Source organism: Tachypleus tridentatus, chromosome 7 (genome assembly GCF_004210375.1).
Source record: "Tachypleus tridentatus isolate NWPU-2018 chromosome 7, ASM421037v1, whole genome shotgun sequence".
Lineage (NCBI taxonomy): Eukaryota > Metazoa > Arthropoda > Merostomata > Xiphosura > Limulidae > Tachypleus > Tachypleus tridentatus.
In genome coordinates this window covers 80407191-80479279 of record NC_134831.1, presented here as the reverse complement: position 1 = coordinate 80479279, position 72089 = coordinate 80407191, and the positions used below count along the sequence as shown (strand labels likewise).

Sequence of the window (72089 nt, the reverse complement as noted above, 5' to 3'; positions counted from 1 at the left end):
GCAGGGGTTCAATTACGTGACCCCCGTCACTTATGATAAGTACAACATTGTTGCCATTTAAACGCTGATACCTACTGGTCTTACAAGAAAGACGAACATGTTTCAAGAAGCGTCGTTTATCCAACTGTATCTGCCTGTCTGCTCATCAGATACGGTGCTAATATGTTTCAGGTGATGGGGTTGAGGTGGTCCGAGCCAAAAAGTTGAAGAGGCGGAACTCTACGCCTTGTGAGTATATTGCAGTACTTAGAAAGTGAACCAACTTTTAACTTCAACCATTGTTCGTTGGGTGCGGAGGTTACACATAAAGCTAAAGTACATTTTGAGGCGGTTTCAGCCCATGCACGTCCTCCACCCTTACCGCCACTTCTGCTGACCTTCTGCTTGCCTGTTTGTTTGTTCTGTTCGCTCGTTTGCCTATCTTTAGCTCCAGCAACATTGAAGAAGAATATGACATACTTTCTCAACTAACTTCACTATTCTAGACGTCCATACATGTAAGATTATGATATTACATACAAAATCGTTATTTTATTTTGTTTTTCTGTTAAGAACACCTGTATCGTTAAAACTTTGAGCTCGATTCGAATGGTGGGCGCAGAGCAGATAGCCCATTGTGAAGCTACCCGTTCAAAACCACAAGCGAAATTTCATTCAGCTCTTGGGCACGACATGGCCAAGTGGTTAAGGCACTCGACTCGTAATCCGAGGGTCGCGAGTTCGAATCCCCGACACACCAAACATGCCAGCCCCTTCAGCCTTGGGGGCGTTATAAGTGACGGTCAATCCCAATATTTGTTGGTAAATGAGTAGCCCAAGAGTTGGCGGTCGGTGGTGATGACTGGCTGCCTTCGAATTTCACTCGTGAAGATTAAGACGTCATGTATTACTTGAAGGGGAACAACATTTGAATATTGATACTTCATAGCACAAAAGTTACTTAACGTCATAATAAGGAGAACAATAGATTATTTAAAATAAAAATAAAAACTTATTCTGTCGCCCTTGTTTGCAAATTATAGAGCTTAAATTGAATGGATTTGGGGATGGCAACCCATTACCCCGAAATCTCACATCAAATCCCATTGTTTGACCTGACAATGTAACTCAAGAGTTGACAGTAATACTATAATCTATCAGTTCAACATTACGGACGTTTGTAGCATTTGTTTAGCTTTGCACGATCTAATAAATATTTCACTTAAAACCTAGAAAGCTCACATGAAGAATAATGTAAGTACTGACATGACCTGAAAAACTTGGCGCTAGTTGTTGTTTCTATCGTTATTCGTTAGACGATTTCTGCAAGTTAATAAATTTCTCAACAAATTAGGGTTAGCTCATTGACTAATCATTACAGACCGAAGATTGGGTTTTGTGAAAGGTATTCCCAATTTATTGCATTTATACACAGTTAGTATTAACCGTGGTGGCGCCGCGGTTTTCTTATTTTGTCTCAGTTGACTTATGAACTTTGAACTTCACTCGTGAAGATTACGACGTCATGTATTACTTGAAGAGGAACAGCATTTGAATATTAATACTTTTCAACACAAAAAGTTACTTAACGCCATAATGAAAAGAACAACAATAGATTATTTAAAATAAAAATTAAAAACTTATTCTGTCGCCCTTGTTAGCGAATGATGGAGCTTAAATTGAAGTTTGCCTTGACTTAGAGTGGCAGTCAGCTTTATTAAGATGAAAGAGATACCAGAAGCCTTTATATTTTATATAATAACTTGTATAGAAACCTGTTGTCCTTTTCATAAAAACCAAAATAGAAATTCGAAGTCGACTTGTGTAGCCTTCAAGACTCGTACGTCTGTGCTGCGTTGCATGTCTTTTACTAGTATGTTTAATTTGAAACGCTTTGGCTAATAAGTGTTGTTTGTAACTTAAATATTACAAATCACTTTGTATTTCAATAACTTTTTTTGTTACAAATTGCTTTCAAGGGCAACAGGCAAGCACAACCGAAGGACGAACATGACACTATTTTACATGTTTTAAGGTAAATATTAAACATTTAGTAATTACTTAAGTGGTGTATTAGATCTTACATAATCTTAAGACTTTAATAAGCTCACTTGTTTCTACTGGTAAGTTCGACTGTTGTTTAGATATCGTCTCAGACAATTACTCAACATCTTGTTGTTGTTTGACAAACTACCCTTTTGCTACCAGAACACAATATATGATGCTTGTTGAGGGTAGTGGTCTGAAACTCCTAAAAGATACGATATATTCTTATTTTCGTCAAATAAATACCAACTTTTTCAGGTAAATCACTTAAATTACTTTTGTAAACTAAAGGAGGAAAGGCCTACCGTTCTCTCCCCACACCAGTATACAACCCCGTACTATCTCAGCACATGAACAACGGGTACAATTAGTAATAAATATAAGTATTTTTAATTTGATGCTAATTTTGAGTAAATTATCAGAGTGTTAGGTTTACATTTCAACTTTTAACGACATCAAGTGTGTGTTTCAATATATGAAAGCCACATCAGGATATCTTCTGTGTCCCCCGAGGGGGAATCTATCTACTGCTTTTAGAGTTGTAAATCCGAAGACTTACCGCTATCCAGCGGAGGGCATTAAAACTGAAAATACGGCGACTTGTAAACGTTAAGACGCAAAATCGTTTCCCCTTGTAAAGTAGCAAACCTTTTATAAATACATGATTAAGCTTGCATGTCATTCGTCGTCACAGTCATAATTACTAAGACACTGAGGTTAATTGACACATCTAGCCAGTTAATGAAGATGTACGTGTTCCCATTGGTTCATCCGAAGTGATTAGAATTTTTTAGCAAAGTGGCGAATTAACAAAAATATATACTTTTATCTATTAAAACGATAACCCCAGATAATGCGGGCAGTCCAGATATTCTGAGAAGCTAATAATAAATTGGAAAAACAAACCAATAAACAACACATAATAAGAGCTGGAACATCTGCCTAATTGATATATAATGATATTTTCCATGCAAGGTCACAACAATCAGCTCATGAAGCACTGTGGTGAATGTCTCCCCACCGTTAGATAATAGCAAATTTAAAAGAAAAAGCGACACCAGTTTAACAAAGCTATATATTACGACAAAGTTACTAAGGAAAGAAAAAGCAAACAATCTTAAGGCGCTACTTTATCAAAGCTGCATGTTGAGATAAATTTGCTAATAGAAGAAAAAGTGAACTATCTTAAAACACTAGTTTAACAAAGCTACATATTTGATCAAGTACAACATATGTGTTTTAGTCAGAAAAGATAAGACACTGAAGAGAACAAACACAACTATTAAGTTAAAATAATTCACAAAATATTGTGTTCTTTCCTACGTCTATGTTTTAGTCAGAGCAGATAAGACACTGAAGAGAGCAAACACGACTATTAAGCTAAAATAATTCACAAAATAATGTGTTCTTTCCTATGTTTATGTTTTAGTCAGAAACAATAAGACATCAAAAAGAACAGATAGAATTTCTAATCTAAAATATTTGATCAGATATTGTGTTGTCTCTCAGTGGAACAGCAGTATGTCTGCAGACTCACGCTGCTAGAAACCAGGTTTTGATACCAATGGTGGGCAGAGCACAGAAGCTCCATTGTGCGGTTTTGTGCTTAATTCCAAAAACAAATTCTGTGTTTCACCAGTGTATATGTTTTGATAACACACTATTAGACCCCGTTCTTGCCAATATGCATTTTTCACTTAGACAAAGTAAGAAACTGAAAAGAATAAAAGAGCTACTAAGCTACAATAATTAAGACTGAATCCCTCAGACAACCCTAGCTCATAAACTATCAAAAACAACAATAGTAGCTTCGATTCAAATATCAACAGAACAATTCAATTGTATTTGTCCTTTCTTCCTTTTGTTTGAACAAACCAGATTTATTTATTATTTTTTAACTAAAACCTTGTCAATACGTTTTGCTATCAACAAGTAAACCAGGTTCCCCTGTATTGTTGCTGATAAACTAGAGATTTGTGCAAGCTTGCATTCACATCCAAATCTCATAAATTATTCATCATATTTCGTGTCCTCAAGTTAATAATTTCAATTTTCATTCTCGACAGCTTTTGCTAAAACTGAAGAGCATGACCCAGAACTATTGGAAACCAAACGAATCTCGTTTCACTTCTTTAGTCTTTTGACTTTTAAAGTCTTTTGTGATGCTAATGAAGCAAATAGACGTCAATTAATTTTTGTAACCGGTTCGTCAACTAACGCGATAAGAATAATAACTAACTATATTGCTAATATCTTTGTGTTATCAGATAAAGAGTTATCACATGCAGGGGCGTAGATTTTTTACACCCGATGGGGGGGATGATTTTTGTAACCACTTATGTGGACTGTTCAATTTGCAAATTGGTAATCTCTGATTACGTGAACCTGAAAGCTGTAAACATGCAGTCACAGAGTAATCTTGTTGCCACGATACTTCAAGGTTTCCATACAGGTTTGTATAAGTGAGGTGTTGTGAACAGTTTTCAAAATATTAATAGAATAAAGACAAATGTGTCATAAATTAACTACCACATGAATTTATTCCTGCACACTGCACAGTATAAAAGATGACCATTATACTTGACAAGGTTACTAATAACTTTCATTGCATGAATTACGTTTTCAAATATTAATAAAATTAGTAATTACCCTTGATAAGTTTATATCTACTGAAAAACTGTTCATGTTGTTTGATAAAAATAATTGAAATGTCTTTGCAAACTCTTGAAAATTACACATCAATACAATGTAGCACATAATTATTCATACTTTTCATTGCAGTAAGATTCATTTAGTCCTCTAGTCTACATGTTCCCAAACGTAGACCTCTTTTGTGATGATCTGTTTATGAATTCTTTCATAAGCTCTTCTATATTTATCTTGTCGACCTCATCTTTGTGAGTGTGACAAACTGCCACATGGTTGAGGCGGCACTGAGACATAGTTGACCTTAACCACGTCTTCAACCGTCTTAATGCAGAAAAGCTGCGTTCACATTCGCAGCTGGGTGCTGGACATACAAGCAAAATTTTCGTGAGAAGAAACACTTCACTAAACATCTGCTGGCTTGTTTCATGCATTTTACAGTAAGCATTCTTCGCACCTTTGAGAAATACTGCTTTTGTTGTTCTTTTGAACATGAGCAACTGAAACTTGAGCTGTTGTGCAGAGATTTCTGGATAGAAGTTTATAACCGAGTTGTCAATCTTGCCAGATCTGATCATGTTCTCAAGTGCCAGATATTGCCTCAAGTTATTGTTGTGTGCATTGAAGCTAGTGGTCAAATGTTCTATGACTGTGTCCACAAATTCAAAATATTGGCTTCCGTAGTAATCTCTAGCTGTTGCAGAATGGTGTGCTGAGCCATCACCTGTGATCCTTCTGGGGGGGGTCTGAGAATGCGTGGTAGTTCAATAGGCACCAGATCTAGGGAAGTTACCTTTTTCTCAGCTTCATCAAATATCTTGTTGTAATTTTCCTCTGTTCGAAATACCCACAATTGCTCAACTGTCATTGCAGATGCTTCATTCATGCCAGATACTGTCGCTGATTTTACTTGGAATGCACAGTTTAGTTCCTCCAATGCAGCTAATGGATGCTGAGCCATCAACAATCTTAAAACTGTCTTTCCTTTGTAAAATCTGTCCAGCAGACTTCGTGCTTTCACTGCTACATCTGATTTTTCATTTGCTAATTCAGACAAAGAATCAACAATGTCACTGTAGTGATCATCAGCACATGTAATTGCAGATAGGCGGCACAACCAGCGTGTTGGACATAATGGGTGGATGTATTTAACTGGACCATTGTGGCTGTCTAACGATACAATATTTTCCAAGATTGTCTTGTATTTGCCTGACCTCTGAAGTAAGACACCAAGTTCATGTACCCACTGGATAGAGATCTCGAACACATTCACAAGCTTCAACTGCATGTTGCATTATTAAATTAGCCTTGTGTGCTCCGCAGTGAAAAACAAAGCTGACGGTTGCTTCTCTTTTATTTTTGCCTGGCATCCACTGTACGCACTACTCATGTTAGCGGCTTTATCATAAGTTTGTGCTCTTAATCCTAACAGTGGTAAATTGAGTCTAGTCATTACATCAAGTATAGTCGAGGATTTTGTTTCACCAGTTGTATTGGAAACACTGTACAAACCAAGAAATGTCTCATGGACGTCAAGATTCTCATCTACGTATTGTACACATATTGCTTCCTGTTCGGCACCTATAACATCTTGAGTGCCATCAACCATTAATGCAAAGATTTTACTTTGCTGCACTTCGTGTGCTATGTTCCTCAGTATTTGATGGCTGAACATCTCCATTATTTCATTCTGAGCCAGGGGTGATGTGAATGTGGTTTTTTTTGACAAGTAGGCCGTCAACTCAGAATCTTCCTCTTCCAGGAGCTTCATTAACTGCAGGAAGTTCCCTTCCATATCAGTATGTTCACATAATGCTAAATCTTGACACAGTAAAAACGTAAACTTCTGAATATTTTGTCTAGACTTCTTTTGTATTCTTCCTGCTGCTTCTTTTTTTCATCATGTAGCTGGACAGTCACTGGAGTTACATCAAGTGAACCTTCTGGAGATATAGCGAATCTGTGCTGAGAGGAGGATTAGTGTTCGTTGAATTTTTGTTTTGCCTTTTTTCCAGTTGTAAAAACCGGTGGATATGAAGGTATACTCCAATGGTCTCTCCAATTTCCCTGTAAAAAGGCGTCTATTTTCCGCCTACGCACAATGAAAGCATATGACTTTTTGAGTCTTATTGTCGAAGTGCAGCCATGAGAACTCATCCAACCACTTGCCCTGGAAATTGATATTTTGAGATTTTGCTTTCTATTGTGGTATTAGTTGTGCGTTTGAATGATATGGCTTTCCACACTGTATCTGTGGAGTGTCAGATTTTTCATCACTGCACAAACTTGTTTCACAGTTATCTGGTGGTTCATGATGTGCAATAGTTGCACAAGCATTTTCAGACTCGTCCTCTGATGAACATGGTATTTCCTCTGTATGGCAAGTTTCTATTCCTTTGCTTGAGGTTGTTGGATTATCTGCATCTACATTGTCACTTGTAGTACTAGTAACTGGCTTGCACAACTGTCTAATATCGGAAAGTTATGACGCTTGCTTGTCATAATTGGAATCTGTTTCCCAGATGACTCAACAGGCTAAAATACAGTCTTTATTGAAAAAAAACTCCAACGTACAACGAATGAAGATGGAACAGAATGGAAGTATGACTGAACTGCACAATGTATTTAAGTCGAACGCGCGAACCTCACAGTGACTACCGAGCCGACTGACCGCCTGGGCATCGCTGGGAAATAATGTGTGCTAGTTACAACACAAGTAATTGCAAGTTTCTCGAAAAATAGTTAAGCAATCACAAATATATTATATTCCTGTTAAAGCTCATCAAAAGGTAAACACGTTGTGATATAATGTCTATAAGCACGTCTGTTAAATAAAAACACCTAAACAAAAACTAGCAATACAATTTGAGTAGAGGCTTTAGGTCGAGTAGAGGCTTTAGGCCGTTGAAATCGCTCCTTTTGTGTTATAATTATACAAGAAAATACAATATTTTTACTACCTATGATAAGAGAATATATTGTTCTTTTACCATAAAGCGCCAGCACTTTATTAGAGGGCGGTGATAATCTGAAATTTCATGGATTAATGAGGGCCACAAACACAGGTCTAATGAGCCCTGTTGTAAAATCGAGACTCAGACTAAAGTGAGCGGAGGGGGGTAATGTAGGGCGTGTCTGGATCCGAGCGGCCCGAACCTCTCGTTAACTGTACACTAAACGTACACTATGGTCAGCATCTTCGGCAGCTAAGGAGAGTAAGGCGTTTGACAATAAAACCAGCTAGACATGCATAAGAACAAATGGCGTAGGAAAACCGCACAATATACACATAAGATTGATGCAGCTACAAGTTACAAATGGCCTGCCAGATCTAGATCACAGGAGTTTACGCTTGGGAGTAATATTTTCGAATTTCATGCTCTGTTCAATCTGTTGTGATGAAAATTTTACTTAATCTTACACTGGTACAAGACGTAGGTAGATTCTGTGATAGTGCTTGCAAGCCTTGCATGTATACTTAGGCCTACTGACTGATAATTACGAACTATCGCTTAGATCGAAAAGCTTAAAAGCACGCCTATATTAAAGATGTACATTTCTGCTACTGAAAAAGCCTACATCTAGGCCTAATTATGTAATTCGATTGGTAAGAACACGAGAATCACAAAAACAAACACACAATTTGTTGGCCTGTGATGCAATAAAACAATTCAACTGACCAAACTGTAAGGGGGGATGATTGTATGCACCATACCCCCCCCCACCTAATATGAAGGGGGGTTGTATTCCCTCATTCTCCAGGATCTAAGCCCCTGATCACATGAAATATCCTTCACAACTGAACTTCACAGAAACCCACCTACGAATTGTTTGCAAAGAGTTTTAGTCGCCTTCGTCATCAAGATCAAAGATAAATGCTAAACTCAAAATGGAAGTGCAGGTTTGGAAACACAAAAGACCTGACATTTATTAACGCAACTAAACTCTTGTTAACTTAATTTTTCAGGAAATGTATTTTAAATGAATAAATAGATTCATTATAATATACTATACTAATTGTATATAATGATGTAGAAAACACTGTTGTTTGATTAAATGGTATTCTGTGTTATCTAATGCAACATTTCTTAACTTTTTTTCTATATCAGATTTGTTTGTTTTGAATTTTCGCGCAAAGCTACGCAGGGGATATCTACTATAGCCATTCAAAACTTTACAGTGTAAGACTAGAGAGAAAGCACCTAGTCATCACCACCTACAGCTAACTCTTGAGCTAGTCTTTTACCAACGAATAGTGGGATTTATCGTAACATAATAACGCTCCCATGGCTGAAAGGGCGAGCATGTTTATTGTGACGGGGATTTGAACTGGCTATCCTCAAATTACGAGTCGAGCGCCTTAACCACCTGGCCAAGTCTGGCCGTGAATTCAGAATAACAAATATCTTTATTTCTTGCTTTTCAAGCTCATGTGTTATGATGTGTTGTAGCCTACAGAGTCCATAATTATTCTTATGATTCATGCCATGCACACAATTTACTGACGTTACGACAGTACAAATTGCAATGTTAGGGTTCCTTATGTGACGTCATTTTAATGTCTTCTGACTGACTGTTAGGCAATACACTACTGTATAGTGGTGAGAGTGGTTAAAACAGATGCCCCTTCCAGGCTGTTTTCGGCATTCTTTAGAGGAAATAAATAGCAAATACTTACACAGTTATTTATTTAAAATTGTTTGTTTTCATAAGCTCAAAATTATACAATAGAATATCTACATTACGTCTACTTTAGGTATTAAACCCCCAATTTTTAGAGTTATAAACTCTCATATTTGTCGTTGAGATATCGCGTATGTTTGTGTTTTACATCTGATGTTCAAGACAATTTATCAATTGCTAATAATTTTAGGTTTGTTTGTTGAAAAAACTAATTATTGCGAATTTGATTTTTTTTTACGTTTTATCTGTTTGTAAGACTTGACTGTAAATCCAAGAGTTCGCATCCCGTTACTCGAAAAACATGCTTCAAACTTTGGAACAGTAGATGTTCTATAAAAGTGTCACTCAGGAGATAACGGTGCGCACCCTTGACTGGCTACATTCTTTCTAATTTGTCATTCAAAATTGGGGGCATCTATATGTAAGTAGCCTTTTGTGTGGCTTTGTGCGAATACTCGAAAACAAACAAATTATCACAAATACAGCGTACAATTTTTTAAAATCATTATCTATGTGAAACACATAAACTTATAGTTGGTTGCTACTGTTTTTTATATGTTCGAAGTCAGAGCGCTATAAATATTTCGATAACAGAATATTATTTAGTACGTAAGAAATCGTTTGTTTGTTTGTTTGTTTGTTTTGAATTTCGCGCAATGCTACACTAGGGATATCTGCACTTACCGTCCGTAATTTAGTAGTAAGACTAGAGAGAAGGTAGCTAGTCATCACCACCCACCGTTAACTCTTGGGCTACTCTTTTACCAACAAATAGTGGGATTGACCGAAGCATTATAACGCCCCCACGGCTGAAAGGGCGAGCATATTTGGTGCAACCCTCAGATTACGAATCGAACACCTTAACCCACCTGGCCATTCCGGGCCCGTACGAAACGGGCATGTAGATTAATGATTCAATAGAATTCCTTACATATAAATGTATTACCTGAGTAGTGTCACCTTAGGCCTACATAAGGAGGTAGTTAAAATTATTTAGTTAAAGACATATGTATTAACAATTTGAAATTTATGTTTTAAATTGTATTTTCTACTCGTTATGGCCATTATAGCCACACAAAAAGTTAAAGGTTGTTCCAGAGAAATTAACTCTATGGTTGAAATTACATAATGCGCCACAACGCACAAATCATTGTATTACAATTAACTAAAGTCCATAAAAAAACCTGAATTTTATAATGGAATAAGTGGAATTATTATATAATCTCTAAGCAACACTGAAAAACGGATCCGGCATATTGACAGGTTTACACGAATCATCTGGAAAAGAAATAATATTCATAGCTGAGTACAAGAGCAATAGTTTACATGTATATTGATAAAATCAAATGATCCAAATTTACATTTTTAACATGTATTTGCCACAGTGTGCTGGAGAAAAACACGAGACTGTTTAGGTTATAATGAGTTCAGGGAGCTATAGATTAATAATTTGGTGAATTTTTGTTCAGTTGATGTTCTTCCATATCTTCATCTAAATAAAAAGGTTTATGGTTGGACTGGCAAAAGTTGATGTATTACGTTTAGGGCCCAATTGGTTACGTTATTTGTTAATTTTATTATATGGACAAGAAGTTGTGGGTTTCTTCATGTAAACAAGTTCTGATTATGTAACTGTACTAGTTGTGCGTTATACAGGTGTCTTGAACCAAATTGAGAACAATTACATATACTGGTGTTTTAAAAACAAATTATTAGAAAATACCACTTGTGTGAGTGAAACTGATGAAATAACAACAATCAAGAGAAAAAAAATGGTAGGGTTATTTGAAATGAGTAATTAAGACACATACTTAATCATTTCAAAAGAAAAATTGAACCAGGACATGAAGTGGATACTTAAGAAATAAAATTATATCAGTTATCTATTACTAGTGACACTTATTACATCTTTGAGAAAGCGCCGAAAGAATCGAGTTAAACACAGTGAAATCAATGAATAAATTAAAAAAGAGAGAGACAAATCGACACTCAACATCTTACCCAATTTTAAAACGTCTTATTAACAGCTTCGAACGATAGAAATTGTAGAACAACTCAGAATACAAGTGAGATGATTCTATAATTTTTGTAAAAGATATTACTTGGAAAGAACGGCAAACGGTCGTTTCTTTGAAGGTTTAGCGAATTTACTAAAAAGTGTCTGTGCGCTTTTATTATAGTAAAGCCACATGGGACTATCTGCTGCGTTCATCGCGGGGGGTCGAACCCCTAATTCTGGCAGTGTAAATCTGAAGACTTACCATTGTCCCAGATGGGGGAATTGCCAAAAAAAGTGCAAGTGTATCTAACTACTTTATTAATAGTTACAGAAACAGTTGCTTGTTAATCATTAGCAGGAGATGAACTCCCTGGAATTCATGAGCTAATCAGTGACAGGTTAGCAAAATTTTGGCCTAAAGTTATTAGTTCTCTGTTCGAAGTGTTTTATGAACCTCTGGAAACGGGTGTATGTAGAAGTGTGCAAAAAGTAGCAACAACGTTAATACCCAGAAAGGGATATTTGACGAAGTTAAAAATACATATATCGGTCGGTGTCGTCTTTATGATGATTATAAAACATTTTCTAAGCCTTAACAAACAGAATGAAATTTTGTACGAGATAATTGATTCAAACCTACTCTATTTCAGATTTGTACATCTTATATGTGACGTAACAAATCTAACAAATGTTTAGTTATAATAAACTTGTATCTTTAAAAACAAAGCATTTATTTCATAAAACATAACTATTTGAGAAAGGTACTATAAACATTTGGTTTTGAAAGGAATGATTGTTTTGTTTTGTTTTTTGAATTTCCCACAAAGCTACTCGAGGGCTATCTGCGCTAACCATCCCTAATTTAGCAGTGTAAGACTAGAGGGCAGGCAGCTAGTCATCTCCACCCACTGCTAACTCTTGGGCTACTCTTTTACAAACGAATAGTGGGATTGACTGTCACATTATAACGTCCCATGGCTGAAAGGGCAAGCATGTTTGGTATGACGGTGATTCGAGCCCGTGACCCTCGGATTACGAGTCGAGTACCTTAACCACCAAGCCATGCCGGGCCTTTAGAATAAATATCAGAGTGTAGTAATCACAAATTATTCTTTCTATCTTTTTAAAGTGATGATACAACTATTTATATTATACAGAAAACATAATCTAAAGTTATCAAAATTGCAACAACGAAATTTGAGATACACTGCTGGCAAAAATCTTAAGGCCAATGAACATAGAGTAAAAATATGCATTTTGCGTTGTTAGATTCAACCGCTTATTTGAGTAAAGCTTCGAAAGATGAAAATAAAAAAGGGAAAATAAAAATAAAAAACTTTTTCGCATTTAATAGAGAAAATGTGAACACTATGAAATTAGACTAAATACTAGCTGGTCAAAAGTTTAAGACCAGACCAAAAAGAAGTCTTAAACAGAATAAAAAATGCCCAACAAGAGGTTTCAGTAGTGAGCTGCACGGCCGATATTGCGAATAACTTCACATATTTACTTTGGCATGGTCGACACAAGCATTTGTAGAAGAATGACTGGAATGTTATTCCAAGTGGTGGAGATGGCTTTACGAAGATCATGCGCTGTTTGGAACTGACATCCATTTCTACAGACTTCTCTTGCTATCTACTCCCAAACATTTTTAATGGAGCTCAGTTCGGGCGAACACGCTGGATAGTCCAAAAGAATTACGTTATTCACCATGAAAAAGTCCTTTGTCCTGCGGGCATTGTGGATTGCAGCGTTGTCCTGCTGAAAAATCCAGTCATTTCCACACAAGCGAGGGCCTCAGTCAATAAGGATGCTCTCTTCAACATGCCAATGTAGCCAGCTGCTGCTTGACGCCCCTGTATAACCTGAAGCTCCATTGTTCCATGGAAGGAGAAAGCACCCCAGATCATGATGGAACCTCCTCCACTGTGTCGTGTAGAAAATGTCTCCGATGGGATATCCTTATCGCGCCAGTAACGTTGAAAGCCTTCTGGTCCATCCAGGTTAATTTTTTTTCTCTACAGAGAACAAAACCTTATTTCACTTTTCTACGTTCCATGTTTTGTGCTTCTCAGTAAAGTTTAACCGAGCTGTTTCGTGGTGTAGAAGGAGGTGTGGCCTTTGAAGATGTTTACGGTTTTTAAAGCTTTACTCTCGTAGATGCCGTCTTATTGTTCTTGAGCTGCATTCTGCGTCAATGAGGGCCTTAATCTGGTTCGACGATCTTCTGGAGTCTTGCCGGACAACCCATCGAATCCTCCTGCTCAACGCTGGCAAAATTTTCTTGGGCCGACCACTTAAAATTCTCGTTCCGTATCCCTCAGGGTCTTTAAAGACATTTGCAACAGCAGTTTTACTTCACCCAATCTTACCAGCGATGGCAAGTTGAGAGAGACCTTGCTTTGGCAGCTCGACATTTCTGCCACGTTCAAACTCTGTCAACTTTTTATCCTTTGTCATGTTTTTACCCAGTGTAACACAGGAGATGTCAGTGGGAGATGTTGACAACGCTAAAGTGTGAACACAAATAACTAAATTTCGTTACGTGTTTACCGGTTAACGCTTCGTTTCAGTATGGTCTTAAACTTTTGACCAGCTAGTATTTAGGCTAATTTCATAGTGTTCACATTTTCCCTATTAAATGCTGAAAAAGTTTTTTTATTTTTATTTTCCCTTTTCTTATTTTCATCTTTCGAAGCTCTACTCAAATAAGTGGTTGAGTCTAACAACGCAAAATGCATATTTTTTCTTCATGTTTATTGGTCTTAAGATTTTGGCCAGCAGTGTATATCGTAGATCAAAGAGAAATCTTCTGGTTTACGGTCAAGTTTTTGGAAAATGCTCAAATAAAATAAATTACGTCATACATAATCGAATCACAGAATAAAAGTATTTAGAGAGTATTTAGGTAATTTTATAATATGGATTGAAAGATAGTGGAATGAGCTGAAAGAGAAATATAAGTTGATTACAGTCTGGAAACATTTTCAACATATTTATTTTATCGTTAAAAGGTTAAGTATTAACTTTTAATAAAATTATCAGTAGTAGTATGTGGCTTAGATTTTAGGTATTAGAACCTTCTAATACCTTAGTTATCAGTTTGATAACTAATTTTCAAAATGCGTTAATACAGCTTATTTAGGGGGAAATTTATGTGTCAAAAGAAACACCTTATGTTTACCTTTCGAAGCAGATTAATTGAATATTGTTTCTATGAATGATAAACTGACCATTTCCAGAACTCGTTAACTTCTCATATGTATTACGTAGGTCAACTAATTCTCCCTTTCGATTTAGAACTGAAATTATTTTTAAACAATGCTATCAGCGCTTTGGTTTTCATGCAGTTATTTTAATGGATCATAAGTAACCACGATAAATATGAGAAATGTATCTCAAGACACCTGGTATGGGTACTAAAATTTTATTAATATAAAGTAGAGAAAACGTTTCGATCCTCTTAGGTCATCTTCAGGCTAACAAAAAGAATTTACAACCAGGTACAAAAACTACACTAACAAACACAACACCAACATTATTTACAAAATACAATGCAACAACTGTCATGACTTTTATATTGGAGAAACAAGCAGAGAAATTTAAAGGTTAAAAAAAACACCTCCACACCTTTTTGAACACTGGAACTCAAATAAGCAGAACATAACCATAGAAAACACCCAGATACTAAATTGTAAAACAAACATAAACAAACGCAAAATCAAAGCCTTACGTATACAACAACTAAAACCAAAAGTAAACGAATACAGAGGAACACTTTCACATCTATACTAATTAATAAATTAACATATATTGCAACGTCCCCTACAATCCCTTACCCTTTAACACTCTCGTCCCTAAGACATGTGCCCAGCAACGGTCAGCTGCAAACTTTCTTTGTTAACCTGAAGACGGCATAAAAAAGTCGAAACGTTGTTCTCTACTTTATTTTGATGAAAGTTTTAATACCCATACCAGCTGTTTTGAGATACAGTTTTGCTTCAAATGGGTTTCTCTTCATGCCGAAATGTTGGGAATATTTTAATTGTTTTGTGAAAGTCGTGTTCTTTTTGTGAGGAGAGTACATTTATTTAGAATTGTGTTTTTGGGATAAAGAACTGGTTGTTGCACATATCATACTTACTTTTATAATTGTATAAATCTTGAAAATCCAAGATGTTAAAACTTTTAATACATTTTTGTTTGTGGTGTCACTCGATAGATGACGTCACATTTCATAAGCCTCAATCATCACTCCTGGCAATGGGCTCAACAGATGGCACTACTATAATGTTTATTTCGGTCACATAGCTATTGCTCCATTATAGTTCGATTATATATATATATATGAGTGTAACGAATGTGCATAATTGTGTCTTTTGTCTTTTCAAACAAATGTTTGCTTGATGCCAATCTTGTAAAAATACTGATCTGGTTATTTCAATAAAAAGTACAAAAAAATTTCGAATATATTTCTAACACAGACTGTTTATGCAAAATAAACTTAAACTCTCACCACTTTGTTACGTACTAATTAACACCAATTCGTACACTTCCATTAAAATATTGTTTGTCTCTTTCTTTTCAACTGAAACGGTTTGTTTAAGTATGTCCAACAATTCTAAAGACAATTGTATTTACGTTTTCTTAAAATCTTTGCTCTGATACATAGTTTTACTTTTTAAAGTTCTCAATAGACAATACTTGTTTTCGTTATTGTTCAAAATAGTACAATTACCATTACCACTATATAGATATGGTAATTTTATTATTATGATTGTTAGACCATAAGCTGAACCTTATTGTTTTAAATATCTGTATTTTGTCGTGCAAAGTCACGTAGAAGGTTCTACTTGTGGTCGCGGGACCAAATATGGTCATTATATTCCGCTAAAATAAGCTCAGAAGTGAAGTACTTACATTAATAAAAATATCAATAAAATAAAAACAACATTATTAAACGACAGGAAGTTACCTTTGCTGTGATCAATGAATCTAAGTTAGTGCCGGTTACACTTGAACTCTTATCTGCTTTATAGAAAAGCTACTTTGAGCTATCTGCTGTCTCCACCGCAAGGAATCGAACCCTAGATATTAGTTTTGTAGCTCCGTAGAATTACTGCTCTGCCAGGGGGGGGGGTCCTGGTTCCTTAAGAGTATCTAATTTGACCGTTTTAGCCGATCAGTTGTATAATATGCCGTTCAAGATTTTTAAGAAGTGGTGGAGCAGTCTAAGTGAAACAATCCATAAAACCTAAAACACGTAATCTATAATCTTATGCTCATCTTTTACAAGACTGGTTTAGTTTGGTTTGAATTTTGCGCAAAGCTACACGAGGGCTATTTGCACTAGCCGTTCCTAATTTAGCAGCGTAGGACTAGAGGGAAGACAGCTAGTCATCACCACCCACCGCCAACTCTTGGGCTACTCTTTTACCAACGAATAGTGGGATTCACCGTCACATTATAACGTCCCCACGGTTGAAATGGCGAAAATGATTGGTGCGACAGTGATTCAAACCCGCAACCCTCGGATTACGAGTCGAGTGCCTTTCTTTTACAAGATACAACAGGTGTAAGGTGCTACCAGTTTACTATCCTTTAATAAAGTATTAGACTGATAATGGTAATGAATCCGAGGATTGATGGCTCATGATCTGTTTGCTCAAGAACGCTATTGAACATTTGGGACCGTGGATATGCCATTAAAGTGTGGACTAATCAGGTAAGAATAGCCTAAATGTTGGTAGTGGGTGGTGCTGATTAATTGCTTTCTCTCTAGTCTATCATAAGAGTTGGTACTGTGCTGATTATGTGTCTTCCCTCTGTTATCTCATAGGAGTTGGTACTGTGCTAATTAAGTGCCTTCCCTCTGTTATCTCATAAGAGTTGGTACTGTGCTGATTAACTGCCTTCCCTCTATTATCTCATAAGAGTTGGTACTGTGCTGATTAACTGCCTTTCCTCTGTTATTTCATAAGAGTTGGTACTGGGGGACTGCTAGCTAACCTTCCCTTTAGTCTAACATAATAATGGGTAGTGGACGGTGCTGATTAACTGCCTTCCCTCTAATCTATCATTTCACTATTAGGAATGACTATGCTTATAGAGATTTGTATAGCTTTATGCAAAATTGAAATTTATCGAAAAACAAGGTTCTATGATACGTATTTTTGCAAAATGAAAGTGGGCAAAGCACTTTTTGCGGGAGCGGAAGTACACCAGTTTGTTACTAGCAATATATTAAATGTAATTGATTCAAGCTGATGTACGAAATTTCATGTAAGTTATCCTTTCTTTTTTTTTTTTTACTTTCGTGTGTTTAAATATGTCATTAATATCGGTATGTCAGTGCTAAAGGTACAAACCATCGACTAATTGATCCAAATTGAACTCCTGTGACAACTGATTTATATCGAATAAAAAACGTTACAGAAATTTCAGTTTTGTAATTGTGAGGTAGCATACAAAATATTCAACATATAATTATTATAGTTACGGTGATCCAATGCTTATTCGGTTGTCGTTGTTGTTTCTTTCTTTGTTTTTTTGCCTGATGTAACAAAATAAATATAAAATTGAGGGAAGAATAAGGAATACACTGTTCCTATTTTAAAATTTTTTATGGCATTGAAAAATCAACAGCGTTATACACGTAGCCTCCTGAAATAATATATCCGTTATTTCTTGACTGGAAAGAACATTATGTTTTTCAAAAGCTTTTGGGGTGCAAGGTATTGTAGTGGAGTCGGCATGGTTAGGTGGTTAAGGGTGCTCGACTCTTAACCTGAGGTGCACGAGTTCAAATCTCCGTTACACTAAAACATAGTCGTCCTTTTAGCCTTTGAGGCGTTATAATGTGACGGTCAATCCTTTTTTTCTTGGATAAAAAAGTCGACGGTGGGGTGGTGCCTTTCCTCTAGTCTTACGCTACTAAATTAGAGACGTCTAGCGCAGATAGCTTGCATATATCTTTGGGCGAAATTCTAAAACAAACAAATCAATATATTATAATGTTTTATAAGAAAAATTTCAACTTTGAATTAAATCAAATATTATTGTAATTAGTGATAAAAATAGATTTGTCTTCCTGTTAACATGTGACAACAACAAAGTTTCCGCAAGATATGTGGTAGTAAAATTATATATATTTATCAAATATTACACACCTCTTTTCAAGTGTTCTTCTACAACCTTTATATTACACCAATTATTCACTTTATCGTAGTTATGTCTGTATATCCTCATTAAGTAAATCACGAAGAATTAAAGGTAATAATAAATATGTTTAAAACAGAGATATACACTCAGTTTGATGTATATCTATACAGATAATATATATAACTAGTTCTATTACTACCATCTTAATTGTCAATAGGCGATTACGTCGGCACTATAAAACATTAATGAACTTAAACCTGAACTGACTTTCCATAGCTGTTAACTGGTTGACATAAGCGTCTGGATTTTGTCTGACAGGTAGAATATCCCCAAAGTGTTTTGGCGTTATGACCACAAACATTATCCGTTATGGCTTGATACTAACAACTAGGGCTGGCAATGGAAAATAGTTGTTTAATTTTAGTTCTATTGTAATGTTTGTTTTATATATATACACCTATGCATGCAGTTTAGTTGTTTAGGATTTATTATGAATATTTTTTGTAACAGAATGAGGGATTATTGATGCAAAGAATTCATTATTAAAAAGTGGTTAGGGAGTCAATTAAGCTGCAAACTTACCTTAACAACATTAATTTTTCTTTCTATTTTACCTGCAATGTTCCTGTTTCTTTGATAGACGGAGAACAGTTACACAAAGAGAAAAAAAAAGAAGGATACTTACTACACTTTAGAAAATTTAATTTCGCAGAAATAAGTGTGTTTTGTTTTTCCCCAGAACCACGCACTAATGCATTTCGGCAAGTTTATCTAAGAATGTTTTTTAAGAAAGAAATCGATTGATTTAAACAACTTGAAAATTCTCGCCTCTAGAGGGCGTTTTGTGTGTGTATGAGTTTTATTACGGCAAAGCCACAGCTAGCTATCTGCTCTGTCCACCGACAGGAATCGAATCGCTAATTTTACTGTCGTAAATTCAGAGACGTACCTCTGTCCCACCGGGAAGAGAGAGGACGTTTTATATATTTCATTTAAAATATAGTTTGACTAGCTTTCCTTCCTCACTTTTTGACTGTAGTTCATTAAAAACTGAAGTAATAAGTAATTTTTGTGTTGGAAATATGTTTTCTAATGGTAGAATTCGAGGTTTTCACTGCAACCATAGGACATGTTTGATAAAATTATCAACTACATTTGTCACGGACAAATGTATTATTATTACAACTTCAACAATTAGTCTAGGTTGATTTGTAACACTTTAAAGTTACATAAAATATTCTTTCGTTGATACGTTTATGACTGTTATGCTGTTGGCAAACTATTATCGAATTTAAATAGAAGTTGCTTAAATTATTAAAATTAAGTGTCAGATTAAGATTATTTTAGGTCGATTAATTATTATTTCTTAAGCATATATCTTACATTAGTTACAATAGATGGCGACAGCGTACAAGGTTCATCTATACATGTACCACTTGCAATAATGTCAGATAGGAGGACTTCCTGAATTATAGAACAACTTCTGACCAAGTTTGTATGCAATGAAACCTCGTAGTTTCTATCGATTTCATGTCTCTTTGTAGCTAACTAGTGTGTTTTCCACATAGGCTGACAAAAACGAATATAACATCGTATGAAAAACGCCTGCATGTAACTTTTAACGAAATCCCTTTACGGTTTGCAGTAAAATTTATTTCGTCATGTTTGAAAACTTTTTTTTTTACCTCATGGATTTTAAGGAAAATATATATTTCCACTATTACACAAGTTGGATTTAGATTTACTTGAAAACTAAAAACAAGATAGAATGTATACAAGTGTTATATTTTCCAAAAGTATATATTATTAGTTTCTTCTGAAACCCTTGGCGTCAAAGGGTTTGTTGTGGCTTGTTTTGTTGGTTTTTTTCGTCTTAAGACTAGGGTCGTTAAATAGAGTTTGCTTCTTGTAGAATTAAAAAATATTTTATAATTTCAGTACTGATGAGCAACAGTGAAGTAATGTCTTTAAAAGCAGTGCTCTTGGTGCTGTCAGTTTACAACATTTTAGAATATGTTAAACTTCATATGAGTTTATCAGTAATGACGTTCAAACAGAAGTTACTTATTTGTATCAAACATAAAAAAATCCACCATATAACAAGCATAGCAAATTAACTAAGCTGCTCTTAGTTATAAAGATTAGAATGCTTTATTACATCTGCTAGGTACTCTCGTTGTTGAAAATATTATCGGCTATAAGCCTAACAATGTCTGTTAGGCCAGGCCAGGTAAGAATTAGATAAACTCTGCTGTCACACGTCTCTAAACATATAACGTTAACTGAAAGATATCCCTTTCAGAGAAAACGATAAAATATATAGAATAACATTGTAAGCACATCTTTTAACAATAAGCTTTATAGTATTTTTTAACTTTAAACCTCATTTATCGCTGGACCCTACTCTTAAAACGAAAAAAAAAACACAACAGACCCTTTGACGTCAAGGTTTTCAGAAGAAAATAATAATATATACGTTACAAGAAGTTGGATGAATTAAAGCATATGTTTAATTAAAAAACTGTATTTCGAAAATTTGTAAAAGTAGCCATACGTGTATGATTGCACACACATACAAATCGTGTTCTCGCTATATCATTTTATATTTCATTGTTTGCTTTAATTGGCTGGAAAAATTTGTGTACTAATTGGACACGTATCAACTATTCGAAAAATATAAAGTCCTTTTAATGTATAAACTAAGTAAAACATTGCGAATGAAAGGATGGTCGAGATTTAAGCTACTCCACCTATTCCCTAAAAATAAAATAAAACTGAATAATAACGTGACAAATTCGCAAAGTTGCAAACTGAATTGTGAAACATAACGAAATCATGTACTACAAGTCGATGAATTCCCTACCTGCGATCAAATTTGGGTTAGTACATCATTTAAGTGGATGAGAAGGTACGACAACACGTATTGTTTGTTTGTTTTTTAATTTCGCGCAAAGCTGCACGAGGGTTATCTGCGCTAGCCGTCTCTAATTTTGCAGTGTAAGACCAGAGGGAAGGCAGCTAGTCATCACCACTCACCGCCAACTCTCGGGCTACTCTTTTACCAACGAATAGTAGGATTGACAGCAACATTATAACACCCCCACGGCTGAAAGGGCGAGCATGTTTGATGCGACGGGGATTCGAACCCGCGACCCTCGGATTACGAGTCGAACGCCTTAACCCACCTGGGAGAACATATAGTATAACTATTTTGTGATTTGCTGCTAAAGAAATGTAACTAAAATTATAGTTTCGATACCAGTGACGGGCAAAGCACAGGTAACCCATTGTGTATCTATGTGCCTAATTGTAAACAATTACGATTACAAATTGCTAAAATTATAATGCTAGTGACCTCCTCGCTTTTGATTTTTCATTATTTTCATTCTAAATTGATTTTCTCTTAATAATAAACAAATCACGAGAAAGTTGTTTATTTTTATACCATTCCGTTCTCAAATTATTTGTCATGAAAACGACCAAACCTAAATGTGCTGCCCTGATAGAAGTTTAACATGGGAACCTGGTAACAAAAAAAAAATGTTTGTTTATTTCTTGCGAAACTCAAAGAAACACAATAGACTATTTGTGTTATGTCCATCGAGATTCTATAAATCCAATTTTTAATTTTAAAAGCCCACAGTCTTACTGCTGAGCCACAGAGGAGTAATTATAAAGGTAGATAGAACCGGAATCAACTATAAACCTGGAAATATATTTATAATTTGTTTCCCTAATGACAGAGCTCTGGAAACGAAGTTACTTTTTTTAAAACCTCTTCTGATATAATGTCCTACTGAGGACTGGAACCATCTCACATTAATGGAAATAGCTCAATCAAATCGATAGATTTGAAAAACAATACGCATTAAAAAAGTGATTACAAATAGTGTTTAATTCATTTGTTTGTTTGTAATTAAGCACAAAACTACGCAATGAGCTATCTATCTGTTCTCTCCTGACGACGGGAACCGAAACCCGGTTACTAGCGTTGTAAGTCGACAGACATACCTCTCTCTCGCTGGAGGAAGGAAGCAACAGTGGGTTTGACCATAATATTATAACAGCCCCCATAGCTGAAAGGGCGAGCATGTTTCGAACCCGCGACTCTCAAATCGCAAGTTACGCGCACCTAACCACCTGGCCATGACGGGTCTCTTTTTTTTCTTTTTTTTACTTCAAAATACTTGCTTTAAATGAAAACTTAATTAGGCCTTTCTTCTCGGGTGAGAAACAGCATTCGGTGATGTTTCTTTTTGACAAACTCTTCTGTCACCTTCCTTCCCAAGATTCCAAAGTTCACTCAAACCTCCATTCACATTCCTAATAATGAACGAAAAGTTTGTGTACATACTTTATATTATTAAAAACTGAGACATCTCTCTGCGTTCATTTTCCAGTTTTAATATTTTAGCACACTTAAACCACATTTATTTGTTGTCTGTGGCATTCGGTGTTTAATTAACACTTTATAGTGACAGTTTTTCTTCCAAGAAATGTCAGTATGTATTTGTTCATAAGCATTTTTTACACATGCATAATTACCAATTATTTTCTTTATGCAAATATCGAGGTTTTAGCATGGTTATGACCTTTTTGGCTTTATATCCAACAAACAGGGATAAACATTCCTAGTTTGCTAGACATTTCTTTCTACTAAAAATACCTCCATGTATTGTTACTATTTAAGGTACAAAAACTGGCAATCGCACATATACAAAAAGCTTTTAAGGTGTTTTCCCAAATAGTTCCAGCACAAACAAGCTGGTAACTGTTATTTTCAAATTATATCCGGCGAGGTTTAGGTAATGATTAAGTTATAGCTTATACGTGTTTAAAAACTAATCAAAGCGTTCATGAACTTCAACAAAATTACATATTTTTTTCACGACAGTTACTGCTTGGGATAACGCGGCGTTCACCAAGTTTATCAAGATGGTGGATAAAACAGTGAATTCCTTTGTGTAGCGACAAGGACCTATTCACAGGCTTCAGAAGTCATGTATCAGAAGCCTGCCCTCTGTTGGTTATTACAGACAATAGTCTCGTTAAGAACTGGCGTGCGGTAGCTTTAGAAGGTTATAAAACAACGGTCGCCACGATCAATGCGTCTCACTAGTGTGATCATTCAGGAATTGATCAAACCACTGGGGAAAATGGTCCAGGTTACCATGGAAACAAGCAATCCCATCATCCCGAAGCTGTGCTAGTCATGCATTAACTTAATTGCTGGCTTGTTTGGAGCAGTGAATCAAGTTCTTGTGCAATGAAAGTTTATGATAGATAGAGAAGCAGGTTATTTAACAAGCTGCCTTCCCTGACGTCGAGTCGCCTTCGGGAAATGTGACATTTCCCTGTATTTCAGTCTTCATGAGTCGAGTCGACAGTCTGCGTGATTCTATTGGAACGTATCATTTGAGAAAAATGAGGCGAGAAAGTTTATAGCCATGCGATCTGTCCATTTCAGTATAAAAACACAATGAAACAATAAACAAGCAAACAAACTTGACGGTTTTTATTCTCCCAAAATTACTACAACGTTTACAAAACAAAACAAGTTAAAGATTGTCTCAACAAGCATTCTATAATCTATAGGAAGAGAACATATACAAGTTGGTAGAGAAAAGTAATTCAGCCGTTGGGAGAAAGCGTTGCTGGGTTGTAACATAAAGAAACGAAGAATTACTGGAAGTAGCTTGACGTTGCTTTTCATATTAGTATAGAAAACGAAACACTGAAAATCTACATTGAAATATTATATAAATCGACCCTGTTTAACACAATATAATGCTACTTATGTATGTGCGTTTAATAACTTCAATATTTCTTTTAATTGTTTCTTTGATTAATAGAATAACTCCCTACCTTGCCTTTTCAATTGCTACTATTATCAGCTCCTGTAAATAAGCTAAATAAAGATCTTCAAAATTGTAACCTAGGATTATTGTTCCAGAGTTTGATTCTCCATGGGGAGGGGCACATCAGATAATCCAATGTGGCTTTACCCTAAAATAAACGTGTGTTCTATAAAATCAACTCAGGCAACGCCTCTATATATGAACAAAAATTATCCTGAAATTCAATTTTATTTTCAGAATACTTAAGCCTAACAGTCTTAAGATTTATTTCTTCTTTAACCAGTCATTAAGTCCAACAAATTTGAAATTGTGTTGTTTCAATTGCTCTCCAAAGTCAATGACTTTGAAATATTTACCATAATCTGCTAAATCTATAGTTTTCAAGTTTTCATTTTACTAATTACCTTCTAAATCTAATTTCCTGAAATGTTACTTGAACTCATTATTCTCCAGTAACTGGAGAACCTGGAAATATTGTTCTAGTTCTTCACCAAATACAGTGTTATTGAAATTTACCATGCTTCACTTCTGCCACGTCCAATAGATCTTAAATGTTTAATTTTCTCATTACTTGCTAAATGCCCTTATCTTCGTAACTCTCTCAACTCAACAATCATTTCGCGTTCTCATTATTAGCTAAATTCAGCAATCTTGGAATGTTGCTAGTTTTCATTACTCAGTAAGTAAAACATTTGTGAAATATCACCCATTACTCACTACGTGCAACGCTCTGAAATGTTATTGTCATTTCCAGTGGGAGTACAAATATGTATGTTTTCTCTTCATTTTTCCCCAGTTTTAATGTTACTTTGATGTCTATGTCTTCGCTGTTCGGTAGGTTTCTTTCATCCTCATTACTCGCTAAATCCAATAACGTTGGAATGTTAATTATTACTGAAGTTATTTGCTAAAGATAGCAGCTTTTTTTTTATTACTTGCCATGTCCGACGATTCTGAAACCTTTCCTGTCTTATTGATGGAAAATTCTATAGTGATTAGTATCTTTAAGATTAGTTCTCAATGATTTAAATTACAACTCTGTCTTAAGGTCGTAATTACGTTAATGTTTTGTGTTTTCGGCCAATGGTTGTTTGTTTGCTTTATTGCAAACCCGTTCAAATAGCTACCTACGTTTTGTTAAGCATGGGTAACAGAACCCTGAGTCCTAACATTGCAGGTCTTCTGAGTCAGTAACGGACCTTCCAATAATTCTATTTAAATTCACCATATTTTCTGTCTAGTTTATTTTGAATTCAGAGTAGCTTAAGAGTTGACAGTGCTACTGTTAAATATCTTATTTCTTTCTAATCTGTTATTTCAAAATTAACGCAGATACTCTGCATTGCTTTAAGCGAAATCAAACAAACAAAGAAATAAAAAATTTCAATTACTTGTGGTTTGAGTGCATCTTTTTTATGGAATTAAAGTAATGGTTTGTATAACTGATATCTTTCGTTGTAATTAAAAATTATGATATTACAATATATATTGTTTTCAACATTCCTTGTTCTCATCGGCTTGAACTTGACCTAATGATTAATGTAACTGACTCTGGATCCAAAGACTCCTATTAAACGCTGTGCTTCCAAACACGTTTTGCACTTTCAGAAGTGGATGCGTTATAAGAACGTCAGTTAATTTCACCATTTGATTAAGGGTAATGTGCTGTCAACTGATTTCCTTTCTCCCAGTCCTTAATTTAATATTAAGAACAGCTAAGCTTGAACCTTATTCTCTGACTTGATCTCACCCTTTAGTCCATGGTGTCCACATAGTGCCCTTTAAGTTAATGTGTAATATTATTATTATGAAATCTACTTTTCTACAGCTTTATTTCTAAAATATCAGAATTCACGCAATGTTTAGATTGTATCATCCACTTTTGACTGTTTCAAACCAAAGTTTCTCTGCTTGGTCAAGAAACCCAAAAACATTATGTACATACGCACTGGACATCTACCTCCAAATTCGGCCGTTATTTGATCAAGAGTCCCAGGGAGATCAGGCTCACACTGGATCTCTACCTCCCAATTTGGCTCTTATTTTATCAAGAGTCCCAGGGAGATCAGGTTCACACTGGATCTCTACCTCCCAATTTGGCTCTTGTTTGAGCAAGAGACCCAGGGAGATCAGGTTCACACTGGATCTCTACCTCCCAATTTGGCTCTTGTTTGATCAAGATTCCCAGAGAGATCAGGTTCACACTGGATCTCTACCTCCCAATTTGGCTCTTGTTTGATCAAGAGTCCCAGGGAGATCAAGTTCACACTGAATCTCTACCTCCCAATTTGGCTCTTGTTTGATCAAGAGACCCAGCAAGATAAGGCGCACATTGGACCTCTACCTTCCAGCTTGGTTGTTGTTTGATCAAAAGACCCAGGAAGATCAGGTGCACACTGGATTTCTAACATTCTCTCTGGCTGTTGTTTGGTTTCTTAATTCTGTTCTATGAAGCCTGCACATTTCGTCACTCTATCCTGTAGCTAGGAAAATCTATTTTAACATCATGCATCCACAATGTGTGTGTGCTTTACGATTATCTACAGGTTGTTGCAGACGTGAATGGCATTTCTCGGGCCATAGGGATAGATGTAAAACATATATTTTTTATACATAAAACAAATGTTCAAACCATAAATTTAAGGAGATCATATGCTTCAAATTGTCACCAATGTTCACATTCTTTGTGTTATCACAGACCACCTAGCCCATAACGATAAAAACATTTACCACTTTTGAGGTTATTGGTCCAACATTTACATGGAAGTACAAAATGATTATCATACAATGACTGATCTGGTTAGTAAGATGACACTTTCTATTTTACGTGTTCATTTAGTTTTTTGTCTGAAGCTTAGTTCTGCTTAGTCTCTGTCGGGATTTCATAAAACATTTACACACCTTTGTAGTGGTAGTTGACCTTTCTAGACGAAAAGGAAAGAAAACTTAAAATGGTCAGTATAAATGGTCAGTAAAATGGCTTTAAATAATTAGAAAATTCTTGCTCCTCAAAGACCCCCTAGTGGCGCACTGGTATGTCTACGGACTCACACCACTCTTTACATCTGTTCTTACACTCTCTCTTATCTATTTCGCGAGAGTAGCATTTATAACAACCACTCTTTCTTGTAATTTACGTTTCTTATTTGTAGTCTATATGTGATTCTGTTACGTTTGACTACCATCTCCTTTACTGTGTTGAACTGGTTTTATTTTAACATTTGCTTGTCTGTTTTCTTTGTTTATTCCAATTTGGTCAGTATGACCCACCCAACCACACGAAGGAAACAAAAATGGCTACATATATCTTTACGATTTTAATCATTCTTTGATTTACAAACAACAGCTAGTCCCATCTCACCGAAGAAAATTGAAGGTAGTTAGAACGTGTGTGTTTTGCTTATAGCAGAGCCACATCGGGCTATCTGCTGTGTCCGCCGAGAGGAAGGGAACCCCTGATTTCAGTATTGTAAATCCGTAGACTTATCTCTGTTATACAGTGGCCAAGGGACGCAAAAATGTAAATGAGAGGTGAAATTTGATGTTCCCCATGAAAGCGCAAAACCTCACTATTTAGGGCAGTAACATATTCTTGTAACTTCATCCTAAACCAATCTAGTGTATCTTTTACATCCGTGTACAACAGTTTCACTGGTGTTTTCACGATTTATTATATTAGCATTTAAAACCACATGTACAGTGTTATATAAACTGTATTGATCAAATAAAAAGTTTCAATAAATTTCACGTTACGTAATGCGACTCAAGATGAGAATTTATCTCTCGGACACTCCCAAAACAGTGTACTTCTTTTAAATATCATATAATAAGCAATTTGTATTTGTTGTTATTTTAGCTGTAACATGTCTGTAATATGTTTAAATTTAAATCCCTCTTCACTTGTTTGATTGCAGCTTGTTTACAGCAAAACTACATGGGCTCTCTGCTGTGTCTACAGGAAAGAAATGAACCCCTGATTTTAGCGTTGTAAGTCTGTACCAGTGGGGGACTGTTTCCTTACTATTGCTTAAACATACAGTTGTCATGGTTTTTGAAATTAAACCTCTAAAGTTGTATGACGCATTCGAATGATAGCTTTAGCGCAAAATTATTACGCAACAAGCTATCTACACTATGACCCTTTCTCAGGATTTAAACCCTGAATTTTAGCATTATAACCTTGAAGAACCATGGAAGGGAAAATTAATAAAAATAAGACGAAAACATGTTAACACAGTTTTTGTTAAAGGGAGACCATGTGTGATCTGATACCTAGCTTGTTCGGACTATAAAACCAAAACCGAGGGTTCGTGATTCTCGGAAAATCACAGTTGCGGTTGTGTATAAAAGTTGCAGTGAAAGCACACTATTAACCAAACTGTCCAAGAACTGGTGTAGTTGTTTTTTTTGCAACATTGAACTTAGTGTCTGAGTTGTAAATTAGGGGCGGCGACGACATTTTTTTACAATTTGCACGAAAATTCTGAACGAAGGAAAAACAAGCTATTAAATGGATGAAGTAAAACATGTCGCATATTTCTTAGTTAAAGTAGCAGCATGTCTGGCCCCTATATGCGATCGATTTTCAATGTTGTACTTTGTGCGATATCACTACACCTTTCAAAATAATATCATTGAATCGTCGTCCAGCTTTACAATATACTAAACGCGTCTTGTCGATACACTAATTCTGAATGGTAAAAACTGGTTTACATTTAAATCAAATTCACGAAAATAATTGAAGAGATAACGTTTTGTTTAATGAACTAAAAATTCATGAGAATATTCATCTTTTTACAGGAATGAAGACCCAAGCCGTTCAAGAAATCTCCTTAACTTAGAATACAAATAAACATATATGTAGCTGTTGTTGTTTGAATTAAGCACACAGCTACACAATGGGCTATCTGTGCTTTGCCCACCACGGGTATCAAAACCCGGTTTTAGCGTTGTACGTCCGCAAACATACCGCTGATCTACTGGGGGGGAGCATATATGTAGCAATCTCCAATAATAATAATAAAATAGAATTTCTTGCACAGGTACACGAGGGCTATCTGCGCTAGCCGTCCCTAATTTAACAGTGTAAGACTAGAATGAAGGCAGCTAGTCATCTCCAACCACCGCTAACTCTTGGACTACTCTTTCACCAACGAATAGTGGGATTGACCGTCACATTATAACGCCCCCACGGCTGATCTCCAATAATATCAAATACTTCAGCATCGACTATTAACTAGCGGATTCAGTTGGTAAGAGCAAATTAATAATTAAGAGAGTATAAAATATATGTATAAAAGACGTGTCTCTGATGGTTACTTCTAAAACCTAAATAAGCTGCAATACTAAGTTCACGTTCAACAATGTTATATAACAAGTAAAAGTACCCGTCCCAATGACAGGGAAGTTTAAGTTAATCTATTAATTCAGATTACTTCATAGACTTTAAAAAGAGTAATTAGGTTGAATTCCTGGTTTCACTTAGAGCCAAAACTCTGAGTTACTTTTACTACCCATCGCGAAAAGTAATTGTTGATGATTTCAGTCATGCTAGGAATCACTCAACAATAACACATTGTAAATATACATGTTATTGTTTAAATTATGTCACATTTTTGTGTATCTCAGGACGGCTGGTGTGAGTATTAACACTTTCATTAATAAAGCAGAGAAGAATGTTTCGACCCTCTTAGGGCGTCTTCAGGTTAACAAAGACAGAACGTTGCCACACACGTGTCTTAGAGACGAGAGTATAAACGGGTACGGGACTGAAGGGAACTTTTCAGTTAGATGTTAGGTTATTAATTAGTATAGGTATAAAGGTGTTCCTTTATATTGGTTTTAATTTTTGTTTGAGTTGTTGAATAAGTAGAACTTCTTTGATTTTGTGTTTGTTTATATTTGTTTCCCTGTTCTCCGGTCAATTCAAAAATGAATGTTGAGTTTTGTCTGCGTGCACAGCTTTTCAAACGATCGGACAGACGTCACGGTTCACAATATACACAAGAAAGATACTGCATTTAATGTAATTAAATCAGTAGTATGACCAAGTTCACCAGCTAATCATCCCTCTCGTAGTTTTAACTCTTTTCAAAAAATATATTTAACAGCCCATCCTCAATAGAACATTAATAGCCTGCAACAATAGACACACTCAGGCGACAAGAAGGTTCAGCAACTTGTATGTAGCCATTATTTGAATAATAATAATCATTAATTATATCTTGGAGTAACATTGGTTAAATTATCTAGTTCCAATTCATTAAATTAACCATAATATTTTTAATAAAATATTTGATATTTTCTAACACGTCTTTATGATAATCTTTTTTTTTCTTAAATGTTTCCTAACCATTGTATCATTAAGTATATTGGATATTGAAATTATGACATTCCTTTTGTCAACTTTTTTATAAATAATATCTTAAGACCACAGAAAATTGTTCTTTATATTATTCCAATGTTTATATTGTGTTGAAATCGAAAATAAATGTTCGTATAATTCCATAATGCTTTCAGTTCAACGATGATACTTACCTCGGTTTACTTAACATTTTGTAATCTTGGTTATTAGTTTGATTCTGTCGTGAATAAAGCACAATGTCCCACTCACTGTTCGTTTGTGGAACGTTTGTCTGAATGTTTGTAGCTAATCACAAGATAACACTAAAGGGCTATCTGTGCTCTATCCATCGCGGGTATCGAAACCCGGTTTCTAGTGTTATAATTATCAGGCATACCACTGTGCTACTGGGGGAGGAATACACTTTTGTGAATGAATTGCTAAAATCTTTTAATGCAAAAAATTACACTTTACGAAAGGGATTATTTAGCCTTTATATCAAAATTGCCTTCTGAACTTGGTCATAGTACCAGTTTCATTACACTAGCTATAGTGTTTTATATACTAACTAGCCGCGTCCCTCAAAACATTTGTAATAGTCTTAATTCCCTTACCTTGGGCCCGGCATAGCCAAGTGGTTAAGGAACTCGACTCGTAATCTGAGAATCGTGGGTTCAAGCCCCCATCACACCAAACATACTCCTAGTGGGAGCGTTATAATGTAACGGGCAATCCCACTATTCGTTGGTGAAAGAGTAGCCCAAGAGTTGGTAGTGGGTAGTGATGCCACCTCCATTCCTTCTGGTCTTACATTGCTAAATAAGGGACGGCTAGCGCAGATAACCCTCGAGTAGTTTTGTGTGAACTTCAAACTATTCTCTTAATTTTGTTTATTATTCTATTATTTTCACACACACACAACATTTAAGCTACGCTTTCTTGTTTTAGATCGATAAATCGTGGTCTGTTGGGAAACATTTTACGCGGTCAGCCAAACAAACCCGCTTAGGCGTAACTTGATTTGATAAAACTAAACGTACATAACTGTATTTAATAAAACTACACGTAAAGTAAACAATAAAGTAAAGTAAGAAAGTAAAATAATAGTGTAATAGTACTGATAATAGTGTACAGAGTACAAAACAGTTGTAAACATTCAGTATGTGACACAGTTGAAACAAAAAAAGTAGCTAATAGGTACTTATAGCAATCTATTGCAAAGTAAAGTAAATATAAAGTTGTAATTTAGGCAAACTGAGCTGATACTGCAGAAACGTCTGAATGCGTGTTCAAAACGTTCATGCGTATTTTAGACTCCAAAAAGTCAAGAAAGCTCAAAGAAATTGTATTTGCTGTAATGTTTATTTGTTTTTAAGTAATTAAACACGCGGATTAAGTGTTGTTTATGTGTAATTCTTTGCAAATAAAATAAGTTCAAATCGAAGCCAACTGAAGCCACTCGTTAGGTAATGATAATAACATAGTGCCATCATGTAGTATATTCATTGCATTAGAAACCTTAATTGAACAAAAGAAAAACAGATATTCTAAATGGATAAAAAAAATATGCAATTTGAACTTCTCATACATAGGACTTTCTAACGATATAAAATGTGTAGCGTTTGATCTAGAAATTTTCGAGAAAACGTCCAGGCAGACAAACACACTATTATTTGCATTTATATTGAACGAAAACTTAGTAATATAGCTGTAAATTATCTATGTGAACGTTATCCAGGACTTTCATATTCCAGAATTACTAAAGAATTTTTCATTAAGGCTATAAAATTAGTTCTCTTTCACAATTAGTTTATCTACAATAATGATTTCTATCATTAAATATCAGTGCTGTTTTAGCTATAGGTTGCTTAGAAGAGATGTATACCATTGTAACTCAAAGAAAAAAAGTCAGGTATTAGCTCTTATGTGATGTTGCATTGGCTTATCAGATGTTTTTATGATTGTTTTATTATCTGGAAAGAAAATTTAAAACTGGTTTAATATTAGTTAAATTTTAATTGATCTATGTTAAATTCACTGTTAAAAATCTTTCAAATTTATACGTTTCTTGAATATATTAATTGAAATATCTGACAGTGGGCCTTTATAAACAGATAGTATTTATAAACTGACCAGTTCCTACGCCTATTTGGACTTTAGAAGTAACTAGCTTAGACATGTCAAAAGCAATGTCTTACATGAGTTTGCAAAGGGAAATTGCACAAGCTGTTAGTTCTAAAGAAATATTATATTAAATTAATCAAAAAATGCTTTCATTAAATAACAATTGTCCAGTGATCCTAATTGATAGCTGCATGTTTCGCCCCAAGTAATACAGACCTTAAGCTAATTATCAACCAAAAACGTTATCAGTCGTCACTACGTTTACCCTAGCGTTAATAGTTAAAATTAAACAGTGCAAGATTTTGATTGGCTCTTTTAACATTAGCACTATAATAAAACTATTGTAGCTTATAGGTAACGTAAAAATTTTGAACGTTTACCTTGTTACAAATACTGAAAACATACGAAAAGTTATGGCTCAGTGTAAGATCTTAAGACATAAACTCTGTAATACAGGTTATATGACCAATTCTAATGTCTTTAAAAACACAGATGTTTAGAATAACAAGATATTTCTCTTATAGTTATAGAAACTGTATTTATACGTATCAATATAGAAAAGATGTGGTGAAACTTACGTTGGTCAAACTGATAATTTAAAATTTAGAATGAATCGACATAAATTTCATATTAGAAACCATTAATATGTTCAGAGTCCATTAGTGTGTTCGAAACAGATTTACATATAATCAGTGATGTCGAGAAACCCACTTGTTGAGAAATTTATATGCAAAAACGGCTCGTTTGGGTTGAGAAAATATTTTACATAGAAGAGCGAACAACGTTTCGACCTTCTTCGGTCATCGTCGGTCAAAGAAAGAGGTAACTGACCGGAAGCTGACCACATGTTTGAAAGGGGTTGTGTAACTGAGTGTCGGAATGTAGAAGGCGGTATTAGATGTTTGAATATATAATTTTATTTATTTTATTATATTAATATAGGTATAAAGGCGTTCCTTTATATTGGTTTATTTTGGGTTTAAGTTGTTGTATAAGTAAGGCTTCTTTAATTTTGCGTTTGTTTATGTTTGTTTCTTTATTTAGTATTTGAGTGTTTTCTATGGTTATGTTGTGTTTATTTTACTTGCAGTGTTCGAAAACGTGTAAAGGTGACTTTTTATGTTCTTTGAATCTGGTTTCCATTTTTCCACTTGTTTCTCCAATATAGAAGTCGTGGCAGTTATCACATTGTATTTTATAAATAATGTTGGTGTGGTGTTTGTCAGTGTAGTTTTTACATAGTATAGACCTCAGTTTTGTGCCTGGTTTTTGAATAAATTTGGTATTAACTGGAATGTCATATTTTTTTACTAATTTTTGACAAATGTTGGTTATTTGTTTGCTGATGTCAGGAATATATGGTATACAGCAGTATATGGTTTCGTGATTTTTTGATTCGTGAGATATATTTACTTTAATTGGTTGATTTTGCTTTCTGTCTAGGTGTGTGCGTATCATGTTTTCTACGGTTTGTGGAGGAAACTTATTGATGTTGATGAAGTATTGTTTTATTTTGTCTAATTCATCGTTAATTTTATCTGGTGAGCATAGTTTTATGGCTGTGTTTATTTGGTTTCTTAGTATGATGAATTTTTGTTTTGTTTCATGTGCTGAGTCCCAAGGAATGTATAGTCCAGTATGGGTGATTTTTCGGTGGATTTCTATTTTGAATTGTGTGTCGGTTCTTGTAATTTTGAGGTTCAGAAATGATATTTGATTGCTTTCTCCCTGTTCACATGTAAAGTTAATGTTGGGATGTATAGAGTTAATGTGATTGAAAAAATTAAGTATGTGTTCTGTAGATTTGAATCCCGCAACCGTGTCATCTACATATCTGTACCAGTATAGTGGTGGATGTAATGCTGTGTTAATTGCTTGTGTTTCAACTTGTGTCATAAAAATATTGGCTAGAACTGGGGATACTGGGTTGCCCATGCTTAGGCCATTTGTTTGTATATAGTTTTGGTTGTTGAACATGAAGTTTGTCTTTGTCGCGGTGAATTCTATGAGGGTTGCTAACTGGTTACTGGGAATTTCTATAGTTGGGTTAGGGTCTCGGATATAGAGTTCTAAGGCTATCTTGCAGGCTTCAGTGGTTGGAACTTCTGTAAAGAGGGATATAACATCAAAACTGGCTATTAAGGCTTTATGATTAAGTTGATTAAGATTAGACTTGAAATTAAAAGAGTCTTTGATGAATGAGCTGGCTGATGTTACATATTTGGAGAATGCCCATGCTATGTATTTACCAAGATTGTAATTAAACGATTCATATGTGGACATTATTGGTCGTAATGGACAATTTGGTTTATGAGGTTTGGGGATGCCGTATATTTGCGGTGTGCGTGAGTCGGTTTTACGTAGATAGGAATAAAGTGTTTATGAAATTGTGTTGGCTTTTTTCATTTGTAGTGGTAATTTGTTCAGTTGCGTCTCGTGTGTCTTTGTTGGATTTGTGTGTATTGGTTTAAATTTGTTCGTGTCTGATAGGATGTTATTCATTTTTTTGGATGTATTCATTCGTGTTCATTATGACTATAGCGTTACCTTTATCTGCTTTTAGAATTTTTATGTTTTTGTCTTGTTTTAGGTTTTTAATGGAATTAATGTCTCTTTTTGTAAGGTTGTTTTTTAGTTTTCTGTTTTGTGAAATTATGTTGATGGTTTTGTGAGAAAATTCTTTGAAAAAATCGTTTAAGATGTTGTTTTTAGGTGTTTCTGGAAAATATAAATTTGTAATTTTACCTGGGAAGTTTGGCTGTTGGATGTCAATAAAATTATCTAAGTTCTCTTCTTTCTGTTGGTTGTTTTTGGTTGTTTCCTTGTTTTTCTTCTCTGTAGAAAGTATCACAAGTCTCCTGGCTAGGTCATCTAAACATGTTTTGATTTCTATGGTTGGAATGTACCTAGGTGCTATTGCGAAGTTGAGTCCTTTGTTAAGTAGATGTATCTCGTCTGTGTTTAATTGACGGTCGGATCTGTTAATTATGAGGTTTGTCAACGGTTTGTCGTTTAGGTGTCTTTTCTGTTGTTTGCATCTTAGTTTTTTTAGTTTTTTGTTGTGGCAGATCTTTTTTGTCTCTGTCGTTCTTAGTATTGATTTGGTTTATGTTTCGTTGTATAAGTCCGTGAATCTCTGGTTCAATGCAGCATGCCAGTTGATGGTCTAGGTTCATTTTTTGTTTTTGTAAGTCATGTAGTTCTTGGTATTTTGTGTTCAACATGGCTTTAAGTAGTTTTTCTGTAAATTTTGGATAATGTTTGTGTATGTATTAAAATTTTTTGAAAGTTTTACCTTTACAAAATTAGGGGTTAGTTGTTCTTTTCTACATTGTTGAATAAAATAAATGTCATTTCATCTATTAATAATTCGTTGGTTTAAATTTCTTAGTTTCTTAACGATCGTGTGAGCGTGTACTGTTAATAGTGGTGTACGGTATGCTAGTTCAGACATAATGGTAACAGGTAAGTACAAATACACTGAGAAAAACGCAAAAACTTACACTTCTCGTACAATCGCCGTGATGAAATAATAATCAGTGATGTCGAGAAACCCACTTGTTGAGAAATTTATATGCAAAAACGGCTCATTTGGGTTAAAAAAATATCACCCTTTTAGTTGTGGTGGCGTTATAATGTAACAGTCAATCCCATCATTTGTTAGTAAAAGAGTTGGCGGTGGGTGGTGATGATTAGCTGCCTTCCCTTTAGTTTTACACTCCTAAATTAGGAACAGCTACCACAGATATCCCTCGTGTAACTTAGCGCGAAATTCAAAACAAGCAAATATCCAAATTTATCAATTATGTTATATATTTAATTAGGGTTAACTGAAGAGCAATACTGCAGGAGCGAAGGTGCTAACAACCTACCGAAAACAACAATATAAATCAGCAGAAACAATATTTTCGAATCTGGAGGCGTTTTGAATGTCTTTATGTGTTTATTACACTCGAGAAGATTAAACTCATATATAAAATAACGTTTCAGAACAACATCAAACCTATTGATCCGTCTCGAATGTTTCACACTCTACCCTAAATTAACTTTCAAAACATTAAAGCCAGCCCTTATCATTCATGAATGTATCAATATTCATAGTTTGGATATATATATATATATATACATCAAAGCATTAAAGCCAGCCCTACGTGATATATATATATATATATACATATCTACGTGTGTTTGTTTTTGTGATAATACACTAAATATGTAGTAAACATATTAACATTCATCATATAGTTCAATGTCTGTGTATGGTATCTTTAGGATTTTAAATACGTTAAAACTAGGGGTGCGTATATGATCACAATAGTAAATAGGATACCCATTTATATGCAAAAGTTTTACCAACAGTTTGTTACTAAATTTCAAAGTATTGTTTGTAATGTATTATCTATATTACTTCTCACTTTATAATGTTTTGTTTTTTTTTCAAATTATCAGGTTTAATCAACTAAATGTTAGCTATTAAAATAATAAAAGTTAATAACTGTCTATCTATAATGTTAGTGTTAATTTGTTATGTTACTTTACATGTAATGTTTTTAATACAAGAAATGAAGACAGCATCTCATTACTCATCTTTATTTATGAAATCATTAATATTTAGAGAAAAAAAAACTTTATTAGAAATGTTGTTTTCTGTACAAAAGACTTTTACTGAAAGCTTGCCAAATTTTGTGAAGATACTATACAGATTGTATTGTTTGTTTTTGAATTTCGCGCAAAGCTACTCGAGGGCTATCTGCGCTAGCCGTCCCTAAGTTAGCAATGTAAGACTAGAGTGAAGGCAGCAAGTCATTACCACCCCCTGCCAACTCTTGGGCTACTATTTTATCAAAGAATAGTGGGATTGAACGGAATTGTATAGCAACCCTTACGGCTGAAAGGGCGAGCATATTTTGAGGACGGGGATTCGAACATGCGACCCTCAGATTGCGAGTGAAGCACCCTAACCAACAGATTTTGAAGAAAAGGCTATTCTAACAAAACAGTCTTAATGTTGATATCCACAATGAACTCCTTTCGATTTTTCTACTCCAATTCCTCATTTCTTTGAACCTTCTTAAATTCCTTTTTTTTTTAAATGTTGTTTATAGGGTCGCAAGGCTTACTTTGTTTTTCCCAGTAGTATCTGTTTGTTGGTTTTGAATTTCGCTCAATGCTACTCGAGGGCTATCTGTGCTAGCCGTTCATCATTCAGCAGTGTAAGACTAGAGGGAAGGCAGCTAGTCATCACCATCCACCGCCAACTCTTCGGCTACTCTTTTACCAACGAATAGTGGAATTGATTATAACGCCCCCACAGCTGAAAGGGCGATCATGTTTGGTGCGATAGGGAGTCGAACGCCTTAACCCACCTGGTCATACCGGGGCCTCCAGTGGTATTTACGTTGGAGTTATACACAATAAACTGATAATTAGTAGCATCTCATTATCAATATTCGATCCTAAAAAATATCGAATATAAATCAGAAGTAGTCTGTATTACTTAACTCGCCCTAAACTTTAACAGTTAGTGCAATAAAAATACTCTGTTATTATTAGGTTTATTCAGATTTCATTGAAAATTGTAATGCTTAACAAACAAGAAAAACTTGGAGAAATTAATTCTAAAAATTTTCTGAAAAAAAAATTGAATAGCACTGTACTTTCTGTTAGAAAAGTTCAGAGAACAACGAATCTTTATTTCAAACCATTTCCGTTAGAAAAGTCCATAGAACAAAGTATTGTTATCAGAAATGCTCCTGTTAAAAATAGTTTAGACAATAAAATATTTTTATTTCAAACCCCAGAACCTAACCTTAAATACTTATTTCAGTTATATTTGTTTGAAATTAGGTACAAAGCAGCACAAATAGCTTCATGTGATCTGCCCATCACGGTTATCGAAAGGCGAATTCTAGCGATGTTAGTTCCCAGATATACCGCTGTGTCACCGAGGAGCTTCCAGTTACGTTTTAAACAAACTGTATAAACAGAGTGACACTTTCGATTTAAAGAACAGTTACGATGAATGAAAGGCTTGTGCTAGTTTCACTATTAGAATCAGTACATTTTTATCTTCTCTTGATGCATGGAACTTCATATCACAGTAGGTTAATGCGCATTTTATGAATTAAAAATTTACCCTCATTCCTTAGAAAGTATCTTATTTTTTCTTTTAAAACTTTATGAGTAAGGAAAATTAGGTATTCGATTTGATTCAAAACATATGAAAATAATTCTATCACATCTTTTAAAACAAGTAGTATCCTGTCTACTCTTTCACCGCTTTAACGCGTGATGGTTTGGAAACATTTGTATTAAGCAATGGTTCTAAATGTATAGTCCAAAATGATTAACTGTTTTGATGTTCGTTTGATGTAAAGGAGAGAAAATACTAAACCTTTCGTCACAGGCCTAAAATTCGCAAGACTGGAGTTAGCTTTGCTATCCTCCAAATCTCCTAATCACGTCTCTGAGTCAATGCTGGTAACGAAGTGATGAGGATTTCTGTTACTCATCGTCAAATGATTTCATTCGTCCACAGAGACAAGGAGAACATTCAGTGACACGTGTTACAACTTGATGAAACCTCTGGGAAGAAACCTCTGGGAAGAAACTGGTAATATTTTATAACTCATTATAATATCATCTAAAACATTTGTTACTTGTGAGAAATACATTATTCGATGCACAGTTCGAATTGCAATGACAAAGAGCAGTACTTCCTAGGTTGGTAGTTAAGTTTGTTTGTTTTTATACACTGAGAATCAAACTTGTAATGAATGTGCAACGAAAATTTATTAAGTAAACTTAAAACTTGAATTGTTACGAAAGTCTGAAATCGCTAGTAACTTTACATTTCCAATTACACTAAGATTTATTAATACTCATTTAAATAGGAGATACGCTACGTAATTCATATTCTCGTATGAAAGATACTATATTGAAACAGTTTTGTGTACATTATATATGCTTAAATTTATTATTTCATTGACTTTATACCTATTTTGGCTTCTAAGACGATGTGTGACTTTAGGTCACCACACCAAAAGGTTCTCTGTAAGTTCGTTTTGTTTTGTTTTTTTAATTTCATGCAAAGCTACACGAGGACTAACTGCACTAGCCGTCCCTAATTTTTGCAGTGTAAGACTAGAGGGAAAGCAGCTAGTCATCACCAACCACTGCCAACTTTTGGGCTACTCTTTTGCCAACGAAGAGTGGAATTGACCGTCACATTATAATGCCCCCACGACTGTAAGGACGATCATCTTTGTTGCAACGGGGATTCGAACCCGCGACCATTGGATTACGAGTTGAACGCTTTAACCCACCTGGCCATGCCGGGCTGTTCTCGGTAAGTAAATAGTAATATATGTCTCAGTTAAGGTATTTGAATTCCACTGTAAAATCTCTTGGAAAAACAAAATATTTAAATTCACTAACAAAAAAAAAAACAGAAAAGATGGAATTTACCGCGAATGTGTTAAAAACAATATATGAATAATTTTGATGCATTAAATTTCAGCTATAATGTTGATCAGAAATGTTCTTCCTTATTATTGACGTATGCAGTTAAATCCAAACTAAATACTTGAAACAATTTGTTTGTTTTGAATTTCGCGCAAAGCTACACGAGAGCTATCTGCGCTAGCTGTCCTTAATTTAGCAGTGTAAGACTAGAAAGAAGGTAGCTATTCACCACCACCCACTGCCAACTCTTGGGAAACTTTTACCAACGAATAGTGGGACTAACTGTCACATTATAACGCTCTCACCGGTGAAAGGGCTAGCATGTTTGGTGGGACGGGAATTTGAATCCACAACCCTCAGACTACGAGTCGAACGCCCAAATCACCTGTCTAGACCGGGCCAATGATTTGTGTTAACGTTAGTTTGTCACAGAGACTAACAGGACTTAAATAAAGGCTCCTCACTCTTTAAGGTAAAACATAGCTCTCGAAAGCTTCAAAAACACACATGCATGAAAATTCAGAAATTTCCTATTTACTCGCCTAGCATTAAAAGTACAGATTCATTTACACATGTATATTACAAATTAAAACTTATTTTGATTCTATTCAGTGAACACTTACTTATTTTATTTCATTATCTGTAGCGTTCAAAATGCTAATAAGTATTTTAATTACGCAAGCGAAATAAAAGTATGGGTTCTACCTAAGAAAGTCTAAGCAAAAACATGTTAACGTTAAGAATAAAATACAAACTACTAATAAACCGTTTCACTTATATGAAATGGGACTTCCAATGGGATTGTAAATTTGGAAATGATGGTTGATTTGATGAAGAATCAAAATTCAAAGACATATAATAAATAATTCAGTTTTAACAAATTCATTTGGTGAACCGTTTCCAAATCCAACATAACAGCTTGAGCAGAGAATAAGTTTATTGTTCTCAAACTAGCATAGTTTCTAACATTAACCTACTTTTTATCCCATTCGAACTGTTTTAACGGTTACACGCAGTGATGTTTTGTTTAATATTCCTCAACTGCGGTTTATCATACCTACTGTTTATTAACTTGTAAAATTCTGTGTTTTAGTACTACAATATTACTATCTAAAAGAATTATAATCAAATTAAAAATGCATTTTTAAGCTTTAGTAAATAACAATGGGCAAAAAGACATATGCTCCATTTGCCTGAATTAAACTTTGCACAATGATGAAGCAGTCTCGTATTAGATGAATACTAAGCCTACATAAACTAAAATATCTGTAAACCGAAACTATTCAAAAATCTATTATGAAATACTTTGTTTTGAATCCTGTCTAATGTTTTGAATTCAATGTGTAAGTTTCTTAGATTTCTAATCCTTACTCTTTCTTAAACTTTCCACAACATCCTTAGATATAAGTTGAAGAACAATTCACATTAACCAATAATTGCGATATTTAGACACAAGGATGAACGGCGACACCTAGCAGTCACTGAAATATATATTTACAAAGAATAATATATATATTTCTATTGCAAAACAACAAAATATCTTCTATCATTTGTGCCAAAAACATTTAGCGACATAACGCTATAGGCCTAACATTCTAAACAACACTGTATACATTCGAATACAATACTCATAGGGAACTCTGCTTGAAGGTGCCCTGTGGAAGCAAAGTAAAAATCAGGTTAATGTACGGCGTTCTTTCACCAACTTTATTTTGAAGACTATACAGGGTAGCAAGGTAAATACATCGTGTAAACACTTATTAAACATACTAAAGAATTGTTGCACTTTGCTCCTTGTTAATTTCAAAGCATACAAGTAAGGAAAGCATTATATGAAACGGAGTTTGATTGAAAATGAACATGTTAAAAAATTGAAAAATGTCCCCTGCTGGGACAGCGGTAAGCCCTCGAATTTAAACACTAAAATCAGGGGTTCGATTCCCCTCGGTAGACACAGCAGATGGGCCGATGTGGCTTTGTTATAAAAAAACACGCACACAAATTTTTTTAAAAATCTCACATTTTCCCTCTTTGTTCTCTCTCTCCATCCAGCTCTACAAGATAGACCTTTGTGTAGATCTACGTTTAACAGCAGCCAAACCTATCTTTATTTATTTAAAAAAAATCTAAACTAGAAATGAGTTCATCGGCTAACACAGCACTAACTCTTCACTTCAATGCACTTTTATGGATAAGCAATCTGTGGGTGAATATGTAACAGCAAAAAAGGGAACTATGTACATTGTCTGGAATGAATCACAACCTTTCGTTTAGAACAAGCAAGCCTGTATTCATCGATAACACTTCCTAGAAATTAGAAAAAGAAAAACAACAACCTTGCTGCTTTACATGATTTATAGTTCTACTTTTTTTCTCCATCTGCCTCTTGGAAAGAAGTCCTCATTTCTAAAGTGTTTGAGAATCTTTACCGTGAACAAAATTACTTTGCTTGCTCCCCTTTTTAAGCCAGTTCCATTAGCATGTGTTTGCCTTCAATCTACCAACTTTGTGTGATATACTGCGATTTTGTTAGTGAGAATACATTTATGAATTACAAATTGGGAGATTTTTAAGAAGCTCTAAATTGAACTTTGTCAAAGTTTCTGTTCGATCAGGATCAATAAGACATAATTATCACCTAGTTATTCGAAAAGAAACAAAAATAAAACCATAGACTTATTTCCCTTCACTAATTTTTCTAGATAAATATTACGTGTATACTCTAGAGTTAAGAAAGCTTTTATCGAATGCAATAGGAAGAAGTTTGTGACCAAGAAAGTCTGATGTCTGATAATGTATACTATTCGATACAAGAATCTATTTATTTGGTGCTTGTTGTGGACGTTAATAATTAATAGAATTCTTTTCCTACATGGTGTTCCAGTTTCATCCAGTCACCTGCATGATGAAAATGTTACCCCCTGGTGTTTTATTTACTCCTATAAATTATGTTTAATTTTAATATAACTAATTATTAATAAATGGCACACGATTTTGATAATGCAGTATTTTTCTTAAACATCTCTACTGACATAAAATACAAAAAGCGCAAACTTACGTAATGTGCTATCTGTGCTGTATGCAGCACGAGTATCTAAACCCGATTTTTAACCTTATAAGCCTTCAGACTTAACTCTGAGTGTGCCATAAAAAAAGGAAAGACAATTTATTAGTGATATTGGTTTGGTTTGTTTTTTTTAATTTCGCGCGAAGCTACGCGAGGGTTATCTGCGCTAGCCGTCCCTAATTTAGCAGCTAGTCATCACCATCCACAATTGATCGTAATATTATAATGCCTCACGGCTGGGAAAAGGCGAACATGTTGGGTGTGTCCCTCAGAATACGAGTCGAATGCCTTAGCCACCTGGCCATGCCGGGCCACTAGTGTCATAATACACATGTAAAATGATACCATGTTATCTTTTATGGAAATATTTTATAAGGAACAAAACTTGGATATTCTGTTCAGTTATAAAGTTTGTTTGCTTGCAATTAGGCACAAAGCTCCACGAGGGCTTTCTGTGCTGTACCCACGACACAAATTCAACACCATATGTTAACGTTATGAGTCTCCGATCTTACAGCTGAGTCATTGTGAGTTGTTCAATTATAAATAACATAAAAAATGCTCTAGTTATTATAATATATTGCATTACATATCTACATATCTTCAACATTCATCCAATTTTATTATTATTCTGTTACTGTATTCTGTCTCACCTCCTCGCTACAGAAAGTAACGAGGTAATTTTAACCAAACTGTTACCATTCTATTAATGTTACATACACGAGTGGTAAGAACCCGGAGATAAGTATTCAAACAATAACAACTATTTCAACAACACTTTCTATCGTTGCGGCGTGTTTGAGTCTTAGTTTATCTCTCTCACTGCCACCTAGTTTTATGGCAAAATAATTTTACATCTCACGTTGCTTTATCTGTTTATATGATGTATGAGCATGAAATAATATTCCGCTTCTTGTCACTGAAAACAACTTACAAATGGAGAAACCTTTGTGTACGTGTACCCACGGGGCATTACTGAGTAAGAAAACGCTTGCTTTGACACCACAACCGCACGCGCATTACTCTTTGTTTTATTTTTTTGTTGTTGTTGTTTTTTTCACTTAGTAAATGATAAAGTCCGGGAAAGGGCGTGCGATAGAAACCGGAGAAAGAGGTACGAGGGAGGGCAACAGAAGGATTCAGGGAAAGGCGCCTGTTCATCGACCCCACACCCTAAGTTTGACCCCAGTTTCTAGCCGACCGGCCTGGAATGCCACAGTGCAAGAAGATTCGTGGATATTTTGTTCTCAGACAGGACTGTGAAGTAATAAAAACAAGAACAAAATAAACAAAAACCAAAAACGCATCGTTACGTCTTACAGAAAGTGTCAAGCCCCACTGCTTGCTACTCCAGGTCTTTATACTCAATATTCCCGGATGTTATGTAAGCGTCAGTTTTCGTATTCTTTAGTGGTTATCTTGATAACGTGAGAGAACGATTTTACGAAAAGAGAGTTTAAGGTCAGGTCTTAACAAATAATGTTTAATGAATGTGCAACAAATTCGTGTGTCAAAGAAAAAAAAATGTGTGGGTGAATGCAATGATGAATAACATAAACCAACTTTTCACACAATTTATTTATAACTGAACATATTATAACAGTGTTCATTATTATCTCATTCAAAGTATTGTGTACGCTTTAAGAACTCGCTCTGTTTATATATATATATAAATGTAAATCTACAGATAAATGTACTTAAAACATGGTATACGCTGTGCGATGGTCAGGATGACTTTGGGAGAAGAGGTAGCGACAAAGATAGTGATGGTAGGGGTAATTTCTATTACCTTCTTTCAACATTCAACTCTTAATATCCTTCTACACTGCTTCACGGATGGTCAATGACCGCAGAAGTGTTTTACGGGATGAAGTTGTAAGATCACAGGTCAAAGTAGTATAACGGTTCTTTACATCAGCCTTATGGTATACTGTTGGAGTACATGTTCATTTGAAGTAACGTATTATTACAATAGCGATTTTCTTCATTCCCCATAGAGGATAATAGTGCACTCTCTGAGATATATTAAGACGTTTGTGTGTCCCCTCTCTCACAATGTGTGTATGACGTGTTTTAGTAAATTTAAGGTGTGTGTATGTTTTTCTTGTAGCAAAGCCACATCGGGATGTATTCTTTATCCACTGAGGGGGTTCTAACCTCTGATTCTATCGTTGTAAATCTGAATAGTTACATCAACTGTTCCTTCGGGGGAAGCGGAAAAATTAATAACCTTTTTTTTTCTGTCTGATATGAGAATATGGCGTTATCTATGAATGTAATTAATGTTAACTTACGTCAAAGACAACGAATGCTCAATATCACTCTCATGAATTCACGATGTAGGTGGGAACCAGAGTAGCCTAGATGTCTGGAGCCGTGGACTCCTGCGTTAATCTGAACTTAACTATATGTGTGTTATGTTCACGCAAACGTTGACGTATTTTTTTTAATATAGGCTATTTAAAATTAACTGAAAAGTATTATATACACACACATTAAAACTTTACCGATTTGCTCACCCGTGCTTTTATCTTTCAATCAGAAGATGCTCCATTTCGATATATCTTATAGGTATGAAACACGTATGGTGAGAAATGCTTTTTTTCATAGCTACGGTGGTGTTTTTTCAAAGTACACTTTAATTTTGTTTTTATTCCACAGATATCAAACTTTCAACCCGAATTTATTGTTTTTCTAACTAATGAACGAACAAAACAACAGATAGACGACAGTTGAAGCTATAACAATACCTTTTTCTTTATTTGTATAGTGGATTGTATATCATAACCAAGAATAATTTCATTGTTACTTGTAAAACAATATTTAAATTTTCAACATTTTAGTAAATTAATAATCATGTGCGTAATTTCAAAGTCACCTTGCATGAACTTAAAAATTAATAATAGGTAAATATCAGTAGGGTTGCATGCAATCACTAAACACGTGGTTTTTTGAGAACTGTTCAGGAGAGTTTGTTTATTGTACTTACGTATCTTGAAGTTAACATTGTATATACTATTTTATAGAATTTATAAAAGCACTTCCAATGTTTGTTTTCGATCAAAATTATAAAAGGTTATTTGCGATCTGTCCTCTGGTGGAAGGGAGATGAAACATCGAATGTCGGTGATATAATTCAATACATGTATTGCAGACTCACAGAATACTCCAATTTTAAACCAAAATAACAATTTTATACATTTTCGTAAGTAACTACTTTTTATTTAAAATACAAAATCCATGACGCATACAAACACATCCAGTTGAACCACAGAACTCAAAATGTATAATCAATTTGTATGATAATATATTTGTGTGAAGTCTTTCCAAGAGATGGCGACAAAGGCACGTCACTCGTATTTTACAAGATATGTTGTAAATTATGTTCTCAAACTGTCTATACATAATCTAAATATAAAGGAATGGATTTTTTTAGTATTATTGTATTTTTACAGCTAATTATTTTTATTCCGCAAATATACAGTTATAGTCTTAGCTCAGAGCTTATATTATACTTAATTAACCTTAAGGTTTGACTTGTTACGTAGTATTTTACTTTTAAAAGAAAGCGTATGATGAACTAAGATGGTAAACATTTCTGATACCGATTTTTCATTCTTAATCCAACCAATGTTTTTGGGATTTAATTTTACACTTTGAATAATGCAGAAAAATTTAATTATACAACTTTACGTTTGATCTAAATTTGTGTGAGATGAACTATGTCTCTTTTATTTTTATTTTCGGATAAAAATTATCCAACATAAGGGCTTAGAAATATGTTATTACGGCTGCACGAGATAAAATATGACAAGTTATTTAAACATTTAAGAATATGCAAGTTCCTTTTCTATTGGCCTGGCATGGCCAAGCGCGTAAGGCGTGCGACTCGTAATCCGCGGGTTCGCGCCCGCGTCGCGCTAAACATGCTCGCCCTCCCAGCCGTGGGGGTGTATAATGTGACGGTCAATCCCACTATTCGTTGGTAAAAGAGTAGCCCCAGAGTTGGCGGTGGGTGGTGATGACTAGCTGCCTTCCCTCTAGTCTTACACTGCTAAATTAGGGACGGCTAGAACAGATAGCCCTCGTGTAGCTTTGTGCGAAATTCCAAAACAAACAAACCTTTTCTATCGCGTATTTTTTTAACGAAACAATAAATATTAGACTTTTTGGACTTAATATACGTACCGTCAAAATTCAGTTATTTTTATTATAATGTATCTTATACCTTCCTATATAACTACTGTTAAGAACAAGGTATACTCGAATATCCAATTTCCACTCACTTGAGAATTGAAAGGAAAGCACGTAATAGCTTATAGACCGTGAGATTTATAAAGCGTGTGTTGTTAAACAACAAAACTACACAACTAGCTATTTGTGCTGAGCTCACCGCATTCGATACCCGATTTTTAATGTCATAAGTCCAGATATTTACTGCTTAGACGGCCGACTTACCTCAGAAGTTCAGAAGAAGAAGGAAAATTGGGAAACAGCTAAAACATAGTCACAAATGATCTGCAAGGGTGTGTATACTTTTACCACTTACAAATTTCACACGATAACAAATCAAAAAGGGCAGAGAAAACAACATCGAAAAAAACAACACTTTTGTTCTGAGATGTAGGAAAACAGCCGATTCGATTGTTCGGTTGTTACACGTTTAGACGTGTTTTTGACAAGGGAAAATCTTCCAGACGTTTCGTAACTTTTTGAACCTACGTATATTTTACAATAACTTAACGAGACGCGATTAGAAGCACACGTGACTGCTATTAGCTCAGTTACATTATTACATATGAGCTCACCCTTTCAAAGTTGTTTTGATAAAAATTTAAATTTTGTTTGTTTGTTTTAAAGCAAAATCACCTTCGGCTTTCTACTGTGTCGACAGCAGGGAATGTGTATCTTAGCGTGATGTAATTCAATGTTCATAAATTATCTGTTTATTTCAACTTGAATTGTATACGAGTTTTGAAAGGTTTGTCAGTATATCTCAGGACGGCTGACATAATATTAACACATATCAGCCGCCCTGAGATATATTTTTACTTCAATTTGTCTTCTCGTCCTCACGAAGGTTTGTCGATGTAGATGCGTGTTTATTTATTCGTTCTATTTTTAAAATATAACAAGTAGGTTTGTGTTTACCATATCAGTACAAGGTTCAAAATGAGCACGAAACTAAGTTTATTGAACTAGTTTTGTTTAAAGATGTAGTAGTACGATGTTCTTTATATCTTAACACTACTTGAATATTTTAAAATCTTTCCTCACATAATCAACAACACATATGATCTGTAATTATTTCTGGTATCGTAATTGCTTCAATACTATTTCAAACATATCGCACAAAAAGCACTTTAACGGGGGTATCATTGGAATGCGTTTTCTGTATTCTCTTGGTGTGATTTACTAGAATTATGTTTGAAGGCAAAAGGCAGTTTTAGTTTAGACTCGTGATAGTTTCGCCGAGGTGTGGCGCTACTTAATCATAGTAATTTCGGCATATTATATTTTAATTATCTAACGTCCTGATATTTTGTTGTTATGAAACTCCAATTTACCGTCTTGAGCCATTAATAATTGAGCTGCCCATATAAAATATTATTAATTAATGTAGAACTGTCTAGAATAAACCTGAAAGAATACATAAAATTCTACTAATTTTAGCAAAAAAGAAAACTTTCTAAAACCACTGCATATCTTTAACTTGCACGAATTCAGATAGAGAAATGAACTGATATACATATTAGCGCCAAATGTGTGAATATACTGCCAGAACATTAATAATAATATGACGGAATGCTTAATGTATACATATTTTTACCAAGACTTATTTTTGTATGTGAATATCTCGTGCTCTTGTAAAGCCAATTAATTCACATCTTTACGTAGCTCATAAGGCTTACATCGCTAAACATCAGGTTTCAATACCCGAGATGGGCAGAATCCAGCACATATTATAGCTTTGTGCTCACCAGTAAACAACTAAACTAACGTGACAAATAACGATATCATCTCACGAGAGTCTTGCGGCTGAAACAGAAACCAACCAACGTCTCCGTGGAAACGTTGACGTCATTTGAATGAATACGGCTATTGAACTGGGAAAAAAAATTACATGAGAAGTTTAGAGGGACCTACTCAAATGTGTTTATTAACAGATGGAAGCATAAAGCAGGCATCAGAAAAAAATCCGGTTTGGAATTTTTACATCATATTTATGCATGTATCATAATCAACAATTTAATTATGCGTTCGCCACTCTGGCTCCGTGATAAGCCTAAAGGAAGATAACATCAAAATTCGATATCTGATACCTGAAATGGGCATAGAGACATTCTGTTGCTATGCATTGTTCACAAAAAACAATACGAGCGATATTTGCGATAGCCATCTCTAACTTAGCAGCAAAAGACTAGAGAAAAGGCGTGTATGTTTGCGTGTGTTTTTCATACAGCAAATCCACATCGGGCCATCTGCTAAGCCCAACGACGGAAATCGAACTCCTGATTTTAGCGTTGTAAATCCGTAGACTTACCGCTGTACTAGCGGGAAGCACAGAGATGGCAGCTCCTCATCACCATCCAAACAATTGTTGGACTCTTTCTGTTGGTAAGTATGTTTAGTGAGACGGGGATTCGAACCCGTGAATCTGAGATTGCGAGTCGAGCACCCTAACCACCTGGTCATACCAGTCCAGCTTTGAGTTTAAAAAAATGAAACAACAAATACATTGTGCATCTGGTTAATTTGGATACATTTAATAAACATTTGACATTTAACCTTCAGTGGCTCAACTGTAAGACCAAATATCACGCTAAAATTCGAATTTTGATACTCTTGACGGACAAAACACACATAGCACATTGTATAACTTTTTGTTTAAAAAGAAACAGAAAAGTTGATACTCACAATGAACCGTTCTGAATTTTGTAATAACTAGTCATTAATGAAATAATATTTTGTAATGTAGAAATGTTAGTTTACAACGTAAACGTTTTATATAATGTTTTAAACGAATCAGGATATCTACTTTAATTATACGTCTGATCTTTTGTTCAGAAAACGTCTTCCTATTTCAATGTAACATACTCAGCCGGGTTCGTGGTACAGTTAGTTCGTCACACAAACATGTGAACTTTAAATCGTGATACAGTTAATTCGTCACAAACGTACAAGTACTTTAAGATGAACTGCACGTGTTTCTATAAAGAGCTGTCCGTGACAGATGATAGTTTATAATCCGCTTGCATTCTGGAATGTCAGAAATAAATCAAGTGCCGAATAAACGAGGTAGTTATTCAGTGTATTTCACAAGGTTATTACCATTTTGAAATCTGTAGGACTTAGGTGGCAACAATACATGCAGAATGAAGTAACGTGTGTTTGGTAGCGTAACGAGATAATACTAACATCCTTAAGACAACAGTAGGTGCATAATTCTTTAAGTAAAATAATCATGAGTTTCAATATTTTCGAGAATAAAAATAATATTGTTTTGTAGATATTCTGCTATCCAACCATCCATACCAACAATAATCTTATTAAAACTAGGTCTGTGCCCTAATATTTACATTTGTTATAAGACGTTATGCTAGGCCTAATACATTTTTATCACTACACTCCTAGTTTTATCCCTTACGGATTAGGCCTGGCATGACCAGGTGGCGTTCGACTCATAATCTGATGGTCGCGGGTTTGAAACCCAATCACACCAAACATGCTCGCCATTTCAGCCGTGGGGGCGTTATAATGTGACGGTCAATCCCACTATTCGTTGATAAAAGAGTAGCCGATGAGTTTTGCGGTTGGTAATGATGACAAGCGGCCTTTCCTCTAGTCTTACACTGCTGAATTAGGGACGGCTAGCGCAGAAAGCCCTCGAGTAGCTTTGTGCGAAATTTAAAAAAACAAACAACAACCCTTACAAATTATCAAGAATTAAAAGAGTGTACAATAATGGTGTTTCAATCACACTATTTCGTTTCGCTCAGTCCAGAGCTCTTCAGACCAGTTGGGGTACAACGAACACTGATATACTATTACTTATTTTTCGGTGAAGCTGTTATTTACAATTATTACATTATTCTGAGACACTTTATTATCATAAAATATTTTTTACATCGTTACATAATAACTGATTACGATTGTTTTTATTACTTTACATAGGACTGGGTAAGCCATATCAAAACGATTTTGAATATTAAATCAGCAAGTCACGTGACAAATATAGCCAATGTAAAATCGCGATGGAACGTAATGCACCAATGTTATATATTGATATTGTTTGGCGTTCGTATGATACCACTGAAAACTGACCGATTTTGAGAAGAGTAAGAAACAGCCCTTTCAAACGCAGAATAGTCATATACTCGGATTATATTGGTGTTTTCAGATAGAGAAATTTTCCATGTACTTAATGGCATTGGAAAATAAAGGAATATAGATCAACTTTGGGTGCCAGAACCAGTCCTAAAAAGACGTACATCAAGTCCCTGTGGTGAGCAAAATGTAGCGTGTTGTAGCAGGTGAGAATCCACAAATACAAAGACTGTTAGCAAAAGCAATCCTAAGTAATAATACACAATATAATCAAGAAAGATCGAATCAACAAGTTATGGGTTCACCGAGATAAGACTTTCAGTCATAACTTCCATTAAACCGACGCATACATCAAGCAGTTGAAAAACAAACTAATATTCATACTGTTTCACAGGAAGACAAACCAGTCAATTTCCTGGACCCGGCATCTATGGAGTTCTGTGCTGTCGGACAGTTGAAAAGGCCGCTTGGAAATATTCGTTCTCTTAAACTAGATGGATTATGGAAAGCATGCTGAAGGAGTGGTGTGATATGTTTTGAATATGATAGCTCTGCAACACAGCATCTTACACGATCGTCAGAAAGAGCACGACCAGACGTGAGACATAGATGGAAACGACGTGTTAAGGGTTTGAAATAAGTTCACATAACATAGGTTATAGTGAAGCTTAGAAGACAAACGAAACTCTTTTTTTTCTTTTTACCAATTATAATTAATGTCATGGACAAGAAAAAGATTTTAGAATAAATACTGTTTTATTATAAATCTCATTTCTACTTCAAAGGAAAGATTCAACATAGGCTTTTTTTAGATATTGAAAAAATGCGCTTCTTGTGGTTTGAGGTTGTTTTACCTTTAAAAATGGATAAATCAGACACCCAGAATGTTGTAAAATGGACCCATCTTACTCATAAAAGCTGCTGTTGAAAACAAATGCTACATTTAAATAACTTAAATAGTATTTGGCATTGGTCAGGAAAGCCGTGCGCTATGCAAAATTACGCCATTATATCGGACAATGGCGCAAAAGAACATGGGGTAATGGAGTACAATGTGTTTGTTTTTTTAGAATCAAGCATAAAGCTACACAATGGGCTATATATGCTCTGCCCACCACAAATATTGAAACCTGATTTTTATCTGTGTGATTATGCAGACACACCGCTCTGCTACTGAGGGGCGAGTACAAGTGACCAAACTCTAATTTGGAAATATACGTCCTTCATCTTACCCTAAGCCACTCATCGTAAATCATTTGCACTTTAAAAAAAACCAGTGAGCTTGAAAAATACTTTTTTCTACGGTATTTGGTTCTGGCATGACCTGATGTTTAGAGCTCTGGGTTTACAATCTCTTTAAAGTACACACTTGCCCTTTCAGCCTTGAAGAATTATAATGTTACAATTAGTCCCATTTTTCGTTGGTAAAGACTGATCCAAAAGTTGGCAGTGGGTGATGTTGATTAGATATCCACTCTTTAATTTCTCGCTTCTAAATTAAGGGCGGCTAGTGCAAATAACCCTCTAGTGTTTTTTTTCGCAGAATTAAAAAGAAATTTAACATAGCACAAGGGTCTTGCTAAAACCTTGAAAATACTGAACATCTACTTAAACGTGATTTTATGAATAATTTGTAGTTCATATTTAAGCTTTTACTTCATGAGCGTAAAGTAATTCAGTTAAGAAAATCATGTCTTTTCGGCTACAGAGCCTTGAAATTATTCTCGAAAATTTGCTGTAGTCATTCAAAATTGTATAGTTACGATTGATACTTGATAACGAACGGCTTGTACCCTTTATAATTAAATACCGTATACTAGCTGAAGCACTCATCCTTTGTTTTCTATCCTTTATAATTAAATACTGCATACTAGCTGGAGTACAAATTCTTTGTCTTGTACCCTTTATAAATAAATATTGTATACTAGCTGGAGTACCCATTCTTTGTCTTATACCCTTTATAATTAAATACTGTATACTAGCTGGAGTAGCCATCCTTTGTCTTGTACCCTTTATAATTAAATACCGTATACTAGCTGAAGCACTCATCCTTTGTTTTCTATCCTTTATAATTAAATACTGCATACTAGCTGGAGTACAAATTCTTTGTCTTGTACCCTTTATAAATAAATATTCTATACTAGCTGGAGTACCCATTCTTTGTCTTATACCCTTTATAATTAAATACTGTATACTAGCTGGAGTAGCCATCCTTTGTCTTGTACCCTTTATAATTAAATACTGTATACTAGCTGGAGTAGCTATCCTTTGTCTTGTACCCTTTATAATTAAATACTGTATACTAGCTGGAGTAGCCATCCTTTGTCTTGTACCCTTTATAATTAAATACTGTATACTAGCTGGAGTAGCCATCCTTTGTCTTGTAGCCTTTATAATTAAATACTGTATACTAGCTGGAGTAGCTATCCTTTGTCTTGTACCCTTTATAATTAAATACTGTATACTAGCTGGAGTAGCCATCCTTTGTCTTGTACCCTTTATAATTAAATACTGTATACTAGCTGGAGTAGCCATCCTTTGTCTTGTAGCCTTTATAATTAAATACTGTATACTAGCTGGAGTATCCATTTTTTGTCTTGTACCCTTTATAATAAAATATTGTATACTAGCTGGATTGACCATCTGTTAGATGGGTGGAATAAAAACACGTTTATAACAAATAATAAGAAATTGTGCTCCTATGTTTTAACCTGTATCAAATGGAAAGACATCCTCTTTTCAAAAATACCAATGGACATCCTAGTGTCAATCTGCAATTTTTGTTTTTGGTGAAGAGAGAAAGAAAGTGCTAAGACCTGATGTTTGTATGAATTTATGCATACCTTTATATATACACGTATGAGCGTATGAATTTGCTATATATTTAATTAGCCATTCGGTGGCTGAACGGTAAGTCTGAAGGCAAATAACGTTGAAAACCAGAGTTCGATATAACGGTGGGCACAGTACAGATAGCCCATTCTATATCTTAATTTTTAATACAAAAAATAGTATTTTATATAATACATGGTATCAGGCTTAAGTTTCAACCCAATGTATCAACATGCAAGTTGCTTTGTGAAGTTTGAGTTTGGTTTACACTGTAAATTTATACCCATTTCATAAAACTCGATGTAAGAAACAAACTTTATGAAGTTACAGATTAAGTTGAGTATTTTATGTGGTGGCTCTACCTACGTGCTTTAACTATATATATGTGTAACAGAATAAATCAGGTATTTTTCTGAGATGATCGACTAGTGATTTTTCCATTTTTATTTCTGCATAAAATTTCGATTTCAGTAACACAGTGGTGTGTTTGCGGACTTACAACGCTAGAAACTGGGTTTCGATACCCATGGTGGCCAGAGAACGAATATCCAATTGTGTATCTTGGTGCATACTGTAAAACAAACGAATATAAAACTTTTGTATTTATATTAAGTGGTTTCTCTTCTACTACATTTCCTGTTAACAGACGTCACAGCTTTTAGATTAAATTACATTGAACAGTTTCATAGCCTCAGACCTACCTTCTTCACATTTTTATGATTATCCTGCTAAAATTCAAGGCCAGGGCAGCTTAGACATCATTCTCTGTATATTGTGTGATGAAACTTCTTCGTAGCGTATACATGGTTGTCCAGAAAAAAGGAGAAAACTTCTACATTTTCCAGAAAGTTCTAGTTTTATCTCTTCAACTCATAGCATTTGTTCCCAATTTCATCTTTTAGTTTTTTTACCGTTTTCAAAATTTAAACCTTAGACCATCTTCACGCATAAACTACTAGGTTTTATGAGTGTAATCTTTTCCACGTAGACCACACACTTTCTTTCAACTACCTTGAAAATATTATATTGTTAGTTCTAACTCTAAACAAACCTTATATTTATACGTCTATTTCTTGCAGTGTTTTGAATTTATATAATATTGCAACACTTCTTATGATACCATCATTCTAACGGGTTTTTTTAACTGCTCCTTTGAAAGAGGTTTTGAATAACAAATGGGTAAGTTGTGCTTTCATTGTGTGAAACAGTAATTTTTCCCAGTTTTTCAATGTTTAAATCTCAGTTTCTTTGCTTTATAGTTTCAATTTTATTATTGTTGAACCAAGCAACGTATTTGATTTTCTCAATTTACTGGTTTTTCTTTGTGGTTGTGTAATTGAAACTAAAGTATCGGTGATTTGAAACAAAAGTTAAAGACAAATGTTTTATATGGAAACATATATCACTTCATAAAACTCACACAACTCACACTTACTCGCACTCAGTTAATATGCAACTATGTCATAATACACTAGTTATGAAGTGACTACTTGTTCTCCTTGTACTTATAGAACAATATACAACACACACAGATAAAGCAGTGCAGCGATCAGTAGCTCCAACATTACGGGGTTTTAGTCCTTAATTAAACAATACTAAGAATGCATATTTCTAGCAGAACGTCACACAATCTGATCAGCACAGTTCATAAACCCTATGTCAGGTTTCAGAGAAGCTGGAACTATAAGCTGTTTGATCAGGTGTTTGTTTGAACTGATAATCGTCAGCTGTAGAAAAATTATTTGTCCAAAGTATATATTGTATGCAATGATTCTCTTTAACGTCTCTTCAGTGATTGTTTGTGAAGCTCATAGAATGGACAGAAAACCAACAACAATATTATTTTATTCACTTCTTCAGCTGGATTCGGTCCATGGACTAGGGACGTTCAGTTTGTCTTTACAAAAGGTTTGGTTTTGTTTGTTTGAATTTCACGCAAAGATACACGAGGACTATCTGCGCTAGCCGCCTATAATTTAACAGTGAAAGACCAGAAGGAAAGCAACTAGTCATCACTACCCACTGCCAATTCTTGGTTACTGTTTTATCAACAACTAATGAGATTGACTGTCACATTATAACGCCCCCATGACTGAAAGAGCGAGCATGTTTGATGGGTTTGGGATCCGAACTAGCGATCCTCAGATTACGAGTCGAGCGCCCTAACCACCTAGTTAGAAAACTTGAACCAAATATCTCAAACATTTGTAACTAGAAATGGGAAGTAAAAATTTATATTGTTGTCCGTGCCTAGCCTAGTAATTAGCGTGCATGTCTAAAGTTCGAACCGCGTTACGCCGCCGAGCACGTTCCACGTTTTCAGTTGTAAAGGCGTTACAACAGTGCAAGTCAATTTCGCTATTCGATTAGGATTTGCCGTGTGGGCGTTAGGTTGGTGCTGTCCAGTTGCTCTTCCTATGACTAGTGGAAACTATGATTGGAACTTCAGGTCACTGACCTGTTCGTTTAGTTCATTTGTCGCATAAAGTGTCGTTGTGATTGAAAATGCCGTATACTGGTTATTTCGTAAGATTACTTTTCTATATTATTTGTATAAGGTAACTAAAAAATCAACATGTATAATATTGCCCTTCAACTCTCTAGGTAACAAAACCAAAGTCTGCTACACGTATATTTTGTCAACAAGTTAATACTCTCTGTATCGACGAGGATATTCAAAACATTAATAATTTTATTTTGAGGCGAAAGAAAATACATTGATCCATCGATGTCAACAAGTTAATACTCTCTGTATCGACGAGGATATTCAAAACATTAATAATTTTATTTTGAGGCGAAAGAAAATACATTGATCCATCGATGTCAACAAGTTAATACTCTCTGTATCGACGAGGATATTCAAAACATTAATAATTTTATTTTGAGGCGAAAGAAAATACATTGATCCATCGATGTCAACAAGTTAATACTCTCTGTATCGACGAGGATATTCAAAACATTAATAATTTTATTTTGAGGCGAAAGAAAATACATTGATCCATCGATGTCAACAAGTTAATACTCTCTCTATTGACGAGGATATTCAAAACATTAATAATTTTATTTTGAGGCGAAAGAAAATACATTGATGCATCGAAGAAACGAAAAACGTTTACACAAATACATATAAGGTAATCTTGCGCTTGCAAGCAACGCTGGAAAAGATATGAAAAATACCTCCGCGATGCTGGTCTTTACATGTCTTCACCCAGTACAATAATTATAAACTCGCCCTATGAATGACAAAACGTCTGTAAGTTTTTTATTATTTAGCAGGGTGTAATTTTGTAAGTAGTGACAAATATGTAACAATGTGATAGAAATTGTTTATTACAATACAAATAGGTTAAGATATCGAAATGATAGTCCATTTTAAAACAGGAATTGTGCGTTGTTAGTAAATACGAACATTTTCCTTTAACAGTGTTATACGTGTTTTATTCTTGAAGAAAAATGAACACGTAGACTGTTTTGATAAAATACCCTAGAACCTTTTTATTTTCATCGAGTTTAATACCACAGCGGATAACTAACTCTCCTTGAAATACACTAAGTGCTGTTTTTGTTTTGCAAAAATTTACATTTGCCAGTCGATTTTGTTGAATCGTTATTAAATTTCGCAGTTTTTTGAGAGTATTTTCTACAAGTAAGTTAGTTTTATAGAACGACACCTGGAGTCTCAGGAAGAGATTCTGAGAGATTAAAGAATTCTGTTTGGATAAACTAAACAGTGGTCAACCAGAAACGAGTGACCTTTTTCATACACGATTCGTTATAGTTAATACTGCCATAATTCTAGTACTTTTATCTGTAATTTTTATATTTTAATAGCTTGTGTATAAACACTATCTATAAACAAGTGAGATTTATATTAAAATACTGGGCTTTAAACAGAGATAATCCTTCACAGTGCCTATCTTAAGTGCAGTTAATGGTATTAGTGCAAAGTGTAGACGTCCTGATTTATTATAATTAGGTTTTACTACTTTTATTTTAAGATGTATATTAGCAATCCCTTCGCACTAAACATGCTCGCCTTTTCAGCCTTAGGGGCGTTATAATGTGATGGTTAATCACACTATTCTTTGGCAAAAGAGTAGCCCAAGAGTTAGCGGTGGGTGGTGATGACTAACAGCCTTCCCTCTAGTCTTACACTTCTGAATTAGGGACGGCTAGCGCAGATAGCTCTCGAGCAGCTTTGCGCAAAATTCAAAAACAAACAAAACAAAAACAATATTAGCAATCCTATTTATATCAGCATTCCTTAGAATTAAAACCCGTGTAATTATTTATACGTAATATATTAAGTGGCATATCTACCGATTCATTTAGTAAAACGTCTTGGCCATATCAACATTTTTTTTGTAGTATACGTAATACTTACGATATCCAGATATCACTTTCTAATATCTTTTCCTATAAATATTTTATCACTACTTTATGTAGACTTATTTCACAGCTACGCATTTACGTCTTTTGATGTAAATCTAAACTCATTTTTAAGTCCTAACCAAAATAGAAAGGATGTGAAAATAAGACTGAGGTAATTCTACATTATCTGCGAAAGCTAAAGGTCAATAGTTCACTAAATTAATTCAGACGAAATGAAATTTCAGCCTAAAATGTAACATTCGATTTTTATTATTTCGGCTAAACCGTCTGTAGTATCCCCAAGGATTCTATCAATGCTTCTTGAGCTCATTTCATTCATGATCAACAAGTTGAAATTCACTTCGTGAGAACTAGTTGGAAACAAGATCTACAACTGTTTCGTTTGATTTTTCACTTAGCTGTCCCATTTTAGGGTTAAAATTTAATGTTGTCGTTAACGAGAAGTTACGCGCATTACCGTTCACGGTATAATCAGATTTGAGAAAACCTTTTTGTAACATTCGAGTTCACATTAAAACTTTTTTTCGACCTTAGAGAATAGAGGAACGCAGTGATTAAAAGACTAGACTGTTCTGTAAAACTGATTTTAGAATGTCTAAAATACGTGGATGCTGGATGAAAAGATTTCAGTTTTAATGTATATGGATGTTCGTGAACAACATTCTCATGAAATGGTGCGATAGAGGACATTATTTTAACTTATTGAAACAGTATCAATATTGTGTTTATTACGCCAGTAGTTAAACTGTGTCAGAGATAATGATTTGAAATGAAACCTGCGTATAGTGAAGGCCTTAGTAAGCGCAAGGCCTGTTTGTTTTTTTAATTTCGTCCAAAGCTACTCGAGGGCTATCTGTGTTAGCCGTCCCTAATTTAGTAGTGTAAGACTGGAGGAAAGACAGCAAGTCATCACCACCCACCGCCAACTCTTGGGCTATCCGTCCCTAATTTAGCAGTGTAAGACTAGAGGGAAGGCAGCTAGTTATCACCACCCATCGCCAACTCTTGGGCTACTCTTTTACCAACGAATAGTGGATTGACTGTTACATTATAACGCCCCCAGGGCTGAAAGGGCAAGCATGTTTGGCGCGACGGGGATGCGAACCCGCGACCCTCAGATTACGAGTCGCGCGCCTTAACACGCTTGGCCATGCCGGGCCGGCGAAGCTTGAAGTAATAGAATAATATACATACAATCCAATGATAGGTTACGAACTAACATATCATGTAGGAGGATTTGCTCCCTCTAATATACAAACTGGCATATCTACCGATAATGTTATCTTAAGGTATAAATCGTTATAAGTTATGCTATATATTTGTGATTAGCAGAAATAATAACTACGTTTTAATCGCAAATGTGACTATTAACGTACCGCTTAAGTATCAACTCTTATCTAGTTACCTTTAAATCTGTTTTGTTAGTTTTATGAAACCAATGTAGTGACTCTCTTAGGTTTTACTCAAGTAGCCGTTGATTTCGAAGGATAGATAGAAACTTTAGAACGTTTCGCTTGTAAGCTTTCATCAACCTCACTTCAAACTAATATTTACCATCTTATTAGTGGCCCCAGCAGATATTTCAAGTTTCATAACAATGGCTTTTTAGGTTGGAAGGTTTGTTCTTGTTTTTTCGTTACCATAATCTTCTCTTTGCAGATGAAGTTGCTGTCCCAGACTGACTTTAGAATGTTGCTCTGGAGTCCTTGATGTCCCAGACTGACTTTAGAGTGTGGCTCTGGAGTTCTTGCTGTCCCAGACGTTTTGGTTTGAAATTTGTTTTTTTTTTATGTTTCTACGGATGGAAAACAGAATATTATATACGTTGACAATACATTATTTAACAATTTCACAATACGACTATTGGCGGAACCTGTTGTGACACATCTTGCATGCAAATCTAACTATAAAGTCATTGCACTGCCAAATAGATAACCGTCATTGAGAAACCTTATCGCCCGTGGCGTCACAGATCTCACTTGCAGCAACAAGTCAACAAATATACACAAGAAAAACTCTCTTATAAAGTGTGATTAGCCTAAATGTTTCGTACAGTATGTTAGGCTTACATCTAATAGTCCATTAGTTTGGGCATTCTGGACGCTGCTTAAGGTAAATAGTGGTGGTCGTCGCTCGACGTGGATGGTCATTGTTATTAACCAAAATGAAGGCTAGCCAAACTTTACTAGCATGAGATGTCACTATCAGTTGAATAATACAATTTGTTTGTCATCTAAACGCAGAAATAGTAATGTTCTAGATAACATGAACGACCGTCTTCCTCCTGTATTCGGATTCCAACCCATTCCATGACAGATCTGCTTCCATATCTATTGTGTTCTCCAACATGCTGTGCAAAAAAATTGTTCACTGCATTGTCTTTAAATCATGGCGTCTTTATTAATACACTAGAGATAAAATCTGAATTCGCCAGTGAAGAGGACTAACTTCTAGTCATTGATGTTTCACCTGAGGTTATTAACATATCTCAAACATTCCCGGATGTATCAAGATTTCAGAAGTACTCGGATTACGAGTCTGTTGGCCTCGTGAAGCCGTCTGCAAACTGTCTGTGTAGAAATTCTAGTTCTTAGTAAATTGTGAAGGCAGAATTCACCATTTCGTATTGTTTGCGGTAAGTCGCAGATGCGATTCACTTTGAATATGGCGATCTTCTCGAAAGATAGTGGTGAGTCTTCCACGCTCTTAGCAATGCTGTCTTCTAGCTTAGCCATTTGTTTTGTTATTGGCTTTACACTGGAGCCCAAATCTTGGGGCTCTTTCAATAATTGAGAGATGTGAAAATGAGTTGTCCAATTTACAAATATCATTATGTCATCCGGTTTTCAAATCTTTATTACTTTACTAGCCTTTGACTCATAAAGCCTACTGCTAAGTCAGTTTTTAGCCAAACACTCTCACGTACTTTACACGAACGCCGGTTTGCTTTCAAAGCTTAAAATGCAAGACCACGCTTCTCTATGTCAAAGACTCCAGTACAGAGTTAAATGAAATACGGTCTCGCATAGTCAGATGGTTAGGGCACTCTACTTGCAATATGCGAGTCGCAGGTATGAATCTCCGTCACCAAACATGCTCATATCTTCAACTCTGAAGCGTTATAATGTTACGATAAATCCCATTATTTGTTGGTAAAAGAGTAACCCAAGAGCTGGTGGTGGATGTTGTTAGCTAGCTTTCCTCTCTCTGGTCTAACACAACTAAATTAGGTGCGGCTATCGCAGGTATTCCTAATGTAACTTCGTAGAGTATATAAGACTATTGTTTATTTTGTTATTATGTACAAAAATACACAATGGGCTATCTATGATCTGCCCAGCAGGGGTATCAAAACCCTATTGCTCACGTTATGAGTCAGCAGACATTTCGCTGTGCCACTGAGATTCGGTTGGGGGTTTTCAAGACGAGAAATTAATGTTATAATATCAATGTTATTATAATGTTATAATATCAAGTTGATCTTGAAACTGTCAGTGTATTGACATTGATCCAGTATTTATATTTCAGGCGAATTTTAAGCTTGATGAACCTTATTTAAAATTGCTGATAAGTATTGGTGTTCAAGCTTTTCAATAGTTCATAGACACAAGATGTAAACAAATGCATTAATACTGTGTTTAAATCTTTCTATTATATATCATTTCTGTGAATAAACGATTTTCTAACATTTATTTCTGGTCATTTTGGGCATACATAAACATTATCAGTTTGCATATCTGTAACATCGGCCCTTTAAATACATAAATATCTGAAAAAGGGACCAGAGTACTTGATAATCGGCTTCCCATATCAGGTTCATGTAACTGAAGGAAGTACGAATCTTCGTATTGAGGCCACTCTCTTTTTACGTCACACACCATGGTCACGTCTGATTTGAACCTCCATTTTACATACATTTGTAGACGACGTTTTCTTGCGAATTTACTTATCAAGATAAACAAAGTTCCTTCATAAATCCATACAATTCACAAATGAAAATGGAAATAACTACACGATAAGATTATTACATGACCCCTTCCCTAAGACTTCACTACTAAAACCTATAAAAAAAACAAATACAGTGGAAATTACATTAACTGGTTTTCTGATCGTATAATTCGCCAAAAGATAGACACTATAGTAAAGCCTTGTAACTTTACCGTGTACTATTTGCACCGCCAAAGATATCGATGAAGAAAGTGCACATTTATCTAAATGCTTTGTCAACCTTAATCAGTTCCTTGCTAAAGTAGTCACATAAACTATTAACGAATTAAACAAAAATCACACAGACAAGGCACGTCCAGTATACGAGAAAATTCATAGAATACTCAAAAAAAAAAAAAATGAATAGCTTGCACTTTCCCATGTATAGAAAAATAACGAACCCATGGGCCTATAGTCCACACTTATAGGCCCGCTATAATGCAAATATACAGTTTGTCTATTATTTTCCACTTTTATCGGTTTAAATGTCATTGTTACTATAATGCAAATTTAATTTTTTAAAATTAAGTTTTGAACATTAATTAGTAGGCCTACTTATTTACTGCTATAATGTAAATAAATGCTAAATTTGTGGTATGCTTAAGTGGAATCCCTGTAAAATTGTTTCGGGTTCTCTAAAAGATTGGGTAAAAGTTTTAAACCTAGAGACCGAGGCATTTCGTTTGGTACCATATAGAAGCTAGTGTGACAAGTGGTTTAGAAGTTACGTGACATACAGACACTGAACCCTATTTATAATAGATACTAGCATACCTCTATAAAAAATTCTGGGCCCCCAATGGTACAGTGGTATGTCTGAGAGCATCTAGAAATCAGCTTTCGATACCCGTGATGCACAGATAGTCCAGTATGTAACATTGTGCTTAATTTCAAACAGAAATTCAGAAAAATATCACACAGATATATATCATTAACATAAAGAGTAACTTCACTTTCACACCAGAAATGAAAAGTGAAGATTTTTGTAAAATTATGTAACGGATTTACCTAACCATGAAACATTCACACATCACAGTGTAACAGTTGTCCAATCTTTTAGATGTTTGTTAGTTTTTTGAATTTCGCGCAAAGCTACTCAAGGGCTATCTGCGCTGGCCATCCCTAATTTAGCAGTGTAAGACTAGAGGGAAAGCAGCTAGTCATCACCACTCACCGCCAACTCTTGGGCTACTATTTTACCAACGAATAGTGGGATTGACGGTAACATTATAATGCGCCCACGGCTGAAAGGTTGAGCTTGTTTGGTGCGATGGGGATTCAAACCCGCGACCATCGGATTACGAGTCGAACGCCTTAACATGCTTGGCCATGCCGGGCCCAATCTTTTACATGGATGAAACAAAAAGTAACTTGAGCACCAGGTTAAAAGAACATTAAAGCTTCTACTCCCAGTTCCATAAACGTTCCAGTCACATCTTTTTTTTTAATAAAATGTCATTATATTAAAGCAATGAACCTGACTTTAACAAAAGTCAGAGAAGCTTATTATTAATGAAAATCAAAAAATCCCACAATTAACAACTACTCAGCCAAACCCCTATATGTCTTTTCGATCACATTCATAACTTTTTGGAAATATTTACATAACATGTACTACTCTTTCGTGTTTTTTTTTATCATTCAACCATAAATTCACGCGGACTGATATGCGTAGACATAAGTAACAACTACCAATTTTAAAATGTAAATACATTGTTAAATTGTTGATTTAAATATTAGAACATTCTTTACTGTTAAAACTTGTGATTGAAGCGTTTTACCTGTTTTAAAAATAATCTTGCTTGCTGTAAAAACTATAACTTGTAATAACATAATATTTATAATTAGTTAAGAAACTCAAAACAAAACACTTATGAATGTTTACCCACACGTCCTTATTTTTATCCCTGAAGTATGGCATATTTTTACTTTTTTTATAGACTTTTAGCTCTTATCAACTACAGTTGGCTTGTTCGATTACCGTAGTATTTGGATTTGGTTTGAATTTCGCGCAAAGCTACTCGAGGGCTATCTGCACTAGTCGTCCCTGTTTAGCAGAGTAAGACTAGACTGAATTCAGTTAGTCATCACCACCCACCGCTAACTCTTAGGCTACTCTTTTATCAACGAATAATGGACATGACCATAGCATTATAACGCCCCCACGGCTGAAAGGACGAACATGTTTGTCGTGACAGGGATTCGAACTCGCAACCCTTAGAGTATGCGTAAATTGCCATAATCACCATAATCACCATAATACCATGTTTCAGGTTTGTCTGAACTGTTTTCAGACAAACCTGAAACATGGAAAACATCCACTTTTTTTTTTAATACGCTTCTGGTTTTCATCATCTACAGTTGGCTGGCTGGCTTGGAGGCTGTCTGCGTTAACCATTCGTAATTTTGAATTGTTAGACCAGAGAAAAGAGGAAATTCAATTTCCTAGGATACTGTCATCGAATAGTAGGATTTGACAGTCACTCTTATAATACATTACGACTCCAAAAAGCAGAACGGGATTTGCGGTCATGGAACAGTCATGCACGAGCTATGTCACGTAAATCAAGGTAATAATGACACCGATAGCAACTGCGACAGCTTATAATGGACTGTGAGAAAACTTACGGTAAAGCTAATAGAAACAGTGACACCGATAAAAATACATCAATCATAAAGCATCAGTTACAGGTTTCATTTTTATCGAGTCATCGATTCATGTATCGTGTAAATACTTCCTTGTATTACTAAGTGACTTAGAATCCTGAGTTTTTATCACATTATACATCATTAAGGTTTCTGGTTTTGTGTATTGTTATTCAACACAACTGCTTCTGGATTTGTGTGTCATTAACATAAGAGTTTCTGGGTTTGTGTATCATCATTCAACAAAAAGTCTCCAGGTTTATATATCATTATTACACATCAGAGTTTCTGAGTTGTATATCATTATTCAACATTAGGGTTTCTAGGTTTGTATCACTAACATAAGAGTTTCTGGATTTGTGTATCATTGTTTCACATAAGACATCGTGTAAGTTCATGTATTATCATTAAACATAAGATAACATTAATTTATGCGGTTACTCAACACAAGAGACGGATTCGTAAGCTCGTATAACGTTGTTCAACTTATAAGCATGGGATTTGTGTATCATTATTCAACGAGGAGATCTTTAGCTTTATTTATTATTATTGGTTTGGTTTGAAATTTGCGCAAAGCTTTACTAGGGATTGGCCGTCACATTAAAACGCCCCCACGGCTGAAATTGCGAGCATGTTTGGTGTGATAGGAATTCGAACCCGCGACCTTCGGAATACGAATCGAGTGCTTTAACCACCTGGCCGTGTCGGGCCTGTATTATTATTATTCAATCAGAAGAGTTTCTAGCTTTCCGTATTAAAATTAAATTCTTAGATTTATATATCACTCTTTGACTGAATACACGAACACCTTAATGAAGTACAGACATTCTCATATATTGGAAGTTTAAATTCATAGTTTGATTATTTATTTATAATTGAAATTCCCAAGTGGTTACAATACCTATCATAACATAATTATTGAGAGTTGTTTTTTTTGTAGCTAAGGTTTTTCTGGACACAAATAAAACGAGTAATCTTAGTTTATCTACTTGTAGATTTGAGGTCGTTGTGCCTTGATATCAGAGAAAATACATTGTATTATGTACAAGGTACTGTGTGGCAAAATCAACTATAGTTTTTCTAACATTCACGTTTTCATAGTTCTTGACAAGTGTTGTATATTATTACATTATAAATTTTCCGGTTTAAAAACCAAAATCTATATACGAAAAACACGTTTACGCCAGGAAGACCACGAGTTGAGTCTTGTCATTCAACTTGCGAACTTCTTCAGAAACAATTACAGATGAAAACAAGCCTGTAAATCAGCCTGTAAGTCGTATTTCTTCATTTATTTCTTGTTCGCAGAATGTTTCATGAAATTTTCTCAACATTGAAGAGAGTAAAATAACCAGTATCATTAATCTTTAAGAGCTCAATAATTCCTTTGAACATATTTCATCTTAACAGAAATTAGTAAAAAAACAAAAAAAAAAAATTAACATATCCATTCTTCTTTGGTGATTTTCTAATGTTTCCACAGAAATGTGCAAATATCATACAAAATTTTAATTTCTGCAATACTCATGACCATATCCATCCTAATTATCGTGAAAGATAATGATGGAAATGATAACGTTGATGCTTCTTAAAAGTTTCAGCAAACACATTAAGATGTTTTAAATAATTTGATTCAATAAAACTTTGGTGTTCTCTTCACCTAGCAACACCTAAAAGAATTACAAATAAAACCATTTGCAGACCTTTATTTATCATATTAAAGATAACTTTCTATTCATTAATACTAAGGTGGTAGTTATCTAGCGAGTGCAATAAGATGAAACACATCCAGCTAGTTCGGTTAAATGTTAAACCAGATTAATAAGGCTTTAAATATGTCCTACTGCACTGGCTGACTATTTTATTATAACTACTACCTAATATCGTGTTCAACCACCTTTTGCTCCAACAATAATCTTGTCACTGCACAGTGAAGCTCCTATGAAATTTTGTGTTTTTGTCCATCAAGGTTCTTGGAACGTCTTTCTTGTAAATTATGTTTAGCTCTCTAAAAAAATATGTCTAAATATCTTTTCCTTTCGGTTCAGACCAATGGTTTGCGATCGCAGTTTTCCTTGTAGTAGGTACATTTTCTTTTAATTGCTACCATTAACAAAATATTATAGATGTCTTTAAACAGCCATTCAAAGAAATAGACTTTAATAAGTACTTCTGTTAAATAGGCAAAAGCTATAAAGCTCCTTTTAAAATCAACGAGTACCTTACTCTTACCTATTTTTGAGACTTTACAATAATGTATATACAGATACATACAAATCAGATATACATCTTATTTGTATGGCTCATCAATCGTATATTTAGTGTCTTTTCCACAGGCAGATGAATAGAGTATTCTGCATTTGCATATAGAGGTTGACATAGTAGGCAAAGAAGTGTTAAAATATCTTATACAGTCAAATGAGGTATTAAACAGAACTAAACATCCTAAATAAGATGCCGAGTGTATACAACCAATATAATAAAATATCTAAGGTACCAATTAATTCAATAAGATGTTGAATACATTCCATCAATAGCTCAAAGAAACGTTAAAACACGTCAATATGTTCATTAAGGTGTTAAAGGTATACGACCAACTTCTCGTCAAGAGGTTAAACAAGTCTTATTGATTCATAAAGACATATCTAAACACTTCAGAATACTTTTAGCATGCTAAAGGATTCAACTAGTTGAATAAGATGTGAAATTTGCCCAACTTATTCAACAATGTGCAATACTGAAATGAAGGCACAACTACAGTTTTAAATAATGAAACGGGCGCAACTGAGCTAGTTCTTAAGTAAAGCAAAATTCATGAAGTCCGACATTTATACTGCAATTGTGTATAAAAACACAAATTAGTGTGAAGAAGTTCAGATTGTTAGTGAAACTTACGAAAATCCAACAAATATATTAGATCATTTCCATTGTATGGCTAGTCACTGGTCAGTTATAAGCTAAGCAAGTGCAAGTTAATTTTGGGGTAATTGCAAGTTTTGCGAAGCTTGATTAACAGAATACGAATTAACTATCAAATTACCATTGCAGTTTACTCAAGAACAGGATAGGATAAACCATTTTTTTACAAACCCACAACATGTCCACTATTTGACAATACGGGTTCGATGCAGTTTAATCAAGAACTGAATAAGATAAGCCATTTTTGATTAACCCACAAGATATCTACCATTTGACAACACGAGCTCAAGGCAGATGTTAAATTTTAAACTTTCCAAAAGAATCAACAGCTGAAAGCAGAAACAAACAACAGGACATCATAAAGCGGTCAGAAATAGTCTTTACAAGGGTATAACAACGGTATGAGGTCCTTTAGCCGCTTGTCACAAAACAGTCTGTTTTCATTGATACCGAGAATGCATGGATTTTTTAAATGATATGTGATCGAATGTCCTGTTCGCACATGAATCTCACTTTCTTTGGATTGTAACCATGTACAAAATGTCTATGCATTTGAAAGTTGGCCACGACAAAATCTAAGATTTCATAAAGGAAAAGTACTCGTATTGAGGTGGTGGCATATCGAATTTAGCACAGGCTGGTATTGCATGGCTACACCATGAGATTTATGTACTATAACATACTATTAATGTTGCATACGCGGGTGTAATTAGACAGAACTTTCATCTGATGGATGATTACCCATGATAATAATGTGCTCGACTGCTTCGCCACTTCTTGGAAGAAGAGAGTATCAAACATATGAACTGACCATGCGCATTCGCTGTATTTATTTCTGACTGAACATGTGGTGACCGGAAACAACCCTGATGGAGAAAGAGACAATATTATACCAAAAACTCATTAAACGGTTTGTTTTAAGCTTGCCACATCGATGTATAGCTTACGTTAGTACCCGACGTATTCATATTAAAGTAAACAAGCTTTTTGTTTTATCGTTTATTAAGATGTAAAGCATATAAAGCAAAATTAGTACTTGCAGACACTGACTCTTACAGCCAGCAGTTATCGTATCTCTAATCACGTAGCACTCGTTTTGTACAGATATAAACTCAAGGGTGTCATTCACATACTATTCAATAACAGTACTCGTGCCTCATTATAACTAGATTATAATCAACCCCAATCATCCTCTTAATCAGAGGTAAGTTTATTAAATTACCACGTCAGAATTCAGGCTTTGGTTCCCCACCATGAACAAAGTGCAGATTGTAAACGTGGGTTTGTGCTTAAACAAAAAAGTTAATGATCCATTAATTTTTTCTCTAAAGTTTAACAGTGCGATAAAAACATTGTGGCCACCCTGAGATGTAAATTGAAAAAAAAAACACACTTTTATTCCGACATATTTCACTTAATTTTCGTTGTCTGGATCGTGATAGTTGAGACAGACAATTAATATTGTAATAATGTAATATAAACTTCATTTGCAAGTCCTGTATTTTTGAAATGATGGACTTGTAAACGTGCCGGCGCTGAGAGTTTAGTGACGTATTGTATCACAAATCATGAAAACTTGACGTAAGAAGATTTTTATCAGTTTTATGTTTTATTGGATAATCTTTTGATAGTTATAAGTTTTGTTACAAGACAGTGCTACGTATAATTTGGGCTTAAATTATTGCATTTCCTACAAACTTGGACATGGTTCCCATATCGACTTAACCGGTTTTATCATCGTTACAGATGGCTTAAAAACTCTTTCATTTATCCTAGCTGACGAGAAAAAAATCTCTAGCAGAATATAGTACTGACATAAAAACAGGTATTTTTATCTTGCCAAAGACTATACCCATCATACAAAGTGATTAATAATAAGTTATAGCTAACTTTGTTACCTGTATTTTATAAAGTTTATAGAGTGGCTTTATTACTTTATGGGCTCCTTTGTACACTTAAGATTACAAGATTACAACTCTTGGAAAGTATAAGATACAAAACTTGGTTATCTGTGACACATATAAAGGTGGGTAACCCTACTAGATTCACTATCACCCACGATATCATTAAGCCTTCCCAGTCAGGTAAGCAAAGTGTACTGTAGAATTCTGACTCGTTCAAAAACAAAATTACCGAGAGTTTACTTATTTTAATCAGTTCTTATTTCACATGTTTCTCAGTAGAAGGTCATTGTACTACGAATAACTGTTCATGTTTTGTTTTAATTTGCGAATAATATAATATAAGATCAGCATTAAACCATAGTGTCAATCTAATAATCCACACCATGTCAGATATGTGTGGTAAAGTTTTGCTTGTTTATTTTAGTGCAAAGCTGCACAATGGCTATCTGCGCTCTTTCCACAGAAAGCAATTTAACGCTGGATTTTAGTGCTGTAGGCCCATTAACTTATCCCTGATTCATCGGGGGATTTATGGTTAAGAAGTGGATTTAAAGAATCGAGAAAAAGACAGTGCTCAAAATTATTGAACCTATACTGTATAAATAATAAAGTGTATGTAACTTGTATACTTACCAATATATTGGATATAGCCCCGTGAAACACACAGCGGAATGTCTGCAGAACTTACAAAGCTGGAAGCCCGCGATTCGATACCCGCTGTGGGCAGAACACCGATTATCTATTGTATAGCTTTGAGCTTAACTTCAAACAAGTGGTTAACAGTTTTCTCATAACAAAGCCACATCCGACTGTCAGCTGTGTCCACCGAGGGAAAACTTCAAATAAGTCCAATGAAAGATGATATAAGAAATATATCAACAGTTGGTTCTCAAAATAATATATGCACATTTGATGCGAGAATAGTCTTTGCAACCAACGCCTCTTCAAACGACATTTAGAGTAACTTATTTTCGTTAAGATAGATAAAAAAAAGCAAAATTCACTGAAAATATTCCTTTGAAGAAAAAATACAACTACAGATTAACATTTCAGAAACTTAGCTTAAGTTGCAAAGTTACCACTTCCAAAATAAACGTTTTATTATGTTATACTTATAGTATATGGCGTACTTTCATTAAAAATACAGATCAGAATAGGAATCTAGTAAGCAGTTTCAACACTGACTTTCCAATACATTATGAGGAATGGCACCTGTGCATAGTTTCAAAGAAAATCAAAATCACGATACCAACGTTTTATGTGCACAACAAAATAACATGTTTTACATATTACTGTGAAAATCAAAATCGCGATACCAACGTTTCATGTGCACATTAACTTTATTCGCGTGCGGTTAAAAAAACATATGTTCTGGATATTTGATTTGGTTTGTTTTGAATTTTGCCGAAGCTACACTAGGACTATCTGCGGTAGTCGTCCCTAATTTAGTAGTGTAAGACTACAGGAAAAGCAGCTTGTCATCACTACCCATCGCCAACTCTTGAAGTACCCTTTTCCAATGAAAAGTGGGATTAACCGTCACATTATAACGCCCCCACGACTGAAAGGGTGAGCATGTGTCATGTGACCGGGATTCGATCCCGAGGCCCACATATTACGAGTCGAGTACACTAACCACCTGTCCATGCCGGGGTCTCTAGATATTTAAACATGGTCCAACATGTTTGTGAGAGCAAGAAGAAGAAAT

At 34.8% G+C, this 72089-nt stretch overlaps 1 long non-coding RNA gene across 1 annotated transcript; it reads left to right on the top strand.

Moving 5' to 3' along the window:
• The first annotated feature begins 39431 nt into the window (after positions 1-39431).
• LOC143258034 (uncharacterized) lies at positions 39432-61588 on the top strand. Its single transcript, XR_013032102.1, has 3 exons — positions 39432-39455; positions 39979-40190; positions 60585-61588. It is a non-coding gene; the product is annotated as an uncharacterized LOC143258034 (long non-coding RNA).
• The last annotated feature ends 10501 nt before the right edge of the window (positions 61589-72089 follow it).